Source organism: Sphaerodactylus townsendi, linkage group LG13 (genome assembly GCF_021028975.2).
Source record: "Sphaerodactylus townsendi isolate TG3544 linkage group LG13, MPM_Stown_v2.3, whole genome shotgun sequence".
NCBI classification, from domain to species: domain Eukaryota; kingdom Metazoa; phylum Chordata; class Lepidosauria; order Squamata; family Sphaerodactylidae; genus Sphaerodactylus; species Sphaerodactylus townsendi.
In genome coordinates this window covers 31,059,738-31,131,440 of record NC_059437.1, presented here as the reverse complement: position 1 = coordinate 31,131,440, position 71,703 = coordinate 31,059,738, and the positions used below count along the sequence as shown (strand labels likewise).

At 44.7% G+C, this 71,703-nt stretch overlaps 2 protein-coding genes across 2 annotated transcripts; both read left to right on the top strand.

The window, feature by feature from the left end:
- The first annotated feature begins 22,018 nt into the window (after positions 1–22,018).
- On the top strand, positions 22,019–50,494 carry SLC6A14 (solute carrier family 6 member 14). The gene is made up of 14 exons (XM_048515014.1): positions 22,019–22,134; positions 22,857–23,019; positions 25,550–25,681; positions 30,508–30,672; positions 31,889–32,027; positions 36,785–36,917; positions 38,897–39,037; positions 40,565–40,793; positions 41,392–41,517; positions 42,714–42,832; positions 43,024–43,123; positions 43,472–43,581; positions 47,294–47,461; positions 48,247–50,494. The coding sequence occupies exons 1-14, from the start codon at positions 22,087–22,089 to the stop codon at positions 48,394–48,396; spliced, it is 1,923 nt and encodes a 640-aa protein (XP_048370971.1). The 5' UTR covers positions 22,019–22,086; the 3' UTR covers positions 48,397–50,494.
- Positions 50,495–55,769: 5,275 nt separating this feature from the next.
- On the top strand, positions 55,770–65,571 carry LOC125442455 (protein FAM162B-like). The gene is made up of 5 exons (XM_048513820.1): positions 55,770–55,810; positions 56,644–56,726; positions 60,540–60,645; positions 63,429–63,537; positions 64,756–65,571. The coding sequence occupies exons 1-5, from the start codon at positions 55,770–55,772 to the stop codon at positions 64,861–64,863; spliced, it is 447 nt and encodes a 148-aa protein (XP_048369777.1). The 3' UTR covers positions 64,864–65,571.
- The last annotated feature ends 6,132 nt before the right edge of the window (positions 65,572–71,703 follow it).

Here is a 71,703-nt window from a genome sequence, read left to right as displayed (position 1 = left end):
AATACATGTTGAACTTTGAGTCTGATGTCAAAATGTAACTTCCCAGCAACACTTGAAGCAATCTGTGCAACGGTGACAGGTTCTCATCCCACTCCATAGGAAAACCCCTTCTGTGTCCTTGCTTCCACTGGGAAAATTCCTGGTGGCCTGAGCTCTTTGTCAGTTGATTTCTGTCTTTTCAGCTGATGCATTTCCTGATTGTCTAAACCACCCAAATGGGATGCTGAATATCAACCCTAAGGAGGTGGCAGTTTTGGAAAGAGCCTAGCTCCCCACTGTGGTGGGATCCAAAAATTTTAGTAACAGGTTCCCATGGTGGTGGGATTCAAACTGTGGTGTAGCACCAATGGGGCTGGGCTGGGCACAACGGGGGCGTGGCTGGGCATTCCGGGGACGGGGCATTCCTGGGCGGGGCTGTTGCAAGGATGCAGCCGCTGCGGCAGTCCTTGGGCGGGAAATGAATTGCACGCAGGCACAGGCTGCCACGCACACCAGTGCACCTCCTGCTAGACTGCTTCAAGTTCTGTGCGCTACTGCTGAGAGGAGGGGCGTAACTAAGGCAAAAATCATGTGGCAAAATCACCCATTTGTAACCCCCTCTTGGCACACACAAATAATTAGTAACCTACTCTTGGGAACCTGTGAGAACCTGCTGGATCCCACCTCTGAGTTTACAGGGGGATTTCTCTGTTGTGTAATTTGCATTCTCTTAGGGGGTTTTTTTGCTTTCTTTTTGGTTCATTGGAAGCAGTGTACTCCCATCCCCATGCCAGCAGCATGGCATTGAGCAGTTGGAACCAGCCCAGAAACAAGAGTCTGCCCCAAAGGAGCTGGGAAGAAGCTCACCCCCATTCCTTTTTTACAGCCCAGATCAGAAACCCATCCTCAAGATCTGCTGTCAAATCCTTGCAAGGGGCAGACGTGTACACTCCTATGGGGGAAGATGTCAAGCTTTCTTGAGTCTTAGATCAAAGAAGAATGGCTTCAGTGGGAGCGAGCGGATCCCAAACTGATCCCAAACTGCAAGGCCTTTAGCTTAAGCTCTTTCTCCTTCCCTGCCTGCTTCGCACAGCCTGACGGAGCTTCATCCTATATTTGATGAAGGAGTTTGATCAAGCTTGTTTCCTTCTCACCTTCCATGCATGGTTTCTTGTCCACAGAAAAATAATCAGCTGCCTCACCCTATGTGTGACCTCCAGGGTCTCCTGTCTCGATGCCAGCTGAAGGGTGGAGTGGGGATTGTTAATGGATGTTTTTATGGATTGTTTTTAAAGAATGTTTTAATGGTGGTTTTTAATGTTTTATGTTTTTAAGATGGTATGGTTTTAGTGGGGCTTTTAACCCTATTATGTAAGCCGCCCTGTGACTTTGGTGTAGGGTGGGATATAAATGGAATAAATACACAAATAAAAATACATAAAAATATACTGGAGAGAGGGATTGAACAACCTGCAAAAAGTGAAAGAAAAAGAAAATAGCAAGGCTTTGCTGAACTGGTGGCTCAGGAGTTTGTACGCAAGATGAATTTATCCCTGATTATTCTGATTGGTCCCATTACAGTTTGTTGTCTGCATCCATCAGTTGCATCATGGGACCCAAGAATACTGCAGTGCGCTTTCGCAGGGAGTCAGGCTTCCACACCACCCATATACCAAACTCAGCTGTCTTGGGTTGTGGGTTGTGTTGGGCTCCATGTGTGCTTCTGTTACATTTGCCAATACTACACCCAGAAATCTCTGTTTCTGTTTTGCACGCTGAGTTTGTGGTTAGTGCTATAAACAAAATCAAAGTGTGCATGTGCATAAATGAACCCAAACTGTAGTCACTATTGCACAAGACGGATAAATCCTTGAATTCTGTGTCATAACGGCAGCCCAATACAAGCGTGTGTTCATTGCTGGGTGATCTATCAGGATAAAGCATCCATTGTCTAATGTCTTTGGTTTCTACCACATCTAGTTTGCCTTTGCTGGACAGGTTTGCACATTAAGATTATTGCAATGCAAGCTCATCAAGTTTAGGGAAAAAAACCCTCTTGCATCACCAGAAGAACAGCTCTGTGTACTGCACTAACTAGAAGATGGACAGAGAACCACATGAGGGAAACTGGAAGTATCTCAAGAAATGGAAGTGCAGCCTTTCAATGCATAATGCTACAGGTTCAAGCCTCAGTATCTCCAGTTTTAAAAAATGGATCACGCAACAAAGCTTTCGAGGAAGACCTTTCTTTGCTTGGAGAGCTGCTGCCAATCAGGGACAGACCGGTGGGCTGACTCAGTATAAGAAAACTTCATGGCTCAAACTGAGATAAGAACATAAGAACATAAGAACTAGCCTGCTGGATCAGACCAGAGTCCGTCTAGTCCAGCACTCTGCTACTCTCAGATTTCATATCCCAGCCAGATCTCCCAGCCAGATTTCATCTCCCAGCCAGATGCTTAAATCCAGCTAAGCTTGGCTGGCTTTAGATGTGTATCACTCTTTCCAGAGCATACTGAGGATTACTAGATTTCAAGAGAGTTGCAAAGAACCAACTGAGAACACTGTGGTAGCCAATGCCGTTTTATTTTCTGGAAGGACTTTTGGTGGCTTTGAAAATGATAAAGTATGTTTTCACTTTGAAACTGTTCACAGAAGCAAAGATCTTGGAGCTGCTCAAGTGGGAAACAGACTTTTGAACCCATATGCCCTTGACTAAATTCCATTTCCCATAGTAGCATATATGGATGCATGAGGAATTTGAGATACCTCACCCCCATCCTTGGCTATCTTCCTGTTCCTCCTGTACTTACCATTTAGGAAGAAAGCTTTTGCCTGAGAAATGGTCAAGTTGCTTCAATTTATGGCAACCCTATGAATTAATGACCTCCAAAACATCCTATGGCTAACAACTTTGCTCAGGTCTTACAGGCTGAAGACCATGGCTTCCTTTATTGAATCAATCCATCTCATGTGGGGTCTTGTTCGTTTCCTGCTGCCTTCAACTTTTCCTAGTATTATTGTTTCTTCCAGTGACTTTTGTCTTCTCATGTTGTAACTGAAATATGACAGTCATTTCTGCTACTAGGCTTGATTTGATCTAGAAACTACTACAGACTTATGAAGAAACTTTTCTATAAGTAACTATCAATACATCTGGGCTTAGTTTGGTTTAGATCTTTGTGCCAGGAATTAGGAAACAAGTTCCGCATTCCCAAGATATGTGCCAATCAAAGCTGAAACCTCCTGGAAAAATTAAAGATTCTGAGAATCTTTGCATCATGGATACTTCCCACATCTAGAAATCTGGAGCAGAAGTCAAGAGAACCTTCATGGTTAGAGGCTTAGATAAGGATCTGGGAGACCCAGTTTCATATCTCCACTCTGTCATGGAAGCTGATTGGATCCATCACACACTGTCAGCCTAACCTATCTCACAAGGTGGAGAACAATGTAATCTGCTTTGCATGTTCATGGGCGGGGGGGAAGGTAGGGTATAAATGAACTAAATAATTGCAGTCAGGAGACTTCCAATATACCGGTAATCACACAACAGTATTAAAAACAGATAAATACACAACCAATAAACAGAATTCTAGTTTAACCCACAATCAATACAGGAAATTCATTCATTTGTTAACAGATGGCAGCCCAGCCTCTCTTCAGGGCCACCAGAAAGAGAATGGCTACCTACACACTAAGTAACGATTCCATGGGGTTGCCAACCTCCAGTTAGGCCCTGGAGTTCTCCCAGAATGCAACTGATCTGCAGACTATAGAGATGAGATGCATTCCCCTGGAGAAATGGCTGTTTTAGAAGATGGACTCAGTAGCATCATATCCCTGATGAGTTCCAATCCATCACCTCCTCAGGTTCCCTCCCTACAAATTTCTGGGAATTTCCCAACCAGAGGTGGCACATTTAATTCTACTGTCGAACTGCTATTTATCACCATTAGGAATTTTCTTCTGCCAGTCCATAGAAATCTACCCTCCTGTTCTTAAGCCCATTAGATCTAATATTGCTCTCCAAAACTGCAGAGAATAGGAAGAACAACACCCATATTTTTATGCGTGTTCTTCCTATTCTCTGCAGTTTTGGAGAGCATGTGTGTGTGTGTGTGTGTGAGAGAGAGATTTATGTATTTGTGTGTGTATATATTTAGAGATATAAAAAAGCGCGTGTATATATAGTCAATAATAATAATACACACACAATACCTATTATTATACATTTTCAAAACAAATAAAAACATGCTAACCATATTGCTAATCATTAAATAAGGGGCTGAAATAGGGGTGAGTACAATTTCATTTAATTTGATAAATGTCAGGCTCAGGTTTTAAAAACCAAGAAATTTTAGGTAAAGATGAATAAAGCCAACATAAAGCCCATCGGGTTCACTTGGCTTTTTGTCGAAATTTATCGAAAGTCACATGTACTTGAGAAGTTCCCACTACATCCCAAATCCTCGAGGACCTGAAAACCTGTAGCGTCGGGGAGACCTGAATGTTCAGCTCAGCCATGACAAGTTCAGTATTCAGTTCTCCCCACCTCTGCTGGTGGCCTTGATCTAAATTTTGGAGTCCAAGTGCTCCTCCACCCTGCTGCCATCTTCCAAATCCATGGACACTTGGGAAACAGTGGTGGGGAAGCACTTGAATGCTGGAATCAAGCGTTCAGCTCCAGTGCCCTTCCCCCCATTTCCCAAGTCCACGAGAGAGCCCACAAGGGCATGGACTGCTCCAAGAGCAAAAAAAAAAATGAATCTTAGCTTTTTTTGGCAGCAGGCTTATGAATTGGCTCTGCTGAATAAGGTTGGGATTTTTTTTCCAGTAAAGGGGAACCCCTTCCCCCCAAGCTAAAAATACCTTTAGCTTGAAATAATTGGGTTGGCAATACTGGGGATGCTGGCTTGTGAACTCTAATCTCTGCACCCACCCCGATAATTCTGGATATGCTCTGTACCCAAATGAAAGGTGGCTTGTGTGCCACCATCTCCACTGCTGCTTTGCATAGTGGGACCAGAAGCCAAATGTAACAGTCATTCCACCTTTCTGCACGTGTGTGCAGAAAGTCAGTCCAGTTGAATTCAGCGGGGCTTCCTTCCTTGGAAATGTAGATAAGTGCTGCTCTCCATCACTTTTGCATATGCAGCTGTTTAAATTGCTTTTGAGTTCCACTTGTCTTTTATCTGCTTTATCTGTGTGGGGGAGAGAATGCAAAGAGAAGTATTTGCAATGAGGATGGTATTCTGGCCAATGGCAGGCTTCACCTTACATAGCAAGCCTAGCTGAAGCAAGAGCCACTCTGTGATAGCCGTGTGTAAACACCTTTGCAAAGACCTGGAAAGCTCCATTCCAACACTTGGAGCAGAGAGCCTCTGGCTCTTCATATCCCACCATACCCTTCAGGACTCTGAGCAAGCCCTCTGAGGCCAGTGAAAGGCCTGAGAATCCAGGGTGAGTCACTGAAGCTAAACAGGTGCAGATCTAGTCTTTCATTAGGCCAGCAGAACATTAGCCTAGTTTATGCACTTACTGGCTGTGATGCATCTGTTTGCTTCACAGTGTAGTTTTCTCCGGTTTTCTGTTTGCAGGGGAAATCTCTTGCTCCAAAGCATACTTAGCTGTGCTAATCTGAACCACCATTTCCCCCCTCCCCCCCCCCCACCACCACCACTGCTTCCTTTTCATTTTCATTCAATCTGCCTCTGGGGAGGTTGCCTGCTGCCTCCCCACCTTTACTTTTTTGTGGCGCCAGTTTCGGTCTATCAGTAATGCAATAGACCATGTCAGTTTCATGGGTATATTGCATTACTGACATACCTGCAGTGCAAAAATTTAACAAAACGATGCATTCAGTCTTGGCCAGAAGAGCTGTTGTGTAGGCAGGGGGAGGCAGGGAGGAGCTGGAAAACCTGGAGGAAATGTAATGCATCCAAATTCTCTTAGCCTTCCCTGAGAAGGGAAGGAAAAGTCACACTTTCCCCATTCTCATTTATGCTGGGTTGGGGTGGAAAAACCAGGGCAGACCAGATGCAAGGGTAGGAACTGTGCGAAGCTCCCGCCCACAACAGGTTATATCCTGTTGTTATACCATGTTAGATGGCCTGTGCAGTAAGGGCCTGGGTTAGATTCTGAGTTACGGATAAATTTTGTCCTCTTCTGAACTCACCGTAGTCCAGGGCAGAGAAGCCCTGCTGTTTTTAAACCCAGTAAAGTGTGACTTTTCTTCCCGCCTCACTTCCCCTGTGAAGGGAATCAGCATGCATTTCCCTTCCATCAGGTTTTGTCACCTTCTCCCACCCACACAACTGCTCTTCCTGCCCTGCAAGGTGGAGGAGAAGGAATTAACCCCTGGATATAAATGTGAGCCTTCTGTGGGGTACCTGGGCCACCAGGGAGGAGGGATACCTGCAGGGCCCCAGAGCCCTCGGCCAAGTCCTGGGGCTCCTGCTGTGAATAAGCTACAGGCCCACAATCCATTAGCCATAGTGGGTGGGTGGGTGGGTGGGTGGGTGGGGGAGGGGCTGGGGCTGGGGCAAATGGCAGTTTGGAAGCTATGCAGGCAGCAGCACTTCGTGAGCAGGCTACCCAGGCAGGTCCCTCCTTTATGGGCTGGCCCACGGTCTGTCCGAAGCAGAAGCTATGGGAGGCAAAGTCAGGGTGAAGAAGGTCAGCCCTGCAGGTGCCACACACCCCTTAAATTGTTTGTTTGCTGTGCATTCATGGCACGGCATGGCTGGGGACACTTTGTAGCAGAACTTCCCTGTACACAGAAAACCACGGGAAAGTCTCACTGCAAACCGCACCGCAAGCAGTAACTGCGCAGAAGCCAACAGAGCAAACAAGTGGGCAAACTGCCTTCCTGGTGCACCATCACCTATACTTTAAACAGTAAAGGCAGCAAACAGATTACTGTTGGCAGGAAAGCAAGAAGGAAATAGCAACAGCTTAAAGTTACCTTCTCAAAAGGATGAGATGACTAGGGTGGATTCCCCACTGAGAAATTAAGCCGGATACACCCCAGTTTCAAAAGAAACAGCACCTTTTTATGGCGGTTTCTTCCTCCCCACTTCAGCGTGTGTCTAGTGAAGACCTCAATGTCTACCACGGTTTCAAACAATGTAACAGTCCACACGAACACGTGATCTGCTCGGCGGGTCTGTTCTTCCTCGTCCTGATTGGCTGTTGTGTTGTGTTAGGGTGGAAACTTTTTTTATATTTAATTTTTTATTAATGTGTTAATCGCAATATAAAGAAATTTCAAGGTACAGACGATAACATTGATATTACAGTACCGATAATACAGACATTCAATTACCTAATGACAAAATTAACAAAAAATAACAAAGAAAACCAACAAAAAAAATCCCTAACCCCACCTTTGAGTGTATTTTAAAAAACACAAAAACAAACAAACACATACTTCCGCTTGGGTCATATCCTTCAAGAAGAAAAAAACATTCATCAGTTCTCAAGGAATTTCTCTTAACTTTATTTAGTTTTAAAATTGTAAGTAAGTTAATAAATTCTTATATTCAATATTGTTTTTAAGAAAATTTACTAGCGGTTCCCAAATTGATTCTCTATGGTGTTCGTACTTAACAAATTTGATAACTTATCATATGCCGCAAAAAACTTCTGTATGCACATCTGCACTTTTTACATCTTTGTGAAGCAAAACTCTTGCAGTATGATCCTTTCTTTGCTTACTTTCTCAGACTGTTTACAATTTGTTATCTTACAGGGTTAGCCCTTGCATATCTTTTAACTGCTGATTCGTTAAAATGCCATTTGTTTATTAAAATAAATATATTTGGACCGCTGACACAAAATACTCCCGATTAAAATCATCATTCAAACCATGCCGACAATTTAGTGAAAACCCAGAAGTAAGATACTTAAAACAAAAACTTGGCAGTAAGGGAGGGAAAAATTCAAACTGGTGTTCTGATGGAACCACTCTTATGCCAAACTCAAAAGGTTACACAAAAGGTAAAAGAGGTAACTTTTTACTGCCCTCCTGAAGAAGACTGCCAGGTTTAATCATAAGCTTGTCAGATCATTTCATAATGACACTTGTTGCCACCCAATGAATCTCCAATGGTGGTGGCCAACAAGGAAGATTTCATCAGATGACCTCAGCATCAGGTTAGGATCTCGTAGCAGTTTCTGAAATACATGTTGTAACAAGCAATATCTGACGTTCAGCTCTCTGCCTGAAAAGATATGATCCAGTCATGTGAGGGGTGCCACCAAAGGAAATTTGTCATCATTTCAGGTTTGTTGCCTTTTATACACGGCCTTAGGAGTACTTTTTAAAAAAGAGATATCATAAAAATGTTTTGAATAAATAAATTCCTTTCCCTCCACCCTTAGCAATGGATCGCTGCAGAAAATCCATTGGCTGATCAACATTTGGTTAAGTTTTTGAACTTCCGTAGTTTACCACTTTTTTGATAGTTTGTTTATGCACTCTTGCACTTAGATATTTATGCACTCTTGCACTTAGATATTGATATGCACCGATGGCGGTGCTCTCAGTTGTACTGTACCAGAGACTTCATAATCTTAAACATCTAATTGCTCTCCTGCATGACTGTTTGGCAGATGTTATACTGCATCATGGAACTGGTAGTTGTTCAACTCAGTCATTAATCCTAATTATCTGATAATCTGCATTTTGGAGGCACATACATTTTGGCAGAGGTGCAACATGAGTAAATTTTCACAGAATGGCATGTTGGCGTGGAAACTGAAAGCACCATCTTGGATTCAACTTGAATATACTGCTTTGGGCGGCCAATGAAACTATGCTATGAAGAATCTTATTGTTCATCCACACTAATCATCTTAGAAGCAACATAGATCTTTTTGTATTTAATTTAGACTTAGCCAAGCCTTGCCCTGGAAGTTCCCTGCTTTCCACCTTGCTCCTTGGCTCAGGAGAGATCCTCTTGGCACACATAGCTTGATCTGAATATTCTTTTCTCTACAAAAAGAAAAAAAAACCAGTAGCAGACTGTGAAAACTGTCTTTCCTTTGAGTGAGGTGGAGCACTTGACCTTACTTAGGTCTACCTTTGAAAAAACCTACCTGTCTCCGTTGACAGCACACTAAAGGCTTTGGCATGAAGAAGCGTCTTGCTTTCTCTGCCAGCCTCTGTCCTCTAAGTTGCAAGAAGCTTTCGTGTGAAGGTACCTTCCGCTTTCACCAGTGGAATGCAGTACAGTCTTGCTCAACTGGCTGATTCACTCCACAGATCTCATTCTTTGTCACCAGCTACGTAAGAAACAAGAGTCTTCCCAAAACCAATTTAGTCAAAACAAAGCTCAGTTTTGTCCTAGGCATCAGTCCAAGCAGAGCAGGGGAAAAATGGCAACAGAAGGGCAGCAGAGGGTGGGGGTGGGGCATACTATAAGGAAGTAATTCCAGGTAAGCAAAAATTTGGGCCCGAAAAGCAAAGAGTTGCTCTGCGGCTGCCATTGAGCTCCTCCCTGCACTAGTTATGAGGTTCAGTCAGAAGCAGATGCACAGTTTCACTCTGTCCTTATCAAAACTATGTGATTGACTCTGAGTACAGTATCTGCATTCATGGACTGCACTTCCAGAGTCTGACACAGTCCCTCAAAATTCTGCAACACAACTCCCCTTCCACATCCAATCTCCACTAAACAATGGACCAAATTTGGAAAATGAAGATTCACCTAGGAGTAAGAGTAGCATAGGTGCTTTTACAATATGGAACTTATGTCCTTCATTACATATTGTGAGTGTCCTAATGCAATGTATCTCAATTGAACAGTTATTTTATTGTTTCAGTGCATTTAGATGCCCCAGCCATTTTCCACACAGGGAAAGGCTTGTGTGGTGACACTGCAGCTTCTTCTCAATATACTTTAACAGCAGTGAGCAGAGGTGGAGCGCTTATGGGGACATGTGGTGTCACATGTCCCCAGGCACACACCAGCTGGTCATGTGGGGGGGTAGAGAATTGCCCCACCCCTCCCCTTGGCTCGGCCCCACCAGGCTGCTCCTTAGGCCAGCAGAACGTCTGCTGGCTGAAGGAACAGCCTAGTGGGGCCAGGCTCCTGCTGGCTGCCAACTAAGGTAAGGGGGGCATGGGGGCGGGGGGGGGGTGCCCAGAGCAGGTGTTGCCCCAGGCACCATTCCCCCCCCCATGCCGCTGGCAGTGGGGGCTTCCTTGTGGCAGGTTTCCCTGCTCCAGTTCGTTGGGAGTGCCCCTTCACACCAACAGAACTCTTCCAGTTTTTTAGTCAGTAACTGAAAACCTTTATCTATATATATAAAAAGCTAACCATGACTTTGTTAGTCACTCCCTAACGCCAAAACGGCTGGACGGATCGACCCCAAATTTTCACATGATGTTCCTCCCTGTTGCGGGCAGGTAATCAGACCTTCAAATTGCCGAAAGTCCATACCTGAGCCAGGTAAAACGTCTTTTTCCTGGCGCACCAGGCCATGAAGCTGTTTGTGTTTAACTGTCACCCTTAGAATGTTCGTGCAGCCTGTCTGTCTGTGGCCTGAGGGCTTAGAATGTTCGCTCAGATGGGCAGAGATGAGCATTGAAAACAGTAAATAGGTAACACTGTTAGGTAATATGATTGGAAGTGAAACACATACACACTTTGCCGTGTGAGACACCAGGTGGGTTCCCCCCCCCTCACACGCAGGTAACTTTCACTCTCTGTGCCTCACCCACTGCTACCACATAACACACATACTTTCATACACATCCAGCTCATCCTCACACACCTCACTCTGCCCTCCCTCACATCCAACCACCACTTACCCACTTCCTCACCCATATTCGCCACAGCTCTCTTTTACTAAAAGCAAGCTAGAGTTTGCCTTTTTCTTCTAAGAAAATCCGTGGCGTGGAGGCGAACCAACACTACTGGCTCCGCTTCTTTTACACATGGCCCTTTAAGAACCCAGGGAGCTGGCCTCGATCTGAGCGCCTCACCACCCTGCCTCTGCTGCCTGTCTGGGATAGCATCTTTGCCCCAGTTCTGCCTTACCCAAGCCAGGACTGTGCGTGTCAACCAGCCTCATGGACAGCGGGATTCACACTCTGGACAGATCCGTTGTGGAATGAAAGGGTTACCTTATACTAAAAAAACAAGACACTACCATATAACAATGTGAATTGAAAAGGGAAAGAGGGATTCCATTTGACCACTCCAAAAGGCTATGCTGCGGATCATTGGACCTGCATGGACATCTGTGTGGGCTGCAGACTGTGATGAGAAGGACAATTGCCACAGCAACGCGTGGCTGGGCCCCGCTAGTATAATTATAAAATTAGAGCCATAAGTTTCTCAGGGTCTCTGAATTCCTGTCTTTCTTTTTTCTTTACAAAAGTAAGTTTGTATCCCCTTTTTCTTGCAGGCACATGCAGCAGTGGGGTGGTTAAGAGCAGATGTACTCTAATCTGGAGGAACCGGGTTTGATTCCCTGCTCTGCCACCTGAGCTGTGGAGGCTTATCTAAGGAATTCAGATTAGCCTGTACACTCTAACACATGCCAGCTGGGTGACCTTGGGCTAGTCACAGTTCTTCTGAGCTCTCTCAGCCCCACCTTCCTCACAGGGCGTTTGTTGTGAGGTGGGGAGGGAAAGGAAATTGTGAGCCCCTTTGAGTCTCCTACAGGAGAGAAAGGGGGGATATAAATCCAACTCTTCTTCTTCTTCTTCTTCCCCCTTAAACATCTGCAACAAAAGGAGCTACAGACTCCGTGTTTTCTTTAAAAAATGAAAGTTGAGAATTCTGAGAATTTGATACACAAAGTAGTTACTAGTACAACAATATAATGTTGTTTAATTGGTAGTGAAAAAACCAAAAGAGCCCCTAGTGGTGGAGGGAGAAAATGGCAGCTGCAGATCAGAATAAAGAAAATGACTGCTATGTTTGAAGGACCAGGAAAATCCAGGTATTCCCACCCACATGTCAGCCAATCAAGTTTTGCTGCAATTTCCCCCAAAACCTCACAGAAAAGCAGGTTTGGGAATAATTAGAAAGATGCCAGGAAACCCTGTGGGAGGCATATGATGCTGTACAGAAACAGGGAAAAAACACTTCCCAGCAGCTAATATGAAAATGGCCCATTGTCCAGATAATTACATTTTTAAAAATTGCAATTAAAACTGTTCAAATATTGGCCCCAATTTAAATCTCCAATTTTTAAAACGTATACAGACAACACCAACAAGCAAGCAAAATATATCCCTACACCATTCAAGCATTTCTGTTGCTTACCTAACAAACACCTGGTAGAACAAAAATGAGTTTAGTGTTTTCTGAAAGGTGAGGAGAGATATAATAAGCTGAGCTTACCTCTGGAGAGAACTGCATAGAGAAGGTATCACGTTACTATAGGCTCACATCTCTGGCTAAGAAGCAGCAACCTACTACCTAATTACTATGCATTACTTCTAGCAAGTCAGTACTTTCAAGAATGTATAGTTCAGGGGTCTGCAACCTGCGGCTCTCCAGATGTTCATGGACTACAAATCCCATCAGCCCCTGCCAGCACGGCCAATTGGCATCCCATCCCAGGGGTGATACCAATTGGCCATGCTGGCAGGGGCTGATGGAATTTGTAGTCCATGAACATCTGGAGAGCCACAGGTTGCAGACCCCTGGTATAGTTGATATCAATGTATCTAATTCTCTATTTTTTGTCATTCTACACTTTTATTTACACAACCAGTGAACATTTTACATTGAAACATATTAACAAAAGCCAAATTATAATAGCAAATAGGACCATGGGCATTAACAGGTTGCAAAGGTCAACACCAGATGTGTAGCTCCAAGGGGGCGGGGGGGCATGCACCGGGCACACGCCCCTGTGGGGATGTGGCATGGGCATGGTGTGGCGGGCATGGCGCGGGCATTCCATGGCGGTGCGGGGGCGGAGGACGCACTGGTTCACCGGGCGCTTTCCCCCCTTGCTATGCCTCTGGTCAACAGCCAGGTGGTACTGACATCAGGGAGTGCTCCCAAACCAGTTGCTGCATAAGAATCATTGCCACTGACAAAAGCTTGAAATAACCAGTGGATGTGGGGAGAAAAGGGAATATGGCATCATTGCAAGTCTTTAAAGGACAGCTTGCAACAATAGAACAGGATTTCAGGGCTGCCTACGTATGCAGAAAGCATTTGAAAAATATCCTCCCCAACCGACTTCAATACATAGATTCTTTCCAAACACACAAAAAAGCTTTAAGGCTGCTTAATGTTGTGTTTAACTGTTCTGTTTTCTTTCACTTCAATTGGTTCATAACATTACACATACACCTTATTCCTGTTAAGTAACCAGGAACATTACCACCAACTGTTTTGAGCACTAGGCTGTGCTGGCAGGTAAATACAAATTATCCAGGAGGGTCCTGGCCACTCACCAAGTCAATTTGCCAAAGAATTGTCCTAATACAGCTTGAGGGTTCTTCGTTCCAGGCTGGGGATAAGTAAGCTGTATATCATTTATGTTTAGTCACATTTCAAGAAATGTGGCTTCCAGATTAGAGCTGACAAAGTTCAGAACTGTGTCACAAATTCGAGAGGAATATGACTAGCACATTTTAAGGCTACACTTTCACTTAGGAGTTCAGGGTAGAGTATATTGGTCTCTCCAATTTTTTTTAATCCTGGTAATCTTGTGAGGTGGGGAGTGAAGGATTGGTGTGTGGTCACCCAATGAGCTTTGAGGTTGGCTAGGGTCTTGAATCTGCATCTCTGGGATCCTCATCTGACACTCTAACTCCAAAGCCACACTGGCTCCCCCAGACTATAAGGTCCAACTTTGTGCTCAGTGCACAAAACCCAAAGTTAGGCCCCTTCCGCACACGCAAAATAATGCATTTTCAAACCACTTTCACAACTGTCTGCAGGTGGATTTTGCTATTCCGCACAGCTGCAAAGAGCACTGAAAGCAGTTTGAAAGTGCATTATTCTGCATGTGCGGAATGAGCCTTAGATCGCTTCTGACATCAGCCTGTCCAAGCCTCTGCTTGTGGCTTTTTGTATGGGAGTAGGTTCTGACAATTTGGGGGACACGATTTAAAATATGTTTTCTAAATACCTGGAGATTCCCCACAACATGCTGAACCATTTGTTTCCTTCTTGCCTTGTCCCACTGTAAATCTTTCACTATCCTCACAGGGCTAGGTACTCAAAATTAAATATAGGGACAACAATGAACTTCTGACCTTGAGTTGATGTCTGTCCTGTGGAGACCCTGGTCCAGATCCTACATCCATGATATGGCAAAGGGGTTTTCCACAGGCTGAGGTTCTTTCTTCTCTAGGGAGCTCTGCCTGTCCTGTGGCCAACCTGGCTACTTTGTGTAGAACTTGTTAGATCCTTTTCATTTGCTGGGCTTTTCCAGGTTTTTGCTTCAGTGGTGTGATTTTCAGATACTTCTGATTCATTCAACTTTGGGTATGTAGAAGTGCTGTTATGTTTTGGCCTTGAATAAGCAAACACCTTTCCCCACTAGCATAGCATTTAGTACACAACAGCAAAAACAACAGAGAACTTTGTGGCTCTGTAAAACTGACAAACATGTTGTCAACCAAAACAAAAGGTTTCATGGATAACAATCTACCTATGCATTTATGCTACTTTCAAGTCCCAACAAGAAAGTTTCTGAATATTCATTTTTAACGTCTTTTGAATTATTGATTTTATTGACCTCCAATACTTCTTAGCTTTTTCACAAATCCACCATATCTGGTACAATAATCCTTCTAAGTGTTCACATTCCCAACACTTGTTAGAGATGTTTTTGTACATCTTCACTAATTTACTTGTGTCATATACCAGTGATACATTTTATAAAAATTCTTTTTTAGATTAGAGCTCAGTGTAAATTTAAGCCCATTGACCACATAGTCTCCTATTTGCACATTTCAGAAATAACATGTTCATCATTAGTACAAAATGCCATTTCAAATTCAGTCCTGGTATTTTCAAAACCAAACAGTATTTTATCTCATCTGGAGAACTGGATTTGATTCTATACTCCTCCACTGGAGTGGCAGAGGCTTATCTGGTGAAACAAATGTGTTTCCACACTCCTGCATTCCTGCTGAGTGACCTTGGGCTAGTCACAGTTCTTTGGAACTTTCTCAGCCACACCTACCTCACAAGGTGTCTGTTGTGGAGAGAGTGTGTAAGCCGGCTTGAGTTTCCTTACACCTTGAGTCTTCTTACAAGAGAAGGGTGGGGAATAAATCCAAACTCCTCCTCCTCCTCTTCTTCTTCCTTAAATCTCTCAGGCCCCTTCCGACGAAGACACGCTATAAAAAATGCTAATGCTTTCAAAACCACTTCCTCACAACTGTTTTCATAGTGCGGATTTTTTCCATTCCGCATAGTGCTTCAGCACTTTTTTTTTTTTCCTCTCTTCTCTTTTCACTGGAATAATACCACGAGAAAGACCCAGTGAAAGCAGTTTGAAAGTGCATTATTCTGCATGTGCGGAATGAGCCTCAGATAATTGTAAATAAGGAAACCAGTCACAAGAAATGCCTTCTGACAGTAATTGTTCTCTTGATTTAATTTTACTTTCCCCTTGTGAATTGTTGAGAATATTTATTCTTTCTTTATTTAATTATTTATTTATTACTGGGATTTGTATACCGCCCTACCCCCGGAGGGGGTATACCAGCCATGTTCCCCCAAAAGCTTTTCATGTCTAAATAGTGTTTCTTGTGGCACAGCCACTTCGATATTCTAGAACATAATCTAGATTTAAATTTAGTCCATATTCCCAGCATGGCATGCCTACTATAATTAACATCTTTATTTACTTTAACCTTATCATACCATAAATAAATGTGCCATCCAAATTTCAAGTCATGTCCTTTTAGTTCCAGCAGTCTTTTATTTCTTGATATGATCCATTCTCTCAACCAAACTAAACAACAGGATGCAAAATATAGTCTCATAGGCATAATCACACCCCCGCCCTGCCTTTCTTTCACATCTTGTAGTATCTTGAGTTTGACAAGGCTACTTCTCCCACCATATAAAGCTTGATAAATCTTTTTGCCACTGTTCAAACAAAGACCCCTTCCGCACATGCAGAATAATGCACTTTCAATCCACTTTCAATCCACTTTGCAGCTGTGTGGAGCAGCAAAATCCACTTGCAAACAGTTGTGAAAGTGGATTGAAAGTGCATTATTCTGCATGTGCAGAAAGAGCCTTTATAAAGTATCATTTAAAAGTATCAGAACTGGATGAAATAAAGATAACATTCTTGTTAGAACATTCATTTTAATTGCTGAAATGCTACCCAAGAGTGATAACTACAATTTATTTCACCTTGAAAGGGGATTTTTAACTTCATTCCATATTTTGACATAATTATTTTGGAGTAACTTGCTATTTTTATCAGAGAAGACCACTCCCAGATATTTCACTTTTCTTTCAACCTTAAAACCTGTTTTACTCATCAGTTCTTTTTCATCCTTTCTGCTCATATTTTTAAGCAAGACATTCTGTTTATTAATTTTAAACCCTGCTAAGGTGTCAAACTCCCTCAATGTAAGCATTAAATGCTCAGCTTCTTCTTAGTAGGGCCGTTTCCAAGACGCCTTTTTCCAGTCGCCGCTCCCTTTACCGGGCGCAGAATTCCGCCGGCGTAGAGGTGTGAAGGCCGCTTCAAGATGTGCACGCACGCTAAAGCTGCCACAGCAGAGGCCGGTAACGGCAGGCGGCTCCGCGACGGAGACGGTTATGTTTGGACCATCTTCGACGAACGTTGAAAGCCGTTGCCGCCTGCTGGCCACCGGAGTGAGTGACAAAGCGTATGGGCCGACGCCGTAAAGGTATTAATGACGGGACAAGGCAGGTGAGTGGACGGGCCCTCCGACCGGAGGACAGCGTATGCTTCACGGCCAGCAGGCTATCGACGTGGACAAGGTGAGTGGGACGGGCCAGGAGACAAAGGTGAAACCTCTCGGTTTCGCTTCAACAACAACCCTTTAAAGGGTTGTTGGTTTCTCTAGGGATGGCCTGACGCCTTGGGGGGGTGGAAGCGCCGTCAGGGTCGGCGCTTTGCGTTGCTAGCAGTGCCGCTTCGTAGTAAACGGCGGCCTGGGGTAGCAGCGCTTTTACCGGCGCCAGCGTCCGTCGTTTTTGGCCCATGCGGAAAGGGTCTTACAGGATTTTCTGTCACTACCAGATCATCATCAAATGCTCGTAGTATATAAGTCTCTCTTTTTTTCATTTTAACCTTTTCAATCCTCTCATCACGTCTTATCTGTCTTTTTAATACTTCCAAGACAAGTATAAACAAGAGAGGAGAGAGTAGACAGATCTATGAGGAAAAACCCCCATGGAACTTTATTTTTATATATGACGTCAGCTGCAAGAATACTTTATGTGCAAAAATGGAAAACTTCAGATATACCTGCAATGGAAGAGTGGTGGGTGAAGGTTTTGGAGTAGGCAGAGATGGCCAAACTCACCTCATTACTTAAAGAAAGGAGTTTAGTAGAATTTTTGGACAATTGGAAACTGTTGATGGATTACTTGGGTAAAACAGAAAAAAGTAAAACGATTACTAGGGGTTTTGAAGATTAGTGGACTGTTATTATAAAACTTAACAAAGGATTTTAATCATCAATAGTGGTTATTAAGTTGGAATTTTAATTATATGGTTAAAGAGCAAGTACCGGTAGTATTATTTGCTATTGTTCACACTCGGTGTAGATGAAATTGTGTTATGTTAAATGTATTTTTTTATAGTTTTCCATCTTTTCTTTGCTTTTTGTAAGCATTTTAAGTATTAATAAAATTTGAATACAAGCTTTTTATTTACCTTTTTAGTTTTAAAAATAATCTTACTATATACAGGTAAATTAAAATCATGGTACACAATATAAAATAAACTTTTTAAACATTATAATCAGCAGTTTAAAAGCTAAAAGAAGAAAAACAAGACCCTCCCTTCCCAAAAAACTAGACAGGCCAAAGTCCAACCTAACATATACAGAATATCGGCATCAGCATAATATCTGACAGCTCAGACCAAACAGTCAGCTGCAGAGGCTTTATTGTTTGCTGAAAATCAATGGATGGGAGTTCCAGAATCTCAATGCTGCCACCAATGAAGATTCCATGTTCCCATCTGTCAGTCTTCTGATGGCGGTAGCACTGAGGAGGGCCTCTCCTTGTGGTGGCCCAGCTGGAAAAACGGTTCTTGAGATCCCTATGTTTCAAACCCTTTCAGCTTGGAGGACCCAAACCAGCACTTTATTTGATTCACAAACATATTGGAGGCTCCGAGCAAGCATATTTTTACCTCAGTTCCAGCGTCTGAGAGTTCTTCAAAAGCAGTCCTGTGTCAGCCACATTATTAACCCTGTTTGGAAATCACCAGAACATGCGGAACTGGGGCCTCCCCAAAGCTGCATCCGCCTGAGCTGACAAAAGGCACTTCTGCCATCCAGGAACGAAGCCAGGTCAAGAACACCCCAGCTGCAGACATGAGCCTTCTTCGCACCATGTAAATTGATGCCACACTAAATTTGTGAGCCTCAAACGTGCCAGGAAGCTTCACATTTTAATTTATTGTTTATTTCTTCTGCAACTTACATGGGAGGTGGTAAAAGATGTTCTAAAAACAGATGAGTGGATTAAGGAATGAATGTGTCATTCAGATTATCCCAGTATTGGAGGAAGAGAAAAGAAAATGCCACAGGACACCATATTTTTAAAGCGCAAAGTACTATCAAAACGTTTTCTGGTATTTTATATCAATTTTTTAATTGCTGTACATTAAGTGGTTTGAAATAAGGTAATTTAATAAGAACATAAGAAGAATGTCCACTGCATTAAACCAAAGGTGACTGGCTATGTGCTATCAAGAAGCACATAAGGAGTACATGAATACCAGGCTGTCTCTGAGTAACAGTGGTGTAGCACCAAAGGGACAAGATGTGTGCAATGCACTGGGTGCGTGCCGGTGCAGGGGTGTGGTGAGGGTATGGAGGGGGTGTGGAGGGGCATGGCAGGGCGCGGGGCGCACGCATGCCCCAGGGGCAGTTCCCCCTTGCTCTGGCCCTGCTGAGTAGACAGCCTCAATATCCACCTTTTCACAGGTATACTGCATCTAAATATGGAGGTTCCCTTCAGCTGTTTGTAACTAAACCTCTTGATAAACCTCTCCTCCGCCTCTTGATAAACCTCTTGATAAACCTCTCCTCCTCCTTCTCCATACAATTGATAAACCTCTCCTCCTTCTCTTGATAAACTTCTTGATAAACTTCTCCTCCTCCTCCTCCTCCTCCTCCATAAAATTGATAAACCTCTCCTCCTCCACAAAATTTGTCCCATTGCCCTCTAGAATGCCAAAATCCATCACCATGTTCCATGGCAATGAATTCCATAAATTAACTGGACACTGTGTGAATACAGAATTTTCTTTTGTCTGTCCTGAATCTACTGTGAATGAACTTAACTTGGCACAAACAGGTGGCATTTTGGGAGAAAGAGAAGATGTTCTCTCTATCCACGCTATTCATAATTTTTACAAACCTTTATCGTACCTCATCCTCTGACCAACTTTTCTGTAAACCTAAAAGTCCCAAATTCCTTAGCTCATAAGGAAGGAACTTCATTCTCATTAGTCATTTTGGTTGTCCTTTTTTGTCCCTTTCCCGTATCTGTGAAATCATTTTTGTGATGGAATGAACCAAACTGTACACTGTAGTTCTAATGCAGCTCCACCACATCACAAGCCAGTGTGGTAGACCAGGATGGGGGAGACCCAGGTATGACCTCTCATTCTGGGGTCAACCATACATTCACAGTCTAACACACCTCCCAGGGTCTTGTGAAGATAAAATGGTAGCTGATATAAGCCACTTTGGATCCCTGTTGGGGAGAAAGGTAGGGTATGAATACCTCAATAAATAAGTTGCCAACCCCAAGAGAAAGCATCAGAGACTTAGCAAGGGGGGAAAGCGTCCGGTACATTGGTGCATCCTCTGCACCTGTCCTGCTCTGGGACACCACTGCCCCACCCCAGAATGCCATACCACGCTCGGGAATGCCCTCGTCACTCCCTGGAACACCCTTGCTGCACCCCCACAGGACCTGTGCACCCGGTATGTCGCGCACCCCCCTCCCCCCTTGGAGCTATGCCTCTGGAAAGCATATACGGCCATGTGATCAATGCAAAGACTTCATGTATTTTCCAGATTCCATCTGAACTGAGATCTGGACTATTCCATGGGCTCTAACTCCCATCAAATTGGCTTCCCTTTTCCTAAGATGACACAACTCAACAAGGCGCCATGCAATGAAGTTTGGTGGTCAGGATGAATGAGTGCAAGGCATGTGGGCACAGGCAGATAATGGGGCAATTTTGGCCTTCCTTGCGAAGTCTCTCTTCACTCTGTCCTCCATCAAATATATCAACTGATAGGGTCTGCTGACATTGACTCAGCAATAAGGCTTTGAGTATGGTTTCCGCTTCTGGTTATGTCATGAATTTTTAAAACAGTTTTTATGAACTTTAATAGATTTTATGTGCCCTGAGATCTCTGGGTATAGGGTGGGATAAAAATTCATATGAATATATAAGCAATTAAATAAACAGGGGGCCAGGCATAAGGAAGCGTTTTCAGCCCTCATCTTCCTACCTTATTATGATCTCTGTTCAGAGCAAGACAAAATCTCTGGCTGGCAGCTTCTGAGAAACTAGCAAGTTATACTATGTGAGCTTGACTTGCAGTCAAACTGTTGTTATAAATGTAAATTGCCTAATTTTGTTCAGCTTAGTGTTATCATTTTAAAACTTTTTCGGTTGCAAAGACTCATCCACCCACCTCTTTTTGCATTATTTTGGGAACAGGAAAGCGCTCTCTCTGTTGTGTGTACTATTTTAGAAGACAAGAACACTTTCATGTGTTTGCCCTCTTAAATGATGCAAAATTGAGATTGCAAAACATACATGAAACATAGATTGCAAAACATGTGTGACTGCGGAGGAAAGATAATGGCTGGATAGAGACTTGGCCCCCCAAAATCATTCATTCTCTCTGCTGTAACTGCATATCAACGAGACTGATGCAGACAGTAATGGACTGAAAGGTGACTGGAGAAGTTAATGAATAGATGGACAAACAGGCTGAGGGACTGATGGGCAGGCAGGCCCAGAGGGAAGGGCTGGGAAGGAGGGGAGGACAGGATGCAGAGAGGCCGGATTGGATGACCTTGGCTGCAAGAAACAGCACCATCCCTGCTGCCTGCCTGCCTGCCTGCCTGCCTGCCTGTCCTCTTGGGATCAGGTTTCTGGGTCTGGCTTTTCCTGCTGGAACCAGGGGAGATCTTCTGTCATTTCATGGAAGGGGACAGAACTGGAGCTTCAGACTCTTTGCCAAAGGTTATGTTGTGGAGAAGAGTTGTAAGGGTGACTGAGAAAGAAAGAAAGAAAGAAAGAAAGAAAGAAGAAAGAAAGAAAGAAAGAAAGAAAGAAAGAAAGAAAGCAAGCAAGCAAGCAAGCAAGCAAGCAAGCAAGCAAGCAGCTAGCTGTGTGGTTGGTTCCAGGGGCAACTTGTGCGAGTGGCGGTCTGCAGGCATGAACGTGGGCACGGGAAAGACAGTGGGCCTGTCGAAGAAGGTCTGGAGGAAAAGTCAAGCAAACTGCCCAGGGGACGATGGAGAGAAGGAAAGGAAAGCCCAAAGGACGCGCTGCGGCTTTCCTGGAGGGAGGCTGCGACGATGCTGCTCAGCCAAGGACGGGATGGGGGAATCGGGGACTTGCCGGGGCGACTCCGGAGTCGAAGGCGGGCAGGTGGAGCGACCGGCTGGACGGAGGAGAGCCCCCCTCCCCCCCAATGCATCTTCCTCGGGTCCGTCCCTCTCTCCCGCAGACGGGACGGGACGGGACGGGCACCGCTGCCAGCCACCCACCTGTTCCTGTTCCTTTTCCTCCTCCCCTTTGGGCTCCACCTTGCCAGACTGTCCCGGGGAGGGGGCCGGGCCGCCGTTCCCATAAAGGCTGCCCGGACGCGGGGGAGCGGCTCACAGTCCGCCAGTCCCGCGACAGATCGCAGAGATGGGGTGGCTTAGCTTGCCGACCTGGCTGCGCTGCAGCAAGAAGGAGGTAAGAGGTGGGCAGGGGAGACCGGCCCTCGGGGGGCGAAGCGGGGCAGTCCTGGGCGTCTGGGACGGGGGAGGCGAGGGGGGCGCCTTCTTCTTTTCGGGCTGTGGCTCTCGGGTAAGGTGGACGGCTCCCTCGCTCGTTCTCTTCTGTGCTCCCGGGACAGGTGCAACAGGTGCTCTTTCACCTGGAGTCAGAGCGCTGACAGGAGGGGGGACACCTGTTCGGAGTGGCCCAAGACAGTTTGGTAGAGGAGGCAGAAAGGTCGGATCCGGAGCTGCCCTTCCAACAGCGGCAATTCTGTAGCTTGTGTCCCCCCCCTCCCCCCCCTCCCATTTAGATCTCCTTGAGCAGGAATCCATCTCTTGGGCAGAAAGGGTGCTACAGCCTTTAACAGTAGTAGTAATGGTGGTGGTGGTGAATGGCCCAGACTAGCCTCAGTGGAAGCAAAGCAGGGTTGGGAGGCCCCCAAGGAAGTCTAGGGTTGCTATGTAGAGGCAGGCAATGGCAAACTACCTCCCAATATCTCTTGCCTTGAAAAGCCTATCAGGTCACCAGAAATCAGTTCTTACTCGCTGGCACTTGACACACACAGTAATAATAGTGTTAATTATAATAGTATCAGGACCAGATTGGCCTGTTTGTTGGACGAAAACCTTTGTGGCTGCCAGAGTGGTTGTTTTCCTTTGGTCACCCCAGGGTCTCTGTTTTTCTCCTCCCCAAAGGAATTCACGTTGTCCACTGAGAAAATTGCTGACAAAGATGACGAGAATACCGAGCGTGGCAACTGGTCAAGCAAAACAGACTACCTGCTTTCTATGGTTGGCTACGCCGTTGGTCTGGGCAATGTATGGCGGTTTCCTTACCTGACCTATCAGAATGGAGGAGGTAGGATTCCTTCCCACACTTTCTGTCTCAACAAGGAGACTTTCCAAGAATTGCATTGGGAAAGTGCCTTTCAGGGACCTATTGTTAAAAGCTGTACATACATGTTACCATGGTGTGTGGCACTCTGTGTGGTATAGTGGTTAAAGCATTCAACCAAGTCTGGGAAACTCAGGTCTACATTCTCCCTTGGCGATAAACCTGGATAACCTTGGATTAGTTGCTTTTCCTCAGCCTAACCGACTCTGCAGGGTTATTGTGAGGATAAAAAGAGAGACAATGTACTTTGCTCTAAATTCTTTAGAGGAGAGGTGGGATTCAAATTATGATGAAACCAAGCCTGGGAGAGCCACACTGTTTCAGTAAAATCCTTTGGGTCCTTTTCTCCAATAACTCCAACCAGCCGAGTTCTCAAAGATTTATTGAAAAACAGAAATAAAAGAAATAAAACATAAATGCAGTTAAGAGATTGCACAGCTGATTACATTCCTTTTGGTTCTTTTGTTCCCATTCTGGGAACCCACGTCTCAAGATGGAATCTCAAATCCTTTGAAGCACCTCGTGGCTGGAGGTCCCAAGAGATCCACAAGAAGCATTCAGCTGACCAATTTCTTCAAACGCATTTATGTTTTATTTCTTTGTTTTGAACTTTTACAATAAATCTTTGAGAAATCAGCTGGTCTGGAGTCATTAGGAGGGAAAAGAACCTGAGACCGAGGTGAGATAAGAGTGGCTCTCCCAAACTTAATCTCAGCCTCAGTCATCATACAAATGTACAAGGCAGATTATCAACACGGGGTTGTAATTTTTTTCTCTCTCCTTACTACTTGCTTGGTCACCTGTGGTGAATTATTCTCCCATCCATGTGATCCAGCAAGGAAGCTGGGCTAATGACACTTCTTCTCTATCCCCCACACAAATATGAAGGCACAAGTAATTCACGGCAGGCTCATTATAATTTTTGTGGGCGACTAATTGTACATATTGCATGACTGGTTATATATGTATATTTGCATATGTTTGATTCTTCTACGTTGTTTGTTCTGTTTTTGGTAGTTATGGGGAGAGGTGATAAGCTAAGCAACGATCTTAAACCAGACCGTGCCCCAACAATGGAAAACCACTGAATGACTTCTGAGTTTTCACACTCTGCATTTTGCACTGCTCAGAAGTTGCTTTCTTTTCTTTTAAGGAACATGATATTCTTTGGCTACTCAGCCCAAGCCAAGTGGGCTGAGCGCCTCCTTTGACAGCAATCACCCAGTCCCTTCCTCTTCGTGTCTAAAAGGCTCAGAGGTTTGGCTCTGTGATCTCTTGAGTAAAAAAAAAAAGTATGTAGGGTTCAGTCCCAGGACTGCTAGCCCAATGCCACATCACAGCTGATGTTTTGGGGGTCCAGAGCTGACTGGAAGTGCAGCACCCTGTGTTTCTGTTGAAGACACATTATCAGATGAGCAGCTAAGTTGCGAAGATGTTTGCGCACTTTGTGTAATGCATCATTCATTCATGGAATTTGCTGCTTCAGAATATGATGATGACCACTGGCTTAGGTCAGTTTAACAGGTAAGCAGACAGTCATGAAGGAAGGGCGGTCAATCAATAGGCCTCGACCATTGTGACTCAATGGAATTTCAATGTTCAGAGGTGATGTATCACTGAAGATCTGTTGCTGGAGGCCACTGTGGAGGAGGGCTCTTGCTTATGGGCTTCCTAGAGGCATCTGGTTAGCCTCTGTGGGAAACAGGACGTTGGGTTAGATAGACCTTTGGCAGGATTCTTCTTAAATTCAAATCATCAAGCCCATGGTCTGATCCAGCAAGGCATTTCTCATGTATAAAGTGTTCCATGTTCCAGAAATAGGAAGTGCTGCCTTGCTAGGATAACTTATGAATTATTCCAGGCAGTCTTTCACTCACCAGGGAAGACACCTGCAGTGGAAATGTCATGTGCGTGATACACTGAAGTGAGCAGTGAAGATGGTGGGATTGCAACAGACCAGCCAGTGAGGCCTCTGTTGTCACAGGTCACTTTCCATTGCATCCTAGCTCCAGAGTTACAAAACCCCATGCATAGGTATATATTTATTTGCTGTTGTGTTTGTTAACTCCGTGACCTTCGTTGCGCTTGTTGCATCCTATTTCCATGCATTTCTAGGACTGGGGTGTTGATTAACTATCATCCATTATGTGTGTAAGCAAAATCCTGTTTGGGATGCTCTCTCATCGGGAGCCGCTCGAGCGGGCTAGTATTTGTGCCAACTTCTGCTGACATCAGTCAATGCAGAGTTCAGAATTACGCAGAACTCTAATGCTGGTTTAATGTTATGCCAACAGAAGCTGGCCCCATCCCAGGCACCAGTTTACTTATTGTTTGCCCCTGTGATTCTCTGTGCCAATCACAACAATGGCAGGCTTTTGATTTCCTTTAATACGCTGGCACGTTTGATTTTACAGCTTTGCATTGTGTTGTATTTACACAAACATACGCAGCAGAAGCGGGCTGGAGTCTCATGTGGGTTTTGCTCTCTTGGCAGGGGCCTTCTTGATACCCTACACCATCATGTTGGCTCTGGCTGGGCTGCCTTTGTTCTTCATGGAATGCTCCCTTGGGCAATTTGCCAGCCTAGGACCCATTTCCATCTGGAGGATTCTACCCATTTTACAAGGTGGGTGTTGTTACATTTTCATATTGATTTCTACCAGTTGCCAAGCCAAACTTGAAAAAGAAAAATGAGCTCCTTGAGAAGTTTTCTGTTGGCCACCTTATACGTCTATGGATAGCACAATTGTACACAGCCTAGAGCAAGGTGGGGCTGGGGGGAGGGCAGAGAAAGAAAGCACAGTGGATGCCCCAAGTGTTTGGACTTGGACCAGAGAGACCTTCATCCAGCTCTCATCGAATCCAGTGCTACCTTGCCAAGCTGCTGTAAGGATTAAATGGGAGGACTCCACCCTTGCTAGAGTTTCATGGAGGAAGAGCCAACACGGTATAGTGGTTAAGAGCAGCGAACTCTAATCTGGAGAACAGAGTTTGATTCCCCACTCCTCCCCAGGACCGATGGACTCTCATCTGGTGAACTGGATTTTTTTCTCTGCTCCTACACGTGAAGTCAGCTGGGTGACCTTGTGCTAGTCACAATTCTCTCAGAACTCTCTCAGCCCCACCTACCTTACAAGGTGTCTGTTGTGGACACAGGAAGGGGAAGGAGTTTGTAAGCGGTCTTGAGTCTCCTTACAGGAGAGAAAGGCGGGGTATAAATCTAAACTCTTCTACTCTTCTTATAAATGCATTCCAGAAAAGCCACCATTCAGTTTCTAGCCATGTGATGTGGAGATAGCCCATAGAAAGGCTCCAGGGAAAAATATAGGATGGACAACAAAAGAGCAAGTTGGTAGTGGGGGATGCAGTGATAAGGAACTCTGCCTCACCTCATACCACCTTCCCAAATCCACCACATTTTATGGACTGATGGAAACCTGATGCAGATGAGCCCTGTTTTCCACCCCTTTGTCCACTGCTGCAGCAAAGCAGCTCTCTAATGTACCACAACGGGGATCGAAAAGGATGGGCAATGCGACCAGGTCATAAACAGGTAGGATCAGCCCTACCTTCCTTCTCTCCTCTTGCATAAGGTTGTTGGTTTGCTTGTTGCATTGGCCTTCATGCAATAGAATTCCTTTCCCCATGAGACTTATCAGGCCTTCTCAGTCCGAACTTCCCAAATACTTGTGGGAAGGGTTGCTGGGAGGCTTTTTAAAGTATCTGGCTCCCTGACTCCATTCTGTGCAAATATATACTTGTGGGTGTTATCTAATGTTACCACTGATTACTGGTTTGATTACTGATAGCCAGTTTATTGCCTCTGAGTCAGTTTTTAAGCTATTTTTCACTTTTGTTGCTGTGTTATTTGTATACAAGATTGCTACCAGTCACTATGGTTTATCTATGTCAGGGGTAGGGAACCTTTAATACTCAAAGAGCCATTTGGACCTGTTTTCCCCAGGAAAAGAAAACACTTGGAGCCGCAAATAATTTTTGACATTTAAAATAAAGATAACACTATATATATAGGGTTTTTTTAACCTTCTACTCCGCTCATTCTGAGAAGCGCATGGATGCACCCGCCCTGCTACCTGCAGGGCGGGCAAGGATGAGCTGGCGGCTCAGCCTTGCCGGCCGCCAGGAAAGCGCCCGCCCCGCTCCAACGGTGGGCAAGGATGGGGCCGGCGGCTCGGCTCGTGGAGCCACAGTGCAAGGACAGAAGAGCCGCATGCGGCTCTTGAGCCGCAGGTTCCCTACCCCTGATCTATGTTATGCCGGTGTTAACATTTTTTTAGCATCCACTTGGTTTTTTTGCTTTTGCAATTCAGTGCTGTGAGCCACCTTGACTATTATTTCACAGTAGAAAGATTCTAAATACACAGAAGGGATTTACTGGCCTACGTTAGGCATGAGAGGCAATAGTGGTAGTAAGAAATCATGTCTCACATTTCCAAGAAGGCACATGAGGGCCAATTTCAGTGTTGTACCGGCAAGGCAAAAGCACTCTCCCAGAAAGCTATGCATACTTAGGCAGATTCTGCATGGGCCAAAAACAGCGGTGTGAAAACACCATTTTAAACCATTTTACACCGTTTTCACACCGCTGTTTTGGGCTCATGCGGAATTCGCTTTAGTTAGCATTGCCAGTGGATCTGGGTCACAGTCACAAGAACATGATCTTCCTGGATCAGACCTGTGGCCCATCTCAGCTAACATCCTGTTTCACAGAGAGGTCAGCCAGTTGTCTCAGAGGGCCAACAAACAGGGCATAGAAGCCAAGGCCTTCCCCTAATGTTGTCCCTGAATATGGGCATTCCCTTTATTTACCATAGCTAATAGGCATGGATTGGCCTATCCTGTATGCTCAGGCAGGTATTATACTCATATTTTATGTAAGCATGTGTAGCTGCTTTGTATGGGAATGCTGCCCTAGTTGTATGGGAACGCTGGGCAACTGCACTGTCCCACAGACACGCTCTCTTGTTCCAGCCAGCATCACTTTCAAATAAGGCCGTTAATTTTAGCTGGGCAGGGGTTATGATGAAGTGGTGGGATTCAAATAATTTAACAACCGCTTCCAATAGTGGGATTCAAGTAATTTAACAACTGTTTGTTTACAAGCACCATTGTAACAACCAGTTCTGCCGAAGTGGTGCGAACCTGCTGAATCCCACCACTGTGCGTATCCATCTTCCCCCTTACCTGGTGTCACCTCTGTCCTAAACCAGCTTGACCGTGGTTCCTTTTGCCCCTCAGTCCTCCTTACATTAAGTTTGATTGAGAGGAGCATTTCTTTGAAAAGTTGTTAGAATGAGCAAGGTGCATTACATTTGTCCTTGCCTCGGGATGGTTGAGACTGGCCACATCAACAAAAATATGAGGCATGAGAACCCTAAAACACCCTTGTGTAAGTTTTAGTGTCCTGGTTTCTGCTGCTGTGTTTAAAAGAAAGTCTCTTCAGTACAAGCTGATCCTTGCTGTGCTATATATTCTTACTAGTTCTTTTGCTAGGAGAGAGCAAGTTAACTGTAAAGATCTAGACGCTGTCCTTCTGACTTTCATAGCAGATTATAAGAGGAACAAGGAAACTTCATTTTAAAGTATTAAACCTTGTTGATCATTTGGAATAGACTACTGAAGGGATTAGTGCCTCCAAATCCTGGCAGATTTCTGGCCAGTCGGAAACACCCAAAGAAAAAAAGGTTGCTTGCAAACATTTCTGCTCCACCAAAAACCACCCAAAATCTGTTTTGCATTTTTCAACTGTTGTACTCTTTAAGTGATAACATTTAAATAGGAAGCTTCCTGCAGGACTTCCTGGGGGCCCCTGTTTCCCACAAGTGGCCAGTACATGGGTAAATCACTGTAGGCCAATTTACGCTATATAAAACCTTGGTGTCTTTCACTTTTCCTGTCTGTCAATAGTTGTGTTCTGGGAGTTGTGTGCTCAGGACATAATTCCCAGGTGTGCACAGGTCTGATTCAAGAGGATCTTGAGAGGCAGACATGAGGATTTTGTAACATGTTCAGCATGCAAAAGATGACTCTGCTCACGGAGATGTGGGTAACACCACTAAGGTGTTGGACCAGCTGCTAAATCTGCATGGACACTTGCTTGGGAGCTAGCCCCCTGGATTCTGAGTAGATCTGCTTAGGATTGTTCTTTTGGTGTATAAGATTTACTCATTACCTCCTCTGTTTCTTTTGGGTTGGCCTCCTGGGAAAAGCAGCAGAATCTGACAACATTTGAAGGTTTCATCGTTAAATATGTTACATGAGCAGTTTAATAAGGAAGAATCTCCTGGCACCTTGAAGGCAACACATATATTGTTGTGCAAGGCCCGGTGTTGTTGTTTTTTTAGTAGAGTAAGACAAAGTAGCCTCCCGCTCACAAAAACATGTGCCATGTTAGTCTTTCAGGTTCCACAGATCCTGTATTACTTTGGTTGCAGCTGCCAAACCTGGCTACTAGGAGTTGCCAACCTCTTGGGACTGGGAGAGCTTCCAGAATTACAGTTAATCTCCAGGTTGCAAAGATCAGTTCCCTGGAGAAAATGGCTACTTCAGATGGTGGACCCTATGGCATTATACCCTGCTAATGTCCCTCCCCACCCTCCCTACACTCCACCTCCAAATCCCCAGGAATTTCCCAACCACGTTTTGGCAACCACTCTACCCACCCACCAACCAACCCAGAATCTGTCTTAACAGTATATTGGTGGGGCAGATATTACCCACTGAAAGAAAAGTTCTGGAGGAAGGGCAGTAACTCTTGGCACAATCTCAATCATGCCTGTGGTTCCTGGTTCTTTGCTTTGATGTACTTGGATTACCATTTGTAGCCAGAAGATTAATGTAGTTTGTGTGTTAAAATAAGCAGCAAAGTTCCTCTTCTCAAATCCTGCTTTCTCTGTGCCCCCACCTGCAGGAGAGGTGAATAGCAACCTGAGATAGGGATTTTTCAGAGGTGGTACCTTCTGCTTGAGGCTTGCTGGCTTGTTGATTTACCCTGCTGTCTTTTAAGCATCTGGCCAAAGCATTTTTTTCCTAGGGATTTAACTGAGAGGCTCCATACTTTAGTAGCTGTTTTTTTAATGGTCTACTTCTGTTCCCTAAATACAATTTTAGGCTGCTGTATGTTGTTTTGTGACTCGTTTATCCATAATTCGAACACTTTGCTGCTTTTTTGTGATTTTATTTTACTGTTTTTTCTTTGAGCATTATCTCAAGCAGTTCCTCAGAGAGGTGCCTTATGAAGTTTTTAAATAAATACTAAAGCATGGCATGGGAGTCCATGGGAGGTGAATAGGGCAGATGCCACCCACCCCACTTCCCAAAATGGTTTATTTCCTTCATTGTTGGGGCCTGTTTAATTCTGGGGAAATGGAAAAGAGGCATTTTTAAAGGCACCTTCCATTTTGATGGCGAGACATCTTTCTTTCCCTCTAGGAGTGGGGTTCACAATGGTGCTGATATCGACATTCGTGACCATTTACTACAATGTCATCATCGGCTACAGCCTCTACTATTTATTTGCCTCCTTCCAAAGTGTGCTTCCTTGGTCAGACTGCGATCCGAAATGGGCTGATGAATTTTGCAGCAAGATTCCAATTGGTAGGTACATTAGCAATACACTGTTTTTTTCCCATCCTGACCTATAATAATTTACAATGCAATATTTCTCCATATTTACATTAAATGGAGTACTGGTAACTGTTGTTTTTAAACTGTGCACTTTTGGTCCTAGAGGGCTTCCCCCAAAATAGAAGGGAATGGCCATCTTTCAGCATTTATGCATAATCCAGATCCAACAGTCAGCCAGAAATGGTGCAGGAAATAGGACTGTGCACACAAGACTGGTTTATTCTTAATGACAGAAGTCACCTGAGACTGATTTAGCCCACACCAAATGATGTGACTGAGTTCATTATTTCATTTGTTTAGATAAATGCATAATTATTCATGAGGAGACAAGTACAGTACTGGACTTAGGAATAACGTTGTAGAACAGTAGTTTCTTCTTTTCCTTGTACTTGATGATCCAGCCCTCAATAACAGAGATCCTATCCCATGGCATGTATGGAACACATTTCTGTATACAGTACTATGAGATATGATATACATTACACTCTAAAGCTTACACAAATGAAAACTAAATAAACTGGGTTCCAGAACAACCTCAACCAAATAAACAAAGGGACCTGAATTCGATTGGAAATGCATGAGAAATGTACTAGAACAACTTGAAATATTGAAATACCTAAGTGCAAATACAGAGTGCAAAAACACCATCCACCGTTTTCACAGACATAATGTTAGCTTGTATATAAGAAGTTGGTGGTCTCTCCCACTTTAGAGTGGCCAGAAACAAAGATCAGTGTAGAGCTATTCAAATGAAGAGGATATTCTGCCTATGCAGCCAGGAGAAGGTGTGGTGATCTGTGGCTGAAGTCATCAGGGACATTTAGCCTCCTCTCCAAATGATGGTGCTGAGTGCAGCTCTTTCACTGACAGGCAAGAGTTAACTATTATGGACTTCATTCCAGAGATGGCTAAACTTGCCCTCCAATGGCCCATTCTCAACCTTCTCTGAGAGGGAAGCCACAAGTAAGTGCAATGTGCATCTACGTACAGAGGGCACACCCTACAATGTACACATTTTCTGTACACTTACAAATGATCCTGTCAGTATGAAAGGCATTTCCTCATAATAATAGTAATTTAATCAAGCTCATTAATCAAAAGAGTAACAGGGTAAAATGATGTTTGTTGCAAGAAGTCAATCTTTTCTTTCTCCAGTACCGTATAATATTGCTTCCTGTTCTTTCAGTGCTGTCATGCAATACCACAATTGAAGATGGCACCATTATCCATGCCAACTACTCTTGGATCAAAAGTCAGAACCTCACCTGCATCAACCGAACCTCAGTGTTCGCAAACACCCAAGTTCCCAGTGAACAATTCTGGAAGTAAGTATTACACCAGTAACTCTTTGTCATTTAGTGATTACGTCTCATTTGCAAAGTGCTTCACAAGTGCTACTCCGGGGTCATAGGGAAGGATGCCACTATTCCCATTTTACAGATGAATCCAAGAGCTTGCCCAGATCATATAACGAGGGCCAAAAAAAGTGAGACTTGAGTATCAGGGGTCTTCCAGACTTTACTAGCTCACTTTGCTAGCTATTAGGGATAAAAATAATTTAAATTTCTTACCAGTACTATATCTTTTTTCATGGAAAGATGACAGCGGGATTGTTTGTTGCGCAGCAGAAGTGAAAAGATCCTGTTTTCACCAGGGAAAGTAGTGTAGATTCTCTTTTAGCGTTAGAGAATCTTATTTAAGTGCCGCCTTTGTCAAAACCATTATTCCCTGAACTGTAAAACATAGCACTTTGAAAAAAGAGCACAGAATGTTGTGATGACAAACCCTCCACCAATGGGGGAGCAGGACTCTCCCCTATCTGAAGCAGCAGCACCTTGGCGTCTCTGCATCATAGGACCATAGAAGCCCTTCCAGCCCCACCTCCACCAGCCAGGCCGGGTTCATGGATCAGGTGATCCACAGGCCCGCAGAACCCCTCCGGCCTCTCCCCATCCCAACAGCCCATCCCTGACTGGCAGAGCTTTCCCCTGGCCTTGAAGAAGCTCTCCCACTTCCCCCCCAACCCCAACAGGGCACCTCCGGACTGGAAAGCAGTGGCACTTGGGAAGAAGGCCTCCCCCCCCACCCCAACAGGGTGCTCCAGACCACAGAGTGCCATTCACTGTTTCCCAGCCTGGCAGAAGGCCTTCTGCCTCCCCCTCACCCAAACAGCCAGCCCTGGCCCTCAAATCAGTGGCATCACTGCATGCTGCTGCCAGGGCCCACAAATGACTTCCTGCCTCCCCCCACCCCAACACCATGCCCCTGGGCTGTGGAGCAGTGGCACCTGGGTGCCCACTGCTCCCTGGCCCTGCTGAAGGCCTTCCAACTCCCGCCCTCACCTCAACAGCCCTGGCCAATGGAGCAGTGGTGCTTGAGCACCCAATGCTCAATGGAATGGGACAATTCCTCCTGACTCCCTCCCTCCCCTCCCCACCTCAAGCATTTCCATTCTCCCTCACCCCACCCCAAGCCTTATCTTCAATCTCTCCCTCAACCCCAAGCTGCACCTTCTAATCCCCAAGACTTCCCATTCCACCCTTCCACCACCCAAGCCTCCCCTTCCCACCCTCCCCCACCGAAGCCTCACCTTTTCACCCTCCCCATCCCAAGCCACACCTTCCAACCCCCCCACCTCAAGTTTCCCTTTCCCACTCTCCCCCACCTAAGCCTCCCCATTCCACCCTCCCCCCACACTAAGCCTCACCTTGGCAGCCTCTCCTCTCCTCACCCCACATCTAATTTTCATCCCCTATTCCATGCCATACCTTCCCACCCCCCTCCTCTCCCCCACCCACTCCTTCCACTGTCCTCCAATTCTCACCTTCCAACATACCCCAAGCCAAACATTTCCAAACTCTCCCACCCCTCAGCCACAGAACCAGGACCAGTTAGGTTGCAAGTCTTGTGCTGGGAGCAGGGAATGAGGGACCACTGCGCCCTGAATAAAGCCTATTGCGGGGGGAGATGCCTGCTACCCCACCTTTTGCATTTCCCCAGCAATGGGTTTTGCTGCTAATTGATAAATAGAATGCTTAAAATATGGAGTTATGATAAAACTTAATACGATGCTAATATTAACTCAACCTATCAGATTAATAAGTTGCTAATATTAACTCAACCTATTGGATTTTATATATGGTGGTGCAAAACTTATCAGTTCAAGCTGAACCCTGAGGATTCTCAACCAGGAGTAACTTTTTTGCCTACAGCAGAAGAGATTTAGCACAAATCTCTCATAAAAAGGGCAGCAAATTCAAACAGTCCTGATGTTTCTATGTCCCCTTGTCACACCAACAAATTGCATCAGTGTATATGTGAAGTTGGGATTTTTTGCCCCAATATGCATCACTCTTTTAATACATTTTACCTGCTAAATTGAATCTAGTATGCTCTGCCATTTTTTGATGCCTTGCCAGTCCCCCCCCCCCCCGTTTGGAGAGATCCTTTTGGAGCTCTTTGCAATCCATTTTGTATGTACCTAAGAAGATCCCCGCTGAATCAGAGTAGTGGTCCATCTAGTTCAGCATCCTGTTTCACGCAGCAGCCAATCAGCTGCTCTGGAAGGCCATTAGACAGAGAACATAGGCCAAGGCTTTCCCCTGATTCTGCCTCCTAGCAATGGTTTATTCTGAATTTGGAGGGTCCCTTTATTCACTATGACTATAAAACAAAACTCCGTCTCACTAAAAGAAAAAACCCTAAAATTGAAACTTCATTCACCACAGTCTGGAACTTCTTTTTTAAAGAATGCTCCATTTTTTGGGTCCAGCCTCTGGCAAATGAAGTTTTTTTGGGTTTTTTTGTTTGTTTTTTGTTTGAAGTTACAATTTTGGGTTTTTTTCTTTTGGTGAGAAAGAGTATAGTACCCGTTGATAGATCCATCCTCTATGAATCTGTTTAATTCCCTCTTAAAGCCACATGTGTTCTTGGCAACCAGTACATCCAGTGGCAGTGAATTCCACACTTTAATCACTCACTGATTAAAGTATTCATTGATTCTTTTGTCCATCCTGAATCTTTTACCCATCAACTTCATGGGGTGCACCTGAGTTCTAGTATTATAGGAAAAAATTATCTCCACTTTCTCTACCTCACAAAGCATTTTATAAACCTCTATTATGTCCCCCCTTGCTTATCTTTTTCTGAAGCAAAAATCCCAAATTGTTCAGCCTTTCCTCACAGGAAAGCTGCCTTGACCCATTAAGTATTTTCATTGCCACCTTCTGCATGTTTGTGGGTAGGAGTCTATAGGGAGAAATACAAAATATGACACTTCTTCATATAACACGGAGTTAATTTCAAGAATTCTGTGCCCTTAGGTGTGCTAATGGAGTCAGTCTTAGGCTTTAAAGAGAGTTAGACAGCAATAAAATCCCAAATAGCATAAAAAATACCAATACAAATTACAAAAGTAGCTTAAAGTAAACAAGATGATGACTTAAAACCCCATTAACCCTTTAGGTGGTTCAATCCAGCAAGATCTTCTCGTATATTCTTATGGGCTGCTCAACCCTTCCTGCACTAAGTTACAGCAAGATTCTGCAAATACCCCTGAGGTTGTTTTTCCCAAACTGAATGATTTGATGTGTGGCCACCCATTGCAGAGTATTAGGGAATGGCTTTTCCTTGATCATTAAAGATCATCTCAGGAAAGCCCTTGCTCAAGGTAAACACACAAATGCTACTACACATGAAGTAGCATTCTATGGAATCAGACCACAGGTCTGTCAGGGTCAGTACCGTCTACTACAGTGGTGGTAAACCTATGGCACGGGTGCCAAAGGTGGCACTCAGAGCCCTCTCTGTGGGCACGTGCAAATAGAGTCGCCCCTGCCCCCCACACACATCGAGGTTGGGCTGGGTCGCTGGGCTCGATTATTAGCATCAAACCTAAGACCTAGTTTTGGGGAAGCAGTGTAGGTAACCCTGTTAAGCACTGTTAAACCCCACTGATGTTCATGCAAAGAACTAAAGTGTGATCCTTTACCTGGGAGTAAGCTCGGTTGCTGGCAATGGGGCTTGCTTCTGATCATGATTTGTGATAGGGTCGTGATTCACCCGTTGGAAGAATTGCACGGTTGCTTCAAAGCAAAGCCACTGACTACCACCAAGCTTACTCCTGAGTAATGCACGCCTCGGAACCAACCGTTTTTTCTAAACTTAAACCTCAGTATTCAGGTTAAATTGCCATGTTGGCACTTTGAGATAAATAAGTGGGTTTTGGGTTGCAATTTGGGCACTCGGTCTCGAAAAGGATCGCCATCGCTGGTCTACTAAGACTGGCAGAAGGAGGCCTTTCACATCACCTGCTGTCTAATCTTGTTTACTGGGGATGCTGGGAACTGAACTTTGGACCTTCTGCATGCAAAACAGATGCTCTGTCACTGAGCCATGGGCCCTCCACTTAATTTTGCACACTCGTGTAGACTAGCTTTCTGTTTTCAAGAATGTTTAAGCCTGTTTACTGTCACACCATTGCTATTGCAAGTATGATTCATTGTGGGATACACACTACACAAATTGTCTGTTGATTAAAGTATTAAACCATCTCAGGGTGTGTGTTAATGAGACACTGAGGCACACCCTGTGTGCACACATACAGATGTGAACATGGTGGGTATGTGTGTGCAAATCAATAAGAGGCATGTGCTTTCCAATCAGCTTTATGGTCTGTAATTGCTCTGACAATTTAAATAGCCTTTACAGGATATAAGATTCAACTCAAAATTGGCTGGTAAATTCTGGACATGGGGCTAGAAAGCAAGAGGGATTGGGGTAGGGTTCAAGCAAGCAAGTAGGGTGGTAATCAACAGTCATGAGCAAGCCAGTGTTTGCAGGGTCAAAATCCTATTGTCTGTGTTGATAGTAATTTCATTTTAGATGATGTAAAACTTGCACTAGGTAAATTTAACAGTCCCAGGGCAAACAGGTACCTAGGACTGGAAAATCCCTGTGAGAGGGGACATAGCCTTCTCCTTCTGAATCCACAGTTTTGCTCAGAGTGATAGTTACAGTACTCTGTTCTGTATTCTTAACCACAGAATGCTTGCTGATGCTCCTCTCTCCCTTATTTTTTCAGCAAAGAGGCCCTGCAGCGTTCATCTGGCTTAGATGAAACGGGGAAGATAGTGTGGTACTTGGCCCTCTGCCTTCTCCTTTCATGGCTTATTGTGGGAGCGGCTTTGTTCAAAGGCATAAAGTCTTCAGGAAAGGTAATTTCTCTGAGCCACAGTGGCGGGCCATCTGGGACAGTCCTCTATGATGAGTGCCCCCCCCCCACCATCCTACCCCTCTTCTTTTCTCTCCTCAACCACCTTGCACCATCCAGACTACAATGTGACATCAACAGAGGTCATGTTCAAGGCAAATACAACCAGTTCGCTCAAGAAAGTCAGCCAAGCCACCCATCATAGAGGAAGTTTTGAAAAATTGTTTTTGACGACACCAGACTATTCAAGAAAGTTAGCCAAATCTCTGCAGAAAAAAACATTTTTAAAACTATCCAGCCCCTCGTCCATTCCGCACAAGTCCCTGAAAATGTTTTGAAAAAGTTTGCAAAATTTTTTTAATTTCCCCCATTTGTTCGCACTCACCCCTTCAAAACTATTCCTGGCCATCATTTTCTGCTTGCTCCTTAATTTTTCCCCCCCAAGCTCTGTGGATCCAATGCTTCAAAGCTTCAGGCTGCAATTCTTCAGGGGCCGTGTCTTTGTAGCTACAAAAACATCACCCCCCAAAATACAAAAAAACTGATGAAAATAAACAGGTGAGATGACAGAGCAAGCTCTGAAAATGGCGCCAAAGAGGAAGTACAGGGATTGCAGAGAGGCATGGGAAAAGAGATCGCACAGCAAGTGAAAATGTTTTCAAAACATTTTCAGAATAAAAATCATTAAAATTCAGCATGCATTTAAAATGTTTCTAGCTGGAAATAAAATGTGTTGGGCTAAAAACGGTGTGGAACTCCTCAGAGGAAACATTTTATTCCCTGCCTGAAAACATTTTATTTTGGTTGTATGGAAGTTGTTCCCCAAATAGTATAATTTCTAATGTGGGATCTCCAGGGACATTCTATACCTTTCCCCTGGGCTATCATATTTTTATCACACCATGAGAAGACAATACTCACTGGAAAAGACAATAACACTAGGAAAAGTTCAAGGCAATAGGAACAGAGGAAGACCCAGAATGAGATGGACTGACTCAATAAAGGATGGCCACAGCCCTGAATTTGCATGACCTGAGCAAGGCTGATTTGTTTGTTAGGATGCTTTGGAGGTCATTCATGCGTAGGGTTGCCATAAATTAGAAACTACTTGACTGCATATAACGCACATACCTTGGACTGCTTCTGTAAGAGAGTAGGAAATTCCCTTGGCCAAAAAATAGGCTGCCTGTGGAGGCTGCATGGGCATTTGGTGGGAGGCTATGGGTGGAGCAAGGAGGCTTGGTGTGCAACAGAAGAACCAGTTGGACTGGCTCTATGACAGCTTGAGAGCACAATGATTAACCTAAACCAAAGGGGCCAACACCCTTCCTCATCCAACCACTTGAAAATATTTCCAGGAGTGGTACCGATCAAGACTATCACTTAATGTAGTCAAGCCAAATTGGTGTGGTGTTTGGTGCTCACATGGTGGTTTTGGAAGTGATTCTGTGGACATGTGTCATTGGAATGGTTTTCTTTATCTGAGAAACTCCTCTGGAGATGACCTCAAACGTAGTATCATAGATGCCACTGAAATCTCATGTATAGAAGTATCCCGGGGGGAAGGGTGATAAGCAATGAATCAACACCAGTGTGATAACAGTGATAACAGTGATAACAGAATATATGGCTAGAAAGTTGTCAGAACATTTTGGATATGCTAGAAATAGATAGAGCTGCTTGCAAGACTGGCCCACCTCATTGATATCATTAAGAAGAACAGTTGATGTTGATTTAAGACCTGGTGGATGGTTGTGAGACTTCACCCTGATTGAGGAACCAGAGGGTCTTCACACTGCATTGAGGGACACAAGACTCTATCTCTGCTTGGAGCAATGGGCAAAGTCATTTGCTGATTTATGGGGGTAGGGCAGGGGAACACCCAACTTTCACTGAAGAATCAATCCTGCCATTCCTCTTTCTTTGCAGTCCTGCTCACAAGACTATTATTTCAGTACATTTTTGTCTCCTCTCTCTTTGTAGGTTGTCTACTTCACAGCAATCTTCCCCTATGTCATCCTCATTGTGCTTTTGGTACGAGGTGCTACGCTGGAAGGTGCCCAAGAGGGCATTGAGTATTATATTGGAAGGCAGTCAAATTTCACCAAGCTTATGGAGGCAGAGGTGGGTACTTATAGCAGGCGGAAGCGGCTCAGTGGAGGGCAGCCTCAGGCATTGCAATGAAGCGGCCATAGAGAAAGGGAACATGACCTGTGCATCAGTGTTGCCAAGCTCCAGGTGGGATCTGGTGATTTCATGGAATTGCAACTGATCTCCAGACAACAGGGATCAGTTCCCCTGTAGAAAATGGTTGTTTGGAGGGTGGACTCTAAGGGGATTACACCCCACTTAGGTCCCTCCCTTCACCAAATCCTACCTTCCCCAAGCTTTACCCCCCCAAACTCCAGGAATTTCCCAGCCAGTAGTTGGCAACCCACCTGTGCATTGTGTGTCCTGCATTCTGCGATTTAGGAAGTATTAAGTTTGTGGACTGTCCAGACCTGGGCCAATAGAGTGAGCCTGGCCTTCAGCCTGTTGGCCATATCAATAAAGCTTTCATTCCAGCTGCTGGTGCTTGGGCTGCTGAGCAGGACAGAGACCCCTCATGGTCTGGCCCCAGCCTTGCCCTAGGGAAGGGGGGGGGGGCAATTCATGATTTCATGGCTTTTTATATGTATTCATTTTTGAGAGTATTTTTGGTTTTCTGTCATTCTATTTTGTTTCTATGGTTTTGTTTGTACACATGTTACATGGTCATTTTCTGTGGTATTTATATACAGGATGTATGTCATTTGCATGTATAATAGACATAAACTATCTAATTCTGATTTAGTGGTGCACAAATAGCACAGACACGGATTGGTATTTTTCAGGGAGAATTCAATGAGAGGAAACAGAACATGGCATGAAGTGAAAAAATCCTGGGTTCCATTTGCAATATTAAAGCAAAAGGGAAATGGGAAGGACAGTTGAAATAACCCAACTGATTAATTTAAAATCATCCCCACTTGGCCATACAGAACCTTGTGTCCAAGGTCACCCCATGAATCCACAGACATGCCAGTGTTGGAACCCATTTTGAAAGGCAACGCCATCCACAATCCCAGATGAGCTGGAGGAGCATAGCGGTTACGAACTGAAGCGATGAGACAAAAGTCAGTGCTTCAAAGCTACCGGTTGCTCTAGGCCTGGCTGCTTGCTCTCCCTCAGCCTTCTCCTCAGTATGAGGAAAGTTGACAGCTTTGAGTAGTTCCTGGGAAGAGCAGAGTTTGGGGAGGGCCAGGACTCCATCAGGGTACAACGCCACAGATTCCACCCTCCAAAACAGACATTTTTCTATTCAGGAATTGATTTCTACCATCTGGAAATTAGTTGTAATAGCAGGAGATCTTCAGGCCCCACCTGGAGGTTGGCAACCCTAAGTATGAGGACCGTTCTAGTGGCCTAGCTAACAGGGTGACTGTATAGATTACTAAACTAATTATGTTAAAATGGCTTGATCAGATGGGAAATAACTGAGATAACATTACTATTAATGTATTTAATTATTTCATATAGGGTTTTTAAAAGTGTTGAGTGCAACATCTTTCAGACGCCTAAAGTCATAGAGATTATAAATTTTAAAATGTTTGTCTTTTCTGTGCCCCTCAGGTCTGGAAAGATGCTGCTACCCAGATCTTCTTTTCTCTGTCTGTCGCTTGGGGAGGTTTGGTTGCCCTCTCGTCATACAACAAGTTCCACAACAACTGCTACTCCGATGCTATTTTTGTCTGCATCACCAATTGCCTCACAAGCGTCTTTGCTGGGTTTGCCATTTTCTCCATCTTGGGGCACATGGCGTTCATGGCAGACAAGAAAGTCTCGGAAGTTGTAGACTCAGGTAAGGTGGACAATTAAGTATGTGCTGTTGAGGTGCTCTTGAGCCATTTGTGTGCTGTGAACCCCTATCTTGACAAAAGTGAAGAGGGTCTAGAAACAAACTGGAGAAATAAAATGAAGATGGATTGTTGGCAGTGGGAATTTCCTGCTCTCTTCAGCTTGATGGGAGTAGAGAATGAGACAAAAGGGCAGAGGAGTCAAAGGTCTTCTTGTTCTCCTGTTGTCCTCACCTGAGCTTCAGAGGCTTCATAATACCCAAAGTCAATTGAGAAGGTGCAAATAGTGGAGAAGGGATGAAGCTTTCACACCCTGCCAGTGAGCTATCTGGTTGCCAACAGCTGGAAACAGGAGATGCTGGACTAGGTGGACTTTGGGGCTAATTCACATCCACTTATAATGTTCTTACGTATTCAGTGGTGTATCAGCACACTAACTGGTGTGGAAGCCCCAACATAGTAAAGCACGTGACTAATGCTTCCCAGAGGCCAACAACTTGTCATCCTTATTCTATGCTCGGCATGACCTCTAGTTGCACACATTCATGGAAAAACACTTTGAATTGTCTTCTAACATCTCAGTTGGTTCTGCTTCATTGGCAGGGTTCGATTTGGCATTTGTGGCCTATCCGGAGGCTCTCTCCAAATTGCCAGTCGCTCCTCTCTGGTCATTTTTATTTTTCTTCATGCTTCTGCTCTTGGGCCTCGACTCTCAGTTTGCTACAGTAGGTGAGTAATGGTTGAAATAACCTGTTCAGTCCTAGCTCCTGTTCGCTATAATCCTTGTGATTTTTGTGCTGTTCAATCACTGAAGCAAAAATGAGGGCCAGCATGATACGCCTTGCAGGATGTGTCTGTCACTGCACTGTCTGTTGAGCTGTATGCAGGTCTCTGAATCTGTGTACAGCTCAACTTGAGCTGTATGCTAGGACCGTTCTTCTGGGCGAACACCGATTGGATACACCGATTGGATACACCTAAATTTTGATCTGACTGAGAGTTAATCACCCCTGATCAAATCGGTGGGAAGTAAATAAAAAAATAGATGTGTCCCCATGCAAAGGTGCGACAGCAACCCGGATTGTTTCTGCGGGCTCCAATTGCTGCCTGCACGGATGCACATGAACGCAAAACAGGAAAATGGGTTACTTTATCCTGACTGCAACCCGTTATACATTTGCTGAGTGGAAGGGGCCTCTGACTCTCTAGTCAAGTCCTCCTCAGAAGTTTGAGGTAAAAGACAGCACAAAGTCCTCCACTTCTAACAAGATAATGAAGGACTGTTGACTGAATGCTGTTTTCCCTACGATAAATGCTTGTGAGTTAGTCCAAAGATCATTCTGGACAACAAAAAGATTTTTACCTGTCACTCCACTACAGTCCTCCAATTTGCCCTATTCCTGAGGGTCAGTCCTGGAGCAGCAGATTATTGGATAAGAGAAACAGAAGTTCCTTATGCTGGCGGGTTGTGACCCTTGGATTCAATTCAGGTTTTAGTTATGTGATAAGTGCAGTCAGATCAATGGTGGCATTAGACACTATGGTCTTAATTTTAGAAACAAATTAAGAAAACTGTCCTAGTCAGTTTATTAATGCCCTTGCTTTAGGTGTCTGCACAGGGCAGGTGATTCCTGAAGAAGTGAATGTAGCATCTGGCAGGCTGTGTGCAGGTCACTGTGTGTGAAAGAGAGAGAGAGAATGGGGAAAGAAGAGTAATATATACAAAATATCTTATTTTCAGCTGTGAAATGTTGAAGCTGGCAAATTAATCTGTTTTAAGGCTATGGAGAGCTTTAAAAGGGAGGGCATGATGAGGGATGGGAAACCAGTGTAAACATTTAAGGGGAGATCTTACAAACAGTTGTGTTCAGTGCTGAGTCAGACCTTGTCACATCACACTAACACAATGCCCCTTCATCCTACAGAAACCATCACAACAACCATTCACGACCTGTACCCTCAGGTGATGAACAAGATGAGGATCCCAGTGACCATGGGCTTATGCCTGCTGCTCTTTCTGCTTGGGCTTGTGTGCGTCACACAGGTAGGATGTTAACCCGTTATCTTCAAGACAAGCAACTTTGCCACAAAATGTGCTAGGCTGGAGCAAGCCTTTCCTTTTTCTTCAAAGTATGGAAGCCTACAGGGACAAACATTGAGAACTTCTCATCTCAGATCATTTTGAGAACTGTGTGCCAATGCTTATCTTCCCTCTTTCCCTCTGCTGTTTTACAGGCAGGAATCTACTGGGTCAATTTAGTGGACCATTTCTGTGCCGGTTGGGGAATCCTTTTTGCAGCTGTCCTCGAACTAGTGGGAATCTGCTGGATTTACGGTAAATAATTTATGCTGCAATAGCTAACCCCCCCCCCCCAAGTCTTTCTAAAATTAAAGAAGAATTCTTGCATCATGTTAACTTGCTAAATGGCACTAGGCCAAGTTTTTCTAAGATGGCTCGATAAAGAGGCACTTAGAAGAACACTGTTAAATACAGTCCCTTAATTCAAGCCAGCTCCAGATAGCAGAATTTTCTTGTCCTGTTTTGTTTTCAAATTCTGTGCTGGCCTCAGGCAAACAGAGAAAAATCTGTGCAGTGCCCCTTGAAGTAGAAGCCATTTTAGGTCACTTGCAGCCCTGATCACAATCCCAAATGACTCTCATATTGTTTGGTTCTTTTGTACAGGAGGAAATCGATTTATCCAAGACGTAGAAATGATGATAGGGAAAAAAAGTTTCTGGTTCTGGCTGTGGTGGAGGTCGTGCTGGTTTTTCATCACCCCTGTTGTCTTGCTCGTAAGTAACCATGAATACCATTTCCGATTTTTGGTTGAGAATTTTGTGGGGGTATGTTCAGCAAAGTCCAGATGCCCAATATAGTATAAAACAGTGTTATGCTTCAGTCAGATCTGTCTGGCTACCTGTGACTGGAAAATGAAGTAAACCAGGGAAACAGTGGTCTGAAGCTGGTTCAAAGAAAAACAGGTTCTTTAAGATGTTGAAACCAGCAAGCAAGCAAGCCTGAACCAGAAGCTTCTATAGATCTCAAGGAATATCAGCTGACTCTCTCTGGCCAATCCATGTCAAGAGGCATTCTCATTGTGCAGCTGGTTGCCCAGCAGTTACTTCATTAGACCAGACTGAGAATATGGCACTAGATTAGGCTGACCAGACGTCCCGCTTTTGGCGGGACAGTCCTGCCTTAAAACAATTTGTCCCGCGTCCCGCAGGTTTTTTCAAGTGTCCCGATTTTTGGAAGGCTGCCGCACTGCCATCTGGGGCACAAGGCAGTGCGGCAGCCTCCCGCGCATGCAGCCGCAGGAGCGCACTGCCTTCTGGGGTGCTCCCGTTTCCTGCCCGCCCGCCCGTCCATCCTGGTTTACAAAGGTGACCATCTGGTCACCTTACGCTAGATGTATTATTCTAGGATTGATTTCAAGGACCCACAGCAAACTTGAGACCTGACAGTTATAGAGCCAAGGTGAAAGGCATGTAGAAAATCACCATTATACTTCCCTGAAATTTTAGAGTGTCTTCCAAACCCTCCTCCCCAGCATTCTAAGATTGATAAGAACAGCTTGTCAAGACCACCTTACAGTTCAGAGCACTATGTCATAAATTTCAATGTCCCTTGCACACTTTAAAGACTTGTTTATTGTATCATAATCATTTGTGGACCCACTTTGTCAAATGCATGAAGTATGTCCATGTCCACATACACATTTTCTTGACATGGGGAATTCCTGCCCCCCCCCCCCCAATCAGTGTCTTCTGCCAACAGTGGAAGGCTTTTGTGTTTCATTTTCTGTACTCTGTACTCTTACTGACCCTATTTCTTGTTTGCTTTGAATTGCTGGTTTTATATACCTGTGCTGCTTTTAAAAGTTGGCTTTAATGTCTTTTTAATTGTTCACTACCTTTAAGACTCTAATTGGGTGGAGAGGGGGCATGCAAATATTTAAATGGAATTAAAATGAAGGGACTTCAATCAAAAAAGTCCCAGCGGCTGTATCTTGCAGCCTCTGTTCAGGCAACTGTGAAGCCAACTTTCAGCAACATGAGGAGGGCATTAGGAGGATCACATTGGAGGAGGCGCGCACTGAATTCAATCTGGCGGCCTCACAACTTGATCTGCTAGGGTTGCCAGCCAATAGTTGGCACTCAGCAGAAAATAAGAGACAGGGACATGGGGGCAGGAAGCGTAGAACCATACATATAATCACTTCTGGGTGAAACGTGGAATTGATGCCATGTCTCAAGAAATTCTCTAAGCCAAGGGGAACTATCTAGTTGCCAAAACTCCAGCTCTGCCCCAAAGTTGGGAACCAGAGCCTCTCACCAGCCTTATAACAGTAAGGCTTGGTCAGTTACTGGGTAGCGTGATCCTCAAGTATTCTTGAATATGTATGGATGCCACAAAGGAGCATAAATTTTATAGACAGAACCAATTCAACAGCAAGAAAACAAATAACCTCTCTAGTCCCAAGCGAGAACCATGTTTAAATATAATACAAGACAGGATGGCAGACTTACTCAGTAGTTACTCCTTGTCTGCCCCTCTAAGCTCTTGTCCAGCTGTGCGCAGCTCATGGCCTGGGCCCCAATTCAGATGGCTCTCTGGTAATTCTGGAGTTTAGTCCAAAGCCTCATAGAGCATACCTCATCATTTTTACTAGGAAATCCCACATGGGGTGGCAATCCTGAGCCAATCATAGCACTGTAGGAAGAATTACTAATAGCATACCTATGGGAAGTCCCCCTCGCTCCCAAGAAATTTACATTGTATTACTGGGTGCCAGGCCACACAGGAAACAAGAGGCAAAGTAGGTTTTCACACCTGTGGCCTTATCAATTAAATGCAAGAATGTGCAAGGTTATCTTCCCTTGAGAGTTAGCTCAACCTTTTGTTAATCACAAGACACTGGAAATATTTATGTTGGAAAAATAATGCCAAATAACAATTTGTGGACAGTAGAAAAGAATAGTCTTTCTTACAGCTCCAAAAATCCTCCTGTCACCTGTGATGCCCTGTTTCTCCGAAAATAAGACATTCCCTGAGAATAAGACGTAGTAGAGGTTTTGCTGAAGTGCTAAATATAAAACATCCCCCGAAAGTAAGATGTAGCAAAGTTTTTGTTTGGAAGCATGCCCGTCAAACAGAACACCAGAGCATGCAACTGTGGAGCGGAAAAATAAGACATCCCCTGAAAATAAGACATAGCGCATCTTTGGGAGCAAAAATTAATATAAGACACTGTCTCATTTTCGGAGAAACACAGTATAGCAGACAATATAATGAGACAATATAGCCCTTATCAGAGGAGGGAAATAAATTACAAAAGTTCCTTTGGAAAAGAAACTTCATGACAATGTCATTCTAGGATTTGCTGGAAGCTATATAGTAAATCCATGGAGTTTCAGTGGTTCCTAGAGTGATATTACATCACTTTTTGGGATTCCCTGGAAGTGATATCACAATAGACACTCTGATGACATTTTTTACCACCACCCAAAGGAGCAGCAGTGGGAAGAGCAGGTTGCTGGCAGGAGAGTGGTACATCTAGCAACCCTTCACCACAGCCTCTGAATGATCTGCCTGACTCATCTCTCCATTGCTGTACTTCCTCCTGAGTGTGTCACACATCTGGCACTGTCTTCACCACCTTGCCATTTAAAGTGTGCTCCATTATGTGTGTGCTGTTATTGTAGTTTTAAATAGCAATGGCACAGTAAAGATGGCCAGTGTAATATAGTCTTGATGGACCTAAGGAGGCAGTGAGTAGTGGTGGTCAGTAGTCCATGTAACCCAGAGGCGTAGCAAGGGGGGAAAGTGCCCAGTGCACTGGTGCATCCTCTGCCCCCGCCCCGCCCCAGAACGCCTCCATTCCACCACGCCACACCCCGGAATGCCCCCCACCATGCCTCCAGAACTCCCTCACCACACCCCCACAGGGGCACGCGCCCGGTGCATTGCACACCCCCTGTCCCCTTGGAGATACGCCTCTGATGTAACCATTCCCCACGACTGTGAAGCAGTTTCCTATCAGTGAGTGGAACTAAGCCACATGCGAGAGTTCTCTCTGCCGGGGAGCCACCTAACCTGCACAGCACCAGTACGGTGACTGTGCAGCTGTGCAGCTTACAGGGAACATTGGTGGCAAGTAGTGAAGGAGAGGCTCAAATGCTTGCATTTCTTTTTTGATTGGATTCAGGACTTGAAAGGACCTGATCATGACTTGCTAGGAGTTGTGCACACAGCTTCAGGTTTTATTATTGTGGGCCTAGGCTAGGGAAGGGGCCGTGACTCAGTGCATGCTTTGCATTCAGAAGGTCCCGTGTCTCGTTAGAAGATCAGACAGTAGGTGATGTGAAAGACCTCTGCCTGAGACCCTGGAAAGCTGCAGCCAGTGAACAGTAATTACCTTGGTCTGATTCAGCAAAAGGCAGGTCCGTATGTTCGAGTTTTACTCTCATGCATTTCTTTCTGTGTTGTTATTTTTCCAAACAGGCAATTTTGGTCTGGTCTTTGATCACATTTACCCCTCCTATGTATGGCTCAGTTAAATATCCCAACTGGGGGTCTGCCATCGGCTGGTGCATGATCATATTCTGCCTCATCTGGATCCCCATTGTTGCAATTTACAAGATAATAAAAACAAAAGGAACCCTATGGCAGGTGAGTGTCTGAGGACAGTGTGTATCACAGCATGAGCTCCTCTGCCCACACAAAGGCCTCCCAGGAGGACATACTCGGATTTCACACTTGGAACAACTGCACAAAAGTCAGTTCCATTTGAATGATGTAGTCATTTAGGCAGTAAGCTGGTTTGGGCTGGTACAAACCATTGGTAAGAAAGAGGCTGAAGTGATATCTCCCATCTCCTTCACGCCCAACTTCAGGAGAGACAGTACCACCCAGTCAGAAATATAAGTTAATTTACTCCTGGATAGACTTCTCTGTGAACTTTGTCTAATCTTCTTTTAGTGATGTCACTGCAAGTGGCCACATTGCATAGTAGCCAGTTCTAGAAATGCTCACCTCCTGTGAGTGCATGTAAAGTGATATCAAGCTAACTTAGGGTAACCCTCAGAGGCGTAGCAAGTGGGGGAAGCACCCAGTGCACTGGTGCGTCCTCCGCCATGCCCCCGCCACACCCCCACAGGGGCGCACCCGTGCATCATGCCCCCTGCCCTTGGAGCTACGCCTCTGGTAACCCTTGTAGGGTTTTCAAGGCAAGAGACTTAACAGAGATGGTTTACCATTGCCTTTCTCTGCACAATGAGCCTGTTATTCCCTGGTGATCTCCCATCAAATTATTACCAGCGCTGACTCTTAGCTTCTGAGTTGTGATGAGATCATGCTAGCCTGGGCCGTTCAGGTCAGGGGCTCACCTCCCATACCTCCCTACTAAAATGATGCCGCTAATGTCGCCCAATTTCCCTTTCTCCCCGCTTTCGCAGCGCATCGTCATCTGCTGCAAGCCAACAGACACCTGGGGGCCTGCCCTGGCAAGCAATCGTGGGGAAAGGTACAGCCACATGGTCGATCCGGTCAAGGAGAAAGACATCGAGATCCCAACCGTAGATGCCTACATACACAAGATGGAATAAAGAGATGTCGGGGTACAAGTGCTGCCATTCGAGAAAACCCCACACAAAGAGTTTCAAATAATGGGATGGAAATGGAAAGCATACTATTTATTCAGAGAACTTGGACATTCTATTACAGAGCAACGGATAAGGCAGTGGAGCTTGGAGACTGGTTCTTCAGCCTAGCTTGCGCCAGTCTGCACAACTGCAGGATGTGTTGAGGTTGCAAGCAAAAACCCCATCCTCTCCAATGGTGCTTAAACTAGCTCCATGCTGTGCATGGAGAAGGAGTGGGGTGGGTATCTAGAGCTTATGATTCAAGCACAGTTCTAGATTCCAGATTTGTTCAAGCTCAATCGGTATTAGGGGTCTGCCTAGTGCCCTGCCACACCAAAGGCCTTGCAAGGCATAAGTTTGCAGGTGTCCTGTTGAACTCTCATCCTCTGCCTGACACGGAAGGACCACATTCCTCTAATACCTCTCAGGGGACATTGTGTTGGTAAATGCACTTCTGTAATACTGTGAGATGATTAGCAGTCATGTAAGTGCCTATGGCTGCAATCCTGGGCACTCTGACCTTGAAGTAAGCACCGCTGAACCTAGTGGGAGTTACTTCTGAATAAATCTGTTCTTGGAGCTGGGTGTACAGACACTCCATTCACAGTTCTGCCTGCGAGCAGTTCAACTTTGTGTATCAAAGAAAGATGATCGTGTGCATCGTTTCATTTGATTTCACATAATTTATTCTTTAATTTGTAAGATTCTGCCTAGTTCATTTTTATTTTGCTGTCCTGGAAGTAGCTGCTCTTGAAACTCCACCTCCAGCTGCTGAGAACCTTATGCAGCTGTTTCTGCAGCTTCTGAGCGTTCAGCAATAACTTCTCACCCTCAGGGACAAACTTTTCCAAAAAATGAAAATGCAGGTTCTCTGCCACATCCTGCAGCCAGTTCCACATTCTGTGTTTTTTTCTGTGGTCTTGCAGAATTGCTGCATATATGCAACTGTGGATATACCCAGAGGACTAAGAGTGGCTGGCTGGCCAGCCAGGCTGAGGTAATATCCACTGTGTTTTGGTCTTGTAGTCTACTGGAGGTACATCTCAGCATGACATGGTGATGACATTGATGTTGTTGTAATGCAGAGCTTCTTTCCACAGTTGCATCATTGTTCCTTTGTGTGTGTGTGTGTGTGTGTGTGTGTGTGTGTGTGTGTGTGTGTGAGTGAGTGAGTGAGTGAGTGTGTGTGTGTGTGTGTGAGAGAGAGAGAGAGAGAGAGAGAGAGATTTTTCAAGATGTCACATGTGCTGCCTGGTTTCTTCTTAATCTATCATTCTTTAAAACTCTCCTGCCAATCTCTTTCCACCTCTAAGTACTATTTCATGGGCTTGCAGTTCTCTTTTTTGTCTCCTGCAGAGGCAGAAAAGAAATTGTGTCAGAAAAGGCCTCAGCAACAGCTAGGGTACAGTCAGTAAGCTGAAGCCTCAAATTTGAACTAGGTGGTCTGATGGAATACAGTCTTGGGCCTTACAGGGGAACTAAGGTGGGATAATTTCTTCTGCCCAGTGGAGCTCCAACAAGATCCTAAAGGACTTTTACAAATGCTCTGTATTTCTAATTGCGGAAGGATATGTGGTAAAATACTCCTCACAACTGGACAGAATATGACAGAACAACTGTCCTGCCAAAATCACATGTGGCATTATTGTCAATCACTGCTCAATGTGTATCCCCCCCCCCCTTCATTTTGCAGTTTCCTGCCTTGAAGACTGGGGGTCCGAGAGATCCAGTTTTCTTGCATTAGCACTTTGGCTGTTTGTTATATGCAAAGGAAGACTCATGAACTGCATTCCATGTTTGAGAAAATTATTTTCTGCCTCTTCCTCAATTTATTTTAATTTGTGTTTTCTTGCACACAATATAGCAAGCATAGAGACCAGAGAGACTGGACAGCCCTTCAAAATCTCAACACTGGAGTCTCTGTCTCGGGTGGGTGGCCTGTGACAATGAGGCAGGATGGTGCTGGTTTTCCTGCATACCTTTTTATACTGGGAAATCTATTTTGTTTGTTTGTTAATTTAACGTGTTGCTGTCCTAAATCAATAAAATATAGAATTTTTAATTTGGGGCGGGTTGGGGATGTTATTTGGAACTGATAAAGCAAAATGGTGTCATTTCTCTATCCCCTTTTAAATTCATTGGAAGTGTTTCTCATCCATCACTTTTGTAGATTTCATCAGAATTCTATAGAATAGATACAGGGGACTGCAAACTATGGCTCTCCAGATGTTCATGGACTACAATTCCCACCAGCCCCTACCAGTCCCAGGGGCAGGGGCTGATGGAAATTGTAGTCCATGAACTTCTGGAGAGTCATAGTTTGCTGACTGGACTAGAATAATAGTTTTCAAACTGGGCTCTGGTGTTCCTTAGAGGTCCCTCAGAAAAAGATCAGTAAGAGCAGCCAGACAGCTTGACCACCGGAGCTAATCTTCCTCTGCAGTACAAGCTCATCAGATTGTGGAGTGTGCATTGTAGGAACAACAACAGTGTAGCCCAGCATGCCTGGTGAGTGTTCTCACCAGATAGGAATACTAACCAGGGACCCCCCACAATTACAGCTTATCTCCAAACTAAGGAGATCAGTTTCTCTGATGCTTTGATGGGTGGACTATACAATAAGGCACACTGTACCCCAATGAGGTCCTAGTCCCCTCCAGGCTCCACCCCTAAATCTCCAGCAGATTTTCAACCTGGTTTTGGGAACCTGAATCCTCATCCCATGCTGGTGGCCAGGAGCAACCTGGCAGTCCTATTACATGAACAGAGTATTACATTCACCATAATCCTTTGCAGCAGTCAGAGATTTCATGGCAGGCCAACCAATGTAGAAAGTACTCTCTCAACGATGGAAGTTTGACAAGCCGGCGCCGACAGTCAAGGTGGTGCTGTGCACAAACAAGAGGTCTGGCCAGTAGAGGGCAGTCTCGACTTTCTTCATTATTGTATTTCTGGTTTGCTGCATTACTAATGTGCAGCTCGGGACACTGTGCCAGGCTCTTTTGCTAGTTTTCCTCCTGTGCCATGACACGCAGCCAAGAAAACACACCCGACTAACCTCGTGAGGGAAAGAAGAATAACCAAAGCAACACTTCAGCTCACAAGGGCAGAGATGCCATCCTGCTGCTCAGCACAATGACCTTGGCCCTGGGTAGAAAGCAGCTGAAATAGAGCTGTCACTTTGTTCTCACAGCTGGCAGTTCAGTGGCTACTGCCTGCCTTTGTTTCCAGAAAAATACATTTTCACCCCGTGCATGTACCCAGTGACATCTTTTGACTCTTCTTTCACCAAAAGTTCCCTGGCCACTCACAGGCAGAATTCCCACTGAAAATTTAATCTAGATACAACCAAGTTTCAAAAGAATCAGCACCTTTTCATCCGGGTTCCAACATCCTCACTGCAGCATGTTTCTAGTGAAGACATCTAGCCCTGCCCCCTTGGGGTGGGGGGTCCTGCTGTCAGGGGTGCAATTGTTAAGCTAGCAGCACCAAAATTTCAGAGTATCTTTAGGAGACCCTCCTGATACCACCCAGGTGTGGTGATGTTTGGTTCATGGGGGCCAAAGTTATGGACCCTCAAATGTGTAGCCCCCTCTCCTATTAGCTTCCATTGGAAACAATGGGAGATGGGGCACCCCCTTTGGGAGTCCATAGCTTTGGACCCCCTGGACCAAACTTCACAAAACCTGGGTAGTGTCAGTAGGAGAGTCTCCTGAGAATACCACCCAGGCTTGGTGAAGTTTGGTTCATGGGGGCCAAAGTTATGGACCCTCAAATGTGTACCCCCCATCTCCTATTAGCTCCCATTGGAGTGTTTTTTTTTAAAGGTGCATATACAAGCAGGTCCAGGAAAATCCCATGATAAGCGGGGGGGGGGCCAGAAACGGGACTGATATGTGTTCCACAGTTTGGCTGTGAGGAGATCTAGAGGGAACCTGGATATTTCAGGTGACTATCCCAGGATTAATCGCCAGTGAGGAAATCACCACAAACTGCTTCTGAGCATTCACTAAGTTTCAAATGCACTTTGCCACATTGCAAAGGAAGCTACTTTTTGGGGGGGAAAAACACAAGCTAGCCTCTTGCTTACAAAACAAGGGAGCCATGACTGCATTTTCTGACAAAATGAGCACCTTTTGGCTTATAAAGCCTGCTTATATAAACAACGCACCCGAGATGGTTGGGAGTTTTGAATTGACATCAACGGAATCCCTGGAGTCAGGCATTTATCCCTTCAAACCTGAGCCCGTTTGAGTCAAGCTTTCATGGATTTTGATTAAAATGCAAGCTACTGGATTCCTACAAAAGCTAACCTTTCACTTCAAAATGTTCAATTAGTTTGATTCCAAGTGGAAGACTGAACAGTGAAGCCAAGCAAAGTCACTGAAGGTTATAGGCCTCCCTACTGGGGGAGCTGTTTCTCAAAAACCAGCTTCAGGGGAAAGAGCTCTTCCACAGTCCACTGCAAGACATTTACCCACAGGTCCCTCAGGATTCAACAGGGGACTGTTGATTATATTATTTCATGCATGTTAAAATTGGAAAATGCATTTTACAAACCAGGTGCTTTACCCTAAATTGTTAAAAGCAACGACAGAACTTAATATAGATCCCTTATAGAACAGCTTTGGAATGGTAAAAGCTTGTAAATTATGATTCATAAGAACATAAGAACATAAGAACAAGCCAGCTGGATCAGACCAAAGTCCATCTAGTCCAGCTCTCTGCTACTCGCAGTGGCCCACCAGGTGCCTTTGGGAGCTCACATGTAGGATGTGAATGCAATGGCCTTCTGCGGCTGTTGCTCCCGATCACCTGGTCTGTTAAGGCATTTGCAATCTCAGATCAAGGGAGGATCAAGATTGGTAGCCATAAATCGACTTCTCCTCCATAAATCTAAGTCCAAGCCCCTTTTAAAGCTATCCAGGTTAGTGGCCAGTCACCACCTCCTGTGGCAGCATATTCCAAAACACCAATCACACGTTGCGTGAAGAAGTGTTTCCTTTTATTAGTCCTAATTCTTCCCCCCAGCATTTTCAATGAATGCCCCCTGGTTCTAGTATTGTGAGAAAGAGAGAAAAATTTCTCTCTGTCAACATTTTCTACCCTATGCATAATTTTGTAGACTTCAATCATATCCCCCCTCAGCCGCCTCCTCTCCAAACTAAAGAGTCCCAAACGCTGCAGCCTCTCCTCATAGGGAAGGTGCTCCAGTCCCTCAATCATCCTTTGTTTGCCCTTTTCTCTGCATCTCTCTCTTTTTCTTTTTTCATTCTCCCTCAATATCCTTTTTTGAGAGATGCGCTGCACCAGAACTGGACACAGTACTCCAAGTGCGGTCGCACCACTGCTTTATATAAGGGCATGACAATCTTTGCAGTTTTATTATCAATTCCTTTTCTAATGATCCCCAGCATAGAGTTTGCCTTTTTTACAGCTGCCATGCATTGAGTTGACATTCCCATGGAACTATCAACTAAGACGCCTAAATCTAAGATTCACGCACATAGACATCAGTAAACATACTGGATAGCCCCATGCTAGCCTGATCGTGTCCAATCTCAGAAACTAAGCAGGGTTGGCCTTGTTAGTATTTGGATGGGCAACCTCCAAGGAACATCAGGGTTCAGGCAGACAATGGGCGTTTCCCCACTCACAAGGATCCCCCCTATGCCGCGTGCCCGGGCATCCCCACGACCCTGTGCGGGGTCATCAAAAGGTGCTGTTTTCTCCAGCGCCAGGGATGCCGCGCGCTGAGGGGGCGTGACAGTGGTAGCGTCGGGGCGGCTGCGCTGTCACCACCCCTGTCGTGGGGAGTGCAGGGAAATCTCCCAAGCTGCGCTACTTGAGGAGAGTAGAGCGGGGCTTAAGGTAAGTGGGGAAAGGCCCAATGGCAGACCATCTCTGTTAGGTCTCTTGTCTTGAAAACCCTACAGGGCTGCCATAAGTCAACCGTGACTTGACTGCAGATACACACACACAAGTTCAATACTGTATTAGGGTGACCCATATACATCCACACAGTTCCAAAAACTTCAGGTCATTTACATTTTCTTTGGATGGGGTAGAAGTTTGTGCTGATTTCCCCTCTTGCTGCAGGCCACTGAAGATCCCCAATTTTTGTTCCTGAGGGTCACCAGATCCTCAGAAGCAGCAAGGGGCACCATGAAGGTCTACAGACCACTGGTCCATCTAGATCAATATCATCTAGTGTTTCCCAAGTGAAAAAACCAACATCTATCTTTGAAGATGTGGGGTACCGGCAAACACAGTGGGAGATGAAGGGTTGTAATTTGCTTCGCTTCTTCCACATCACTAGTCTCAGCTGCATTGTCAGTGCCTTGACTGCTTGGGCAGAGATCTGGCCCTAGCTGAAATTGCTGGCGCATATGCAGGTATTGCTGTTACAATATGTATGATTGGCAGTGACTCTCAGGATCTCAGGAAGAGGTGGGGCTCTCCCAACTCTTGTTTGCTCAGATCACTTAAATGGAAATTGATCCTGGGACTTTTTGCACCCAAAGCAGATGCTCTGCCACTGAGCCATGGCCTCTCAGTTTCTGTACTGCTTTTTCATACACTTGCATGCACACAAGAGAAACAGAAGCACAGGATTTGCCTTACTAAATGAGAGCAAGGGTCCAACTGATTTAGCCTTATGTATCCAAGCAGATGCTTCTAGGAAGCAATAGATGAGTCACAATGATGGCAATATTCCCCTCCTAGCCAACCCTACTTCTTGGTTCCTAGTATCTATCAGCATAAGAAGTGTTCTTTGGGACTGGACCAAGGATCCATCCAATTCCTCCATTCTGTTTCCAGACAGATGCCTCCAGAAGCACAAATCAAAAGTCGTGTAATATAACGGCTCCATTTCCTGTTGGTCATGTTTCATCAATACATCCTATGGGTTGGAATACACAAATGCCAGATTTCAGAATCCTGACAATCCTGTGTGTTTTCCTCTCTGTAGCATCATAAGCAATAAATAGGAGACTCTCTCGCTGGTTGATTTCCATTTCCATTCAAAGGGAAAGGGAATGTTTGCCAAAAACTATGAGAAGCAATCACAAGGCAAGACAATTAAAACCTGCCCATGAATGTGGGAGGAGGTGGGAATTGCAGAAGAACACCCAGAACTGTGATGTTGGTGGGGGTGTTCTTCAAGGCAGCAAAGAGGGACAGATGGAGGAGAGCAGCTGAATCATTTGCACACTATTCGCGGCCCAGTTTTCTCCCCCCACACACCCCAGGAAGGATGACATGATTATCTGTCGACAGAGATGTTTGATATTTTGCAGAATATCTGCTCAAGAGCATAGCCAGATAAATCAAGCATGTTTTCCAAACCAGAGTATCAAAATGAAAGAATCCTGGGGTACTTAATAACTAACACATTTAGGGCAGCTTGCTTCCTGAAGACATCGAAGTTGATTCCTCTAACCCATGAAAGCTTCTGCGGCCATTCCATTGCTAAGTGTCATTATTAGTTTCATGCAAATCAAATTAGAGTGCTGAGATGGAGCAGTAACTACTGGTCTGACGTGGGGGGCATTGAAAAATGAACGTTGGAATTCTTAATAAGGGGATTATTGACATCAATAGCCCGGCAATAAGGGGAACAACAGCACAGCTCTCTCCTCTGTCCCACCCCAACCCCCAACCGACCACAATGAGATCATCTCCTCCTCAGCAAGGCATTTCCCCCAGAGTACATGTGGTAGGGATTCCCTTGTATGAGGGATTCACATGTGCCTCATCTGCTTGTGTGGAGAAGCTTGTTATTTTCATCATTCCTGGGAATCTGGCTCACTGCAAAGGCTTTTTTTTTATGACTGGGCTGCTGTTTGTCTGCTTTTACAGCTTCAAAGACAAATCACACCCATTTGGCACAGCTAAAGTTCACTGGGCCAGAACTCTTTGAAGTGGAGGCTGAAAACCCCACCCCCCAGTACCAGTGTTGATTTAGCAAACCTTTCTGAAATATACGGGCATTTCAGTGAAAGGCCAAGGCGGGCCAAACCAGAGGAGAGTTCTAAGGACAGAAGTCCCAGAATTTGGATCTTAACACCGGAAGAACAGCTAGTGCAGGGGTCTGCAACCTGTGGCTCTCCAGATGTTCATGGACTACAATTCCCATCAGCCCCTGCCAGCAGGGAACTGTAGTCCATGAACATCTGGAGAGCCACAGGTTGCAGACCCCTGAGCTAGTGGAATAACTGGAGGCATTTCTGCCAGTGTACATGGCGGATGGGCTTGTCTTTCAAGAAGAAAGAAGAAACCAGGCAGTCAAGGTAAGGGCAGAGGTAATGCTTAGGGTTGCCAAACTCCTGGTGTGGCCTGGAGATCTCCCAGAATTGCAACTCATCTCCAGACAACAGAGATCAGCTCCCCGGAAGTAAATGGAAGCTTCAGATGGTGGACCAGGGCACTAGACCCCCTCCCCTTCCCTCCCTAAACTCCACCCTCCCCAGGCTCCATCTCCAAATCTCTAGAAATTCTCCAACCTGGAATTGGCAACCCTAGGTTAAGGGAAGCTTTATAAAAGAGTGCAAAAATATTCCAGAAAATGAGAAGAAGAAACTGATATTCATAACATCACAGGCATTGGTCAACTGGAACCACACACTACACCATTACAGAACCATTTCCGTTCCTTTGTGCAAAAAGTCCAGCCCAAAAAGTAAATTTGGACTGAATATGAGGAGAGTAGTTCCAAGCCAGCTGTACAAACGTGCTGGTTTTCATGTCCTTTGGCCTTAAAAAGGCAGTAGGAGTTGTTATTGTACCTGGTATGTCATAAGAGATCCTGCAGAGGGTAATGTCATTACAGTGGTATCTCAGTACGAAGACATCTCCCTTAACTGGCTCCAAGCCATTTCTGTCTCTGACTCACCTTAGAAGGAGTGGCCCCTTCCTTATTGATTTGCTGGAGCCTGAAGTCACGGATTCAGGTTCCAATGCGTGATCCATCTAACCAGAAGCTCACAAGTGGACAGGACAGCACTCAAACTATACCATGCTTGTGAGGATGGCTGGGTGCAGGCCTCTCACTGCCATGTGGGGCTTGAGAACTCTGTGGGGAAGCAACCACACAGCAGAGGCAGAAATATTAACCCAGGCAAGACGAGCACCTTCCAACAGGGCAAAAGGCCCCGGGACTCAAGGGTTTGTTTTTCAAAGAGCGCTTTCAGGTGGGTAAGCAGAAGCGGCATTCAACACCAGGATATAGTTACAGAAAGGGGAGGGATCTTGGCAACATGAGAAAGGTATTGGAGGTCAAACTGAGATGCTGAAATACCTGTGAGTAGTCGGTGGCTTTGAGATCTCTCTCTCTCCTTCTCTCCCTCTTTCCATGAGGGTGGTATGCATAGTTGTCCCAGAGCAATGTTAGCTTCCAAATTATCCTGTGGGATAGATTAGGGTGAAGGACAGCAACCAGGCCAAGACCACTACATAAACTGCATGGCCAAAACAGAGTTTTGGTCTAACGTTCTACCTGAGGTACCCCACGCTGTCCTTCTTGTTTTAATACCGGTTCTAGCAAATAGGGTGGAAAACTTAGGTTGTGGAATACTTTAAATAGAAATATGTATTTCTTTTAAATATGGTTGCTAGGTCCCCCTGACCACCAGCAGGGATGAGAGAGTAGTTGCCAGCTCCAGGCTGAAAAACTCCAGGTGATCTGTGGGTGGAGCTTGGGAAGGATAGAAACTTCAATGGGGTTCAACGTTATAGAGTCCACCCTCCAAAACATCAATTTTCTCCAGGGGAATTGATCTCTGTAGTCTGGAGCTGTAATTCTGGGAGATGCCCAGACCTCACCTGGAGCCCCCTGACATCCCTACATTTTCAGTTCTGGTGATTTTCGTTTCTTCTTTGCAACAGGTAATCTAGAACAAAGGTAACACACATGCACACATCCTCCTTTTAAATAATCTATTTCTCAAAATGTGTACAGTGGAGCCGCAACATTGTTATAACTTTCAGACTTGGCAATTTATTCTGGGTGCTTTCTGCCCACAAACTATAAATCATTTAGAGACTATTTTCATTGCAAAGCTTGTCCTGGGAGCTGCGTGCTTTATTGATTTCAGGAGAGGGAATTACTAGAGGTAGATGAGACATTTGCCATTTCCAACTGAATTTTTTAAAGGGAGAAAAAACAACCACCTCCCATTGCCCTTTTCCTCAAAGTTTAGCAGAGCTGAAAAAGATGGGTCACCTTGAGATATCTCTGCTCCTCGACTACCTTCTAACAGATCTGTTAAGAAACCAATCTTGTAGGGTATTTACTGTGCAATCCCAAGAATCGTTTCCTGGGAGTTGACTTCAGTAGGATTCTAAGTGGATCTGTTTAGGATTGCATTGTTAATTGGTGTACTCAAAGCCAATATCCTAATTAGGGTGACAATGGACAGACATCAGTCTGAACAAAGGTACAAGAGGGGAATCCAGAAGCATGTAATACAAAGAGAATTATAATATGACATTACATCATGTTTTCTTCTCTGCTTAGAGCAACTAGACATGTTGGTAAAACGGCAAATTAAAAGCTACGCAAAAGGAAAACCAGGGGGTTTCTTTGGGGAGGGGGTGCCATCAAGATAATGAGAGAATCATCTTAAATTTGCATAAAAATTACAAATCTGTATACAATTTAAAAAACTTCTTGTGTGTAATTTTTTTTAGGTGTCGGATATCTTATGTAGGATTGTCTTCCTTAAATACTGTAGATATCAGCTGCCTTTGGAGGCTTAGTGAGGGCAGCACACAGGAATGTGCAGCTTCTTCCTGGCTCTTTGCCTGCAGCCTCTCTTAGTAAAGCTCATTCTGGTGGGGAGGGGAGCCACATCGACATTAGAAGCTTGCCTTTATGCAAGAATGCCAGGAGATGTGACCCTCTCTTCTGTCCACCTATCTTACAGGGCCATAAAAGAGACAGAAGCTGACAGAAACCACATGGCTTGTATTATGTATATTAAGATCTTTAGACTTTTGGCTCATCTTCCAGCTCAGTCTTGTCTGCTTTAATAGAAATCAGCTCTCCAGGGTCTCCAGCAAAGGAAGGTCTGTACCCAAACCATGCCTCCCAAGATCCTTCAGCTGGAGATGCCAGGTTCTAAAACTGGGAACAGGGTTACCAACTTCCAGAAGGCACCTGGAGATCTCTCACTGTTACAATTGATCTGCAGATAGCCATGATCAGTTTCCCTGGAGAAAATGACTGCTTCAGAGGGTGGAGTCTGTGGCATTACAGTTAGCTGAGGTCTCTCTGCTCCTCATATCCTGCCCTCTCCAGTATTCACCTCCAAAACCTCCAGCTATTTCCCACCCCAGAGCTGGCAACCCTACTGGGGACCATTTGAAGACAACAGAACTGCAGTTTTCCCAAGCAGCCTACTTTGAGTGGCCGTGGCTTTCTGGGCTCGCAAGCAAAGAAAGTTGTTTCCCAACAAAAGCAGCCTGAGACCTTCTAACTGGAGACTGAACCCAGGCCCTTTAGCATGTGAAAGGGGATCTCGGCTGTTGCATCCCTTCTGAGGGACAAGAGCTTTCCAGGGTCTTAAGCAAGAAAAGGTCTTTTCTTGACATTGAGGCACTTTAGCGAGATACGGCACAGACTGAACCTGGGATCTAGGCATGCATAGGAGATATTCTACTGCTGTTATGATTCCTCCAATGCCTCTGGTGCTAAGTGCAGAGAAGGATATGTTCTCAACAGCTTTTCTCCAGCTTCAGAACGGCCTTCCCCTGAAGGTCCAGCCAGCCTTGATCTAAAGTGTCCTTGGATGTTTGGGGTGTTTTCTTACCGGCAAACATTAAAAGTGTGAAGAAAAGCAAGAATGAGCTTATTTTATTTATTATTCATCTTGGTTTCTCACATGTGGGGAGTCCTTTTCACATTCAAAGATGTCAATTTGTAAACATTGCTCTGAGTCTGATGGTTGTGGTGGAAAACATTAATTTACATATATAAAAACACAGAACAGTCATTTTGGTTTCACATATTTTAAAACATGATGCTATTACCTCCCACCCATCCTCCCAGTAATGCTTTCCTTCTTTAAGTCGACCTGCTGCTGAGCTGTGTTTATCTTTTAAAGGTCGCCATATTTTCAGAAGTGAGAAAAGACCCACAGAATTTGATAAAAAGATGCTGTTGTGGACTGGACGGTTTAAAAAAGAGGAGGATATTCCACCACTTTTGTCGTAAGTAGGCACAGCTAGTTAAAGCTTTTGTGTACAACTACCTGAGAAGAAAGCTGGGTCCATTATGCATAGAATGCTTACCTTGGGGCTCTTAGCAGCGCAATGGGACTGTAGTGTGGTCTCTTCCTGTTTCCTTGTTTACATGCGAGGAGGTATTTACTGCCTACTCCACAGCTTGCTTGCTTTCTGAAGTCTAACAGGCCTCTGCTTTTCCTAGTTCTCTTAACTCCACCCATCAACTACCTCTTAAAAGTACAGCTCTCATTACACCCAGTACTTGCAAGATAAAGAACTTTGTGAAAATCCTTTAAATTGCAGTTATATCAATATACTTGTGATTTCAGTGATATGAATATTATAGCCCCTTTCTAAAAAATATACCCCCCAAAGAAAGAGGCAAAGCAATTTCCTGGACCACACTCTGCTGAAGAAGGAGACTATGCCCTAGAATTGATATCTCCCCCCTCCACATACACACTTCCTGCTGCTTCGGTGGCGGCTGCTGCTGCTGCTGCTCCCCCCACAGGAAGAGAGGCTTGTTATTAAATGGTTAGCCCACCATTTCTAATTCAACCTACAGCTCTGCAAAAGCTCTGGAAGTGAGAGCATAAGAACATAAGAACATAAGAACTAGCCTGCTGGATCAGACCAGAGTCCATCTAGTCCAGCACTCTGCTACTCGCAGTGGCCCACCAGGTGCCTTTGGGAGCTCACATGCAATGGCCTTCTGCTGCTGCTGCTGCTCCTGAGCACCTGGTCTGCTAAGGCATTTGCAATCTGAGATCAAGGAGGATCAAGATTGGTAGCCATAGATCGACTTCTCCTCCATAAATATGTGAAGAAAATGGCTGATCCATCATTTGGAGATTTTCAAATGCAATAAAAGATAGCAAGTTTGCAATGATTCTCTGTTTATATCGATATATCAATATCATATATAGCAAAAACTGAAGAAATAACAAATCTGAAAGTGGAGGAGAGAGGTATGCATTGGAATGGGAGCAAATGGGAAGGGCTGGTGTAGAGCAGAGGGAAGATATCCGGGGCAAATCTGTACTCACTGGCAAATCTCCCCAGCTCTGGCAGCGAGGAAAATTAAAGCTGTGCTTAAAGTGGTATTGCTTAGCGTGGGGAGGATGGAAATTGAAAGCAAGACTTTGGGGAAATACATCTGTACAAGAAATCTTGTTGGGATGGACATTCACCCCTGCTGTGCAGCTGGCACCTTGTGCATAATGTGCCCTGGGCAGAGTTGGAAGGAAGGAGTATGAGGGGTCTGCCCCTGGGTCTTGTGATATGCGTACACTTTCCCCTCCCCCCATCATTTTTGTTCCAACAGGTTTTGCTGGTTTTTTTGGAGTGTCAGAAACCCATAAAACCTATTTAACCAAAAGCAACAATGGGACAAGTTTAAAAAAAAAGCATATGGAACAGTGGCAATTACAGCTCTATTGTACTACTTTCAGCACTCCCAAAAAGTCTTGTCTGACTTCAGCCAGAGAGAGAACCAAACTCTGGTTCCTTCTCTGCACACCCACACAACTATTATTTTCTGTGACACCCAAAATACATTTAAGTTGGAAGTGCATTTCTTCCGGAAAACTCTGTGATGCTGAAAGTGAAATGTGTGGGTGCTGATCATTATCTCTGGCCCAAAATAACACCAAGTCAATTTGGCAACATTAATTTATTCCCCCCCTCCCTCTTCTTCCTTCCCCCATTTTGGAGAGAAGTTTTGCAGCACTCAAGAATAAGACAGCAAGCAGGGCTTTCTTGCATTTTCCTCATCTATTCAACTTGACCCATGACAACTGTATTCTAATATCTGCATAATTTGGGACAGAAACAAGGCTTGGAGATTTCTTATGCTGCAATCCTAAAGACACTCTCTTGGGAGTAAGCCCCACTTGGTAAGATGAGACTGACTTCTGAATAGACCTGCTTAGAACTACTTCTTTCCTATCAAATTCTTGTCAGACCCATCTTCCTCAAATTGTGGCAATTAATATCTACCCAGTCCTCAATGCAGCACTATTGGATTTCTGTAACTGATATTTATCCATTGATAGTGGAGCGAGAGGCAAAGATATTGCAATGGGAAAGGATTTATGTTGTGCCCGGGGAAGACTCTCAAGGCTTTGGTTTAGTGAATGGCTAACAATATTTCTTTAATGGCCACTGAGGGCTGGGAGATGTTTGTGGAAATGAGTACTGATGGCTTTGGATGGTTGGTGTCTACTAGGTGCTGTAAATGCTCCAACAGGGCCTGTGGGCCATGAAATTTAACTAGCTTAGCTGGCAAAAGGGGCTGAGCTGGTTGGCCAGAAGCATCCTAGGAGAGCAGTAGAGGCTACAAGCTGTTTGCTTTGGGAGAAATTAATGGTATTTTAAAGACTGGGCATCTGCCAAGGTCCCCTGTGCTCAATTTGCACATCTATAAATAAACAGATATTACAAAAAAATCCCAGAAATATCCAATGTTATTTCATCATAAGGAAATGCTTCTGACAGATGACCCTGGGATTTCCTATTGCTCAAGATAATAGGGAACATGACATTTTCCTCGGCATTACGTTACACAGAGAACACAACAGGGCAGCCTGAAAAACAGTAGCTTTAAAAAGGTTCTAGACTTCATAGCTGCACAGAAAAGTTGCATGTTTGGAAATCCACCCCTTCAGAAGTAGCCTGAGTCCTCCTCCACACAATATTCTGTTCTTCTTGCTGGGACTAGGCTCCATTGTAGCTTTGAGCTCCACCCTAGCTGTGTGGCTATTTTGCAGAGTTGAGGTGCTTAAGGCTGCTCAGAACCAGATGCGGATTCGAATCTGCTACATTATGATGGCATTGACCTTACTGGGATGTGTGGCCATGGTCATCTCTGGCAAACAGGTAAGAGACTTTCATCACAGATTTATCTAGCCAAGAAAATGAATACTTTTGCCCCCCTCCTAGGGTTGCCAACTTTGGGTTGGGAAATTCCTGGAGATTTGGGGGTAGAACCTGGGGAGGGTTGTGTTTGGGGGAAGGTGAGGATCTTGGTGGGCCATGATCTCCAGGGGAACATATGTCTTCTGGAGATCAGTTGTAATTCTGGGAGATCTCCAGGACCGACCTGGGGGGTTGGCAATACAACCCACAAGCTTATTAAAACACCAGGATTGGTGCATTGTGCAATGATTCCACTTTCTATATCCCTTACTGAGCACATTTTCAGGGTCCACAGGCAGGCCATAATCCACTGCAAGGCAGAGTCAAAGGACAAATCAGAGGTTGTGCCTATAGGTGGAATCAAGCAGCTTTGAGGTCAAAGGCTAGTAGCTTTGAATAGATTCAGAAAGGACCCACTAGATTTGGTTGATCTAGGTCTGGGAACACAATTCTACAGCAAAACTGACGAAAACCTTTCTTTTTCCTGCAATTTTGTTGCTATGATTCTCCCTTCACCTGGGGTTGCCAATGTCCAGGCTGAGCCTGGAGATTTCCTGGAATTATAAGCAGTCTCCAGACCAGGGCCCCCTTATCCATTAGGCATTTTAGGCACAGTTTTTGTAGGGCTTACAAAAACAGGATTAACAAAAACAAATTACAGGAATAGGGAAGGAAAACAAACATTCAAAATAAAGTTAATTATTCTCTCATCTGCAATGCATTATTCTTTTTTGCTTTGCTTTACTTTGGAACCTTTCTCTGCTGCTATTTTAACATTTTGTGCTGCTCTTTTTCTGCTTTTATTTTGTTGTCATCTTTTTATTGTATTTTAATCAAGCACTCTAACTTGTTCACTGCCTTGTAATTTTCTTGAGAGGCAATATAAAAATAACATCAAAAAAGTAAATAAATAAATGGCTGGGAGGGAAGAGGAAACAACAACAACAACACACACACACACACTGCACACACACACCCTGATCCAACAGTAAGAAACCAGCAGGGCAGTTTTCTGTGAAGAGATGGAGGGGCTCTTTATGGGGCTGGTGATCACCAAGCAGGAATCCAAGTGTCCTCATGATATCGGTCATGAAATCGGTCTCTTTGTGGCGCTTGGACTCCTAGCCCCAGTACTACATTGTGAGAAAGGTTTACCGAGCAAATGTCTTGTTTTCAAAGGCTGCTAAAAGAGAAGACACATTGCTAAAGATAAACACAGAGAAGAAGGCCAAATGGAGGCTAGAGAGGCAACTGGAGCAGGAATCAGCAGCTGGAAAAACTGAATGACCGTGAAAGCAACAAGTCCCGAGGGACCGTAAGCTGATTCACATCCAGAGTTGAGAAAGCTTTTGGTCCTGTAACTCTGAGCATGTTGTTGACCTCGGTAATCCCACGTGTTTGGTTGTGAACGTAAAAGCCACAGCAGAGACCAGATTTCTTTTCAGCTTGCTTTCATCTACCTCTGAGTTGGCTAACAAAAAACTTCCTGGGTGGCCACCAGTTCTGACACTTGGGGACAATTCCCACTCTGGAATAGCACAAGACCCAATGTGACTCTACTCCTCAATAGCTTGTCTTTGAAATCACTGCCCCCCACCCAAGAAGTCATTAGTTAAGGAAGATCAGTTCTATACATGCTGTTACGCATGTGAGGGAAATCAATGAAAATGTACTTCATTTTTGTAGCACTGTGTATGCTTTATTCTGGGACGGGGATTTGAACTTTGGCAACATTCAGATTTTTCTAAAAAATGTGGTGACAAGAGATATATGGGGGCATATGAATAATTTTATTTACTTCATAGCGTACTTTTCTCCTCCATGGGAACCACTTTCTCCCCTTCCCACCATTTTATCTTCATAACCAGTGAGGTAGGTTAGGCTGAGAGTATATGACTCTCAAGAGTCCATAGGAGAGTGGGGATTCTAACCTGGGTTTTCCAAATCCTAACCCAAACTCCTACCATTGCATCGCTCTGTCTCTCATGTAAACAAGTAAGCAAAATAAAACATGTGTTCAATGTCACCTTAAAGACTAATGTCATTTATTTCAATCTGAACTTTCATGACTCTGAGCTTGCGTCTTCAGAAGCAAAGAGGACGGTAAGTGACAGGGCAGAGATGTCATCTCAACACCCTTTCAGTAGTGGCATAGCTTCAGGGAAGGACACGCATTTTTTTTTAGAAGAGACTCCAATGTCATTACTAAATTGTACTAAAAATTCAGAAAATGAAGGTATTCCCAGCAGGCAGATGTGGAAATGGGAAATAAGCGAAGTACAGCACAATAGAAGAAGCCACTCAACAGTTCTATGCAGTCATGCTAGATGGGATCTATCTGAAAGTGCTCTGAGTTTGTTCCAGAAAGGTGGTGAATTGAAGCTTATTAGGGATGCCCACTGGTTTGGCTTGCAATCTGCTTGCCAGTGAAGATCATGCAACCAATTTTTCAGTGAACTACACGCCCATGCATCGACCTATTTGTGATTGTCTGGCAGATTACTCCAGTGTTCAGCTGTTATTTGATTGTCATGATCAAACACAGCCCTGGCCTGGATGACTTAGGCTAGCCCAATTTTAGAAGCTAAGCAGGGTCAGCCCTGGTTAGTATTTAAATGGAAAATCACCATAGGTTGCTACACACATGCAGGCAATGACAAACCATCTCTGAACATCTCTTGCTTGAAAATCCTACAGGGTTGCCGTAAATGAGCTGCAACTTGATGGGGTTTTCTACCATCACCCACCTGTGTGTCGGCCTATTTGCGCTTGTCTGGCCGTTTGCTCTGGTAATCAGTTCTCATTGGATTGCTACAACTGGACATAGTAAACTCAACTGTCAATCTGCTCGTGGGGAATTTCTCTTCTCTGACATACAGTGGGTGAGTCTGTAGCAGTGAAAACTGTCACAGAACTAGTGCAACTGTGTAGCAACACTTGTCATATGAGCCATTGGACCACACTGGCTACAGCGGAAAGTAGTTATCAGTTTTTGAACAGTGATTCTGCTTTGGAAACATCCTCACCGTTTTTGGACTTTTACCTTTCCAGGGTCAAGTTCGGAAGATAATTGAACCTGCAAGTTTGATGCAGATTCTGACTACTGATTAGCTGCCTCTCGATGATGGCGCCAAGAAACCTTGTCTTCCCTCACCACCCCAGATCTATTTTTCAGTGTCAGAAGGGGTTGTTGTTTTTTGCAGTAATAAGGTAATGCATGCATAAATAGATCCCTTTTCAAGGTTGACAGCCAGCCTGAAGCATGGAAAGTCCAGAATATCCCATAAAAGTATTAAAATCAAAACCTGAAATGCAGAGGTGTACCAGGAGGTGAATGGTGCCCGGAGACAAATTGTCTCCAGGACGCCCCCAGGCTCTGCCCCCACGGCTCTGCCCCCCCATTGCCCTGCCCCCACTGCCCTCAACCCAGCCCATGTCATTATGGACATGAGCAAGGTCTAGGGTGCCCACTTCCCCCAGGCTCCTCCTGCCAGCAGGGCTCCCAGCCGGCAGCCTGCAGTCTCTTCTGACCTCCCCTCTGGGCAGGCTGGGAGCCAAGCCAGCCGGGGGGGGGGGGGGGGAAGGGAGGGGGGAGCCCAGGGCGTGGTTGAGGGCGTTTGGAGGCAGCAGGAAGTCCTGTTGTCTCCTTGTTTTTGCGTGCCTCGGACAGAGTTGAGGCAGGCGAAAACAAGGAGACAGCAGGACTTCCTGGTCACGTGGGGGGCCGATTTTGCACCTCCACGTGACCAGAAGAGTGGCGCCCAGGGACAAGGGATACCCCTTATCCCTCGGCAGATATGCCACTGCTGAAATGAGTTGCATTGTAATTAAAATGGGAAAAATCACCATAAAACACTGGAATTCATTAAATCAAACTAGAAAAGTATTTTAAAACTAAAACATTTTTTTAAAATCATACAATGTTAACAATGGGGAAATAATCTTCAAAAAACCAAAATAAACAAGCCTTCAACAATAAACCTTCCTTACAGTTGTTATAAGGATTACAAGATTTGTCTTTTGAATATTTTACATAAATGCTGAGATGAGCCTGGAATGACGAGCAACACGACTGGGCCAGTTTGAAAGGGAGTTCTGGCTTGAGGCCTTGAGGCCAACTTCAACCCCAGGAGTCATGTATCCTCTGAGCCTGAGATGGGCTTGATTTGTATACACTTCAGGACTTCACTGCCCTTCTGGAGTTCCAGCCCATAAATGCAGGCACTAAAGAGAAAACAGCTGGACAGATAAAAATGGTGTGTGCTAAAACACCTCTGACTGGATTTATCTGACTTCATAAAACACCAAGCCATTTTTCTGCTTTGTCCACCTGCAAACCACATGAAGATCTCCCAGGGCTTGAAAAGCCAAGTGAATTAAAGATATGTGTAAACCCTTTATTATAAGTCTCAGTTGGACCTCCTCCTTCAACAATTGCATAATTTGCACTCTCTTAGGAAAAATATACAGTTGGAAAATATGTCTCATTCTGCAATTGCCACTGCCAGAGACTTTGGGACAATAACAACAAATGTGGGAAACAGGAAGAAAATGTACTTCTTTAAAAACTGTTAAATACTATTGAAAGTATAACAGATAGTGGCGGGGGATGGGGAGAGACACCTTAACCTATCAGCTTGATGACAGCTCCACAAAAATTAGTCAGTTGAACATTTGAACATAATTGCCCCCATCTGGTTTTGTTTCCATGCCTCCAAGAAGTCCAGACTTTGAAGGTTGTTGGTCTCTATATGGAGATCCCATTCAGACGCTATGGCTAATAGTAGTTATTAGACTTGTCCATTGTTTATCTAATTTCTTTTTTTTAGAAAAAATACCTTTACTTGCACTATTTATAGATCATCGCCATCATGTCTTAGAATAGTGAAAAACATGAAGTTCAGCCCCATGCTTGCCCAAACCAGAGGCTCAGCTCTTGAATAGTTTCCATTATGTCAGAAGAAGAGCAATGAACATAACAGCTTGGAAATGGAACAGGGAACAGAATCAACCCAGCAATCTTTCTGAATAGCCATCGGGCCACCCCAGCCTCTGTCACCAGTTCTCAGTTGCTCAGGATATTAACAAACACCACACCAAAATACCCTCACTTTTCATTAGCTTTTCCACTGACAGGATGACATGAAATTTCTCATTCTTTTTATTATGCAGTGCAGCAATCCAGGCTCTTTCATAAGATGTAGCTGACAGATTGTAGTGTGGGGGGGGGGTCCCCCCTCATCACAGCAAGAACATCCATAAAATCTGGTTTATTAGAGTCTGGGAGCTGAAATCTGGACTCGAGGATTTTTATTCACCGCTATAAATGTCTGGAACTGTGGTGCTGTTTCAAAAAGGGTTCATGCCTTTAAACAAGTGCTGGGCACCTTTAGCACAGTATTGTTTTGCACCCCTTCAGGGGACCAAGCCCTACCTAATGATGTCTGTAATGATGGGATTATTTACAGATGTACGGGTTGTGTGTATATATAAGGGCAGCGATGTAAGTACACAGCATGGCAGTGCATATTCTGAAGCTGTGTCCATTCCATAAAAAGAGTTTACCCAAAGAAACCAGCTCAACTAGTACAAAGCAAATTGGGTACAGACCTCACTTGGGTAGAATAGGTGGGAGTTCACAGGCTAATTGCTTGGAATACTCAGGTCATGCTTGTTCTTGCATTTTTCCATTTGGCACATCATGACTATTTAGCTTACATCTTGGCTAGTATTTATTTCATATTTGATTTGCAGTTGGAGCTCTGATAATTTCCTTCTAATCTGATTCCTGAGTAGCCTTTGTCTGCTGCAGCAAAGGACCTAATGACATCTTATGAAGTTCTTGTGTGCCCCCCCCCCCCCCACGTTTGCTATGGGACCTATCAATCAAACATGTTCTGGAAGTTCTATAATGGGAACTTAATTCTCAGGAATGCATGCTCTCAATTGGGATCACAGGGACACAGCATGAAGAAAAGGTGCTTGTGCTGGTCTCCAGCTTCTAAGCTTGGTGGTCTCCTCAAGAGTAGGGGTTTACCCTACCATTTGAAGCTGGGCCTGGAGCACAAGGTTAGTGGTCTTGCAAACCGGTTGACTCGGGCTCCCTTCTTTGCCCTCTGCTTAGATAGACTGGGGAGAAAGCAGCTTCAGATACTCTGAAGGGCAGCCTCTGCCCTATTTCCTAATGGGATCAGAATCCTGCAGGGAATTTAGTCAACTAAAGTGACCATCTGACTCACTGGCTGGAGCATAGGTTGCTAGCCTGACACTGCATCTGTCTCTCTGTTGCATCTGTGCAAGCCCATTACCTCTTCTGTTCCTGCCTGGATGAGGGAGAATCCTCAGAAACTAGTGTTGGAGCTCTTCTCTGGCATGGCTGATGTGCAGCTGTCTCAGGATCTGGGAGGGTACCCAGAGGTCCTGGTGGCAGTGGCTTAACAGCAGGCTCCTTGAAATTGTGTTCTGGAGCTGGTGGGTCAGGAGCAAAAGAGGCTGCTACAGCATAGGGGTTTCCTTCACTTCCCAGCTCTTGTTTAGGCAACAATCCTAGTTCTTCGGACTTTTCTTCGGTCATCCAAATCTGATTCCATGAACAACCCAGTGGGAATCATGCTGGAGCTTATACTTTACCACCCCATGATTTTCTAAACTTAAAACAGCCCCAGGGAGCCACCACTGGCCATCTTAGGGGCTTCATACACATAGGTTTCCCCAGTGGGACAAACAGCACTTCCACAACCATTTCAGGTCTTGAAAATGGTTGGGGTGGGGAATGAATAAACACTATCTCTCTGCATAGTGCAGTCCTGATCTGAATCAGGGCCCTGCACACTTGGGTATGGCGTTCCCACTGGGGAAATCCCAGTGTACATCTATCTGATTGGAACATTCAGCCCAAAGGCTTTGCAATGAGATCACCTGTTTGAGCAGGAACAAAAAGAATGATGCACCTGGGGTGCACCATATAAATGGGTCCCTAGCCTCCCTTTTCTTGCTCATTCTCAGGTCTATCCTGATAATGTTGGTCACAGTTCTTATGGAATATATATACGGTTTCTCCAAGGTTTTGCTGCTATGTTCTCTGATACAAGAAATGTACTATTGTGATTGTATTCCTTTGGGAATTCAAAGAGAGTTCTTGTCATGCATACTTGCTAATGTATGAATTTACACCTCTTGAAATTGTCTTTGCAGCTTCCTGAGCTGGTTAAATATCATCATCATCTTCTAAATATCTGTTATTAAACACATAACACAACCCAGTTCTCAGGGCTGGGGAAAAAAATGACAATATATTTACCTTTTGATTGAACTTCTGTTAGGTCTATTCAAAAGAACCCAGAGGCAACTAGAGTTCCTAATAACACTTTTTGAGCAAGTTGAAGTGGCATCAATCTTTCCTCGCCCCATCCCAAATTAGTGGAACCAAAGTTTTGCTGAGAAATTATGGGAAAGCAGAACAGCACCACATGAGATCAGCAACAACAGAATGTAAAGGACAACCATTTCGTTTCCAATTATAACGCCATCAATACACTGTGCGGTTCATCGTGATAGAGGCTTGGTGTGGACAGGTTTGTTTGCAGAATGGGTATATATGGAGTACACACGATCTTCCTGATTGCCTTGTGTTGCAAGAACTCATACCTTGATGTATCCACTGTGTTTATACCACCTTAAAACTAAGGTTCTCATATTCTGTTTGAATGAATGTGTCTGTAAGTGTGTGTGGAACCATGTTTCTTTCTCCTGTTTTCAAGACAGGAGCAGGAGTTTAGGGAACTCAATCCAAGATTAAGCCCCTCCTGCCTGCTGGCTTTGCTGGTCTTGCTGAATCAGACAAAAGTCCATCTAATCCAGCATCCTGTTTGCAACAAAGGACAGCTAGATGTCTCCAGGAAGGCCACAAAGTTAGCATGAAGGCAACATCTGTCCCTTGTTATTTATCCTCACAACTGGAATTTAGAGGCATGTCACTTCAGTACATGGAGGCTCCATTACACTACTAGGCAATGGCCATTCATAGCCATTGATGGAACCATCTAAATGAGTGTCCACATCTCATGCTACACAGGGAAGGCAGAAAGGAGCACACATGCCTAGGTTCATACCCGAAAACTCCCTCTC

Coding starts and splice junctions, on each gene's coding strand:
- SLC6A14 (XM_048515014.1), top strand. CDS start 22,087: ATGGGGTGGCTTAGCTTGCCGACCTGGCTGCGCTGCAGCAAGAAGGAG. Junction 32,028..36,784: donor CCCAGTGAACAATTCTGGAA/GTAAGTATTACA, acceptor TTATTTTTTCAG/CAAAGAGGCCCTGCAGCGTT. Junction 42,833..43,023: donor GGCTTGTGTGCGTCACACAG/GTAGGATGTTAA, acceptor GCTGTTTTACAG/GCAGGAATCTACTGGGTCAA.
- LOC125442455 (XM_048513820.1), top strand. CDS start 55,770: ATGTTTTCCAAACCAGAGTATCAAAATGAAAGAATCCTGGG. Junction 60,646..63,428: donor GATATTCCACCACTTTTGTC/GTAAGTAGGCAC, acceptor GCTATTTTGCAG/AGTTGAGGTGCTTAAGGCTG. Junction 63,538..64,755: donor TGGTCATCTCTGGCAAACAG/GTAAGAGACTTT, acceptor TTGTTTTCAAAG/GCTGCTAAAAGAGAAGACAC.